Source organism: Pseudorasbora parva, chromosome 18 (assembly GCF_024679245.1).
Source record: "Pseudorasbora parva isolate DD20220531a chromosome 18, ASM2467924v1, whole genome shotgun sequence".
Lineage (NCBI taxonomy): Eukaryota > Metazoa > Chordata > Actinopteri > Cypriniformes > Gobionidae > Pseudorasbora > Pseudorasbora parva.
In genome coordinates, this window is record NC_090189.1 from 40,947,813 (window position 1) to 41,004,834 (window position 57,022).

Below are 57,022 nucleotides of genomic sequence, written 5' to 3' on the forward strand. Positions count from 1 at the left end.
ATCACAATGTTTGAGTCCTGTATCAACAACCTGCCATTGTTAATACAGTACATGTGGCTTATGTACATTTAAGAAAACCACCTGCTCACAAATATTACATGCAAATGCCATATGCCACAGCGGCCCAGAATAAAAACCTACCCATTACTTACCTGGTATGGTTGATGTCTGTTCTAAAGAAGACAAAGTTGGCTCAGTTTTAAATTGAAGATGTTGATAATATCATCATATTCTTTTAGTTCACTTTCAAACAACAAAAGTGCTATGGTGTCCTGCCATCTTTGTCAAGATGTGTTTTAATAGCAAAAGGCGCTGCTGGTTGGAACCGAATCCGGATGTTGCTGCAAAGAAGAACATAACATTAATACTGGCTTGACGTAACTGAAGAGATTTTTATTCATACTGGAAGATTGGAGTTTCAATGCATGACAAAATAAATCACATTTAAAATAATTATTGCTGAATTGTTAAGCTTATGGAAAAAATAGTATTCTTTATGTTTTTTTTAAATATCCCTGGATCTAAAAGGATGGGCAAGATGTCAATCAAGGCCCACCGGTAGCTACGCTAGTGCTTCTAGAGTCATAGCCAGAATTATTGTCACCCCTGGTAAATATGATCAAAGATGGCTGTAAAAAGAAATCTGCATTGTTTAAAACCTAAAACACGGGTATAAGGAGGTGTCTTAACGTTCCCAACATAACAAAACGCCAGAAGGATGGAGACTAACTTGAAGGGTTAGTTCACCCAAAAATGAAAATGATTTCATGAATTACTCACCCTCATGTCGTTGGACACGCGTAACACCTTCGTTCATCTTCAGAACACAAATGAAGATATTTTTGTTGAAAGCTGATGGCCAGAGGTGGACAAAGCACACAACTTCATTACTTGAGTAAAAGTAAAAGTACTACTGGTCAAATATTACTCCGTTAGAAGTGAAAGTTATAAAAACAGATTTTTACTTGAGTAAAAGTACAGAAGTATTTGTTTTTTAAAAAGTACTTAAGTATCAAAAGTAAATTTCCTTTTTTTATGCCAACGCATTATTTTATTATTGTTGTATAAATGCACATTATGCCAGTCAGTGACGCTCTGACATACTAGCATACGACTAACTTAAACTCATTTAAATACTTGTAGAAAAGTTACAAAGCTCTTTATAAAGCTGCCGTCACTTTAAGGCAGAATGCACGGATCCAATACACTGATACACATCTGATATTCTCCCAACTTTACCATTCTCTTTCTCCCAGACGTTTATATTTTTAATATTTTATAAGACATGCATCAAGTGTATGCCAACTAAACTAAGCTTGATTTTTTTTTTACTGAAACATACTTTCAAAGTATGGCTATAGGTGCACACACGGTGCCTAAGAACCATCTTCATCCATTTTGCTATGAACTGATCAGTGCTCAAATTTTTTTTGGGAAAATGTATATGACCCTATAAGAGTGATTCCTGACAGACAGTCTGAAACAACAACAACAAAAAAACTTTTAAAGATGGAAAAAAATCATCCACTGACTTTCAAAGCTGCGACAGAAACGACTTTTGGACTTGAGGACCTTGATGGAAATGTAGTGGAGTAAAAAGTACGATATTTGTCTTTCAAATGTAGTGAAGTTAAAGTCATAAGTTTCCAGAAAAAATAATTGTAATGAAGTTCGTGGATGGAAGGAAGGAGGCGGGAACCGACGAACGTTCAACAACATTTATTAATTCAAAAGAAATAAACAAAACGAAAGTAGGCTAAAGTAAAACCGCGGGCAGCCCCTCACGGACGACTGCCCACAAACACACAAACAAAACATAACATAAAATCCAGGCCTGGTCCTCTCTCGTCTTCCGCTGTCCTTGCTCCTCCTTTTATGCTCCCGTCACATGGCCGCGAGACGAGACCGGTGTGCCACGCAGCTGGCACTTGTCAACACTAATCACCGGCCCGCTCTCGCGGTCCCTCGCCCCGCTCTCGCGGTCCCTCGCCCCGCTGCCTGTCACACCACATGTCCCCATCGCCCCTCGCAGGCCCCCCTCAGCAGCGAGGGCTCCCCGACAGCGCGTCCCTCCTTCCTCCCGGGCTTCGGCACCAATGTAATGAAGTTCGTGGATGGAAGGAAGGAGGCGGGAACCGGCGAACGTTCAACAACATTTATTAATTCAAAAGAAATAAACAAAACGAAAGTAAAACCACGGACAGCCCCTCACGGACGACTGCCCGCAAACACACACAAAATAAAACGTAGGCAGCCCCTCACGGACGACTGCCCACAAACACATAAACAAAACATAACATAAAATCCAGGCCTGGCTGGTCCTCTCTCGTCTTCCGCTGTCCTTGCTCCTCCTTTTATGCTCCCGTCACATGGCCGCGAGACGAGACCGGTGTGCCACGCAGCTGGCACTTGTCAACATTAATCACCGGCCCGCTCTCGCGGTCCCTCGCCCCGCTGCTTGTCACACCACAATAATACTCAAGTAAAGTACAGATACTCAAAAAGTCTACTTAAGTGCAGTACTCAAGTAAATGAGCTTAGTTACTGTCCACCTCTGCTGATGGCTGAGAAAGGCTTCAGAAAGGCCTCCATTGGCATTCAGTACATTCCCCCTCACAAGACCCATAAAGGCACTAAACACATCGATACAAAGTCCATCTCACTACAGGGGCTGTACAATCATTTTACAATGCGACGAGGATAGTTATTGTGTGCAAATTATTTTTCAAAATAATGACTTTATCCACCAAGTTATTGTCTTCTGTGTAGGTCTCTGACGAGAGCTCAGGTGATAGCGGCTCCTCCTCTTCTGGGTCCTGAATGGCGGAGCTGCGTCATATTCTCATGCATGCGTCGAGTTCACGTTAATAACTTGGTGGATAAAGTCGTTATTAAGATTTTTTTTTGCGCACAAAAACTATTTTCGTCGCATTGTGAAATGATTGTACAGCCACTGCAGTTGGACTTTTTACCGATGTCTTTTTTTATTTTTTTCAACAAAAATATCTCCATTTGTGTTCTGAAGATGAGCGAAGATCTTACGGGTGTCCAACGACATGAGGGTGAGTAATTCATGAAATCATTTTCATTTTTTCATTTCATCTTCCTCCCTGACACACACACACACACACACACACACACACACACACACACACACACACACACACACACACACACACACACACACACACACACACACACACACACACACACACACAGACAATAGAAAATAGCATGTAAATAGTTTGTAACATCTGTAAACTGTAAAACATTATCCTAATTAAAATGCCTTTCACAAACAGGATTTCCATCTGTTAACAGCCTCCAACACAAGAGATTCCATACATAAATCTAGGCTAGTGGGATATTTGCCGTACATTTCCTGTCTCCTCATATGCCATGGTGATGTCCTAGTTGGTAGCCTGCAGATGTTTGATTAGAGATTGGTTTGAGCCGTGTAGAGCACTTTTATAATGGAGTGATGCAATTTTTGGGCTTCAAACACCATTCACTGTCATTATAAAGCTTTAAAGCTCTTTTAAATATAACTTCAATTGTATTTATCTGAAAGAAGAAAATCACATAGTTTTGAATTTTAATTTTTGGGTGAACTTTCCCTTTAATGATTCTGTAAACTAAAATATTTCTCTGTCATATTCTGTCTGTGCAATGCACAAACACACGCTCATCTGTTTCTGGAAGGCCAAAGTGAGCACAGTTTTCAGATTGTCTTTCCCCTGTGAGTAATCAAGGGATGTGTGTCCTGTTTGAGGCTTAGACATTATGGGATGTCTGTAGCGTCTGTCATCCGGATGTGATGGTGTGGATGCAGTGGAATCTGCTGATGATGCTCACGATCATGGCGCAGGCGTTGCGCCGTGTGCGTACGCGCTCTTGCGTAAGTCTGTCGTGACTCGTGGCTCTCCGCACGTCTCTCATCCTCTCGGCTGAGTCCTGTCCTCCTCGCGACCTTACACAGGTATGTTCAAATCTCAGACATTTGTCCTGCGCTAGATGTTCAATCGGTTGTGAATCTGGTCGCCTGTAGTGTTTTAGTGGCTCGTGTGATTGGGACGCAGCGCATCAATGTCGCGCGCAGGGCCTGAAACGCTACAACTAATGCTTTTAATGCGCTCGCGGTGTTTGTGCATGAGCATCGAGGGCACGCCATCGCTATCAAATGTTCATGTGCTGTTTAAATGCATGCATCCTGTTGGTTTTATTGCATGTTAATGGTTTTATTTAAATGCATACGCACACGTTTGACTCATGTCATTGTCTCACTGCGTAAGCACATCGGTTTGACAAACCAAACGAAATACTGAAGTGTTGCAGTGCTGTGTGAAAGGAGGGATAATGTGTTCGTTTGTCCTTTATCTGCTCTGATAGTGGCCCTGCGCCACAGAGTCTGATGCATGGATCTGTGGAGCTCGTGTTGATTCATGCGTAGAATAGCATTTGCATGCTTTGTGTGCTCGGTGCTCTCCGGCTTTAAGAGGAACAATCGCATGGATCACGTATAGTGTGTGTGTTATGGAATAGGCCTCATTGTAAAGTGTGTGTGATGGAAGTATTCATGGGAAGTATACCATATTGGCTGGTTTTGCTGTGTAAATTATCTTACTGGGGTTGAATTGAATCTTTTGAGAGGCTGCTTACTGCAGAGCCAATGGGTGAGGCTTGACGTCCAGCCCCACCTATCTGCTCCAGCCACACCCACAACCTAATCTTAATTAGGTCAAGCTCCGCCCATTATGTCCACAGAGGTGGGGCAGGACCATCAGACCTCACCCAGAGCTGTAGGTCATTTGGCTGTGCAGTGAGCACCTCTTGCATCTGTTCATGATCCGCTCCCTGTGTGACCTTGACGTGACCTCTGACTTCTGTCCTGCTCACCTGACGCTCTCTCTGCATTGCAGACAATGGCCGCTCCTCCGACTTATGTGGACCTGGGCAAGTCCGCCAGGGACATCTTCACCAAAGGATACGGTATGAGTTCATCTGTTTTTAATATTACTGCCAAGGCCGTAACCATTTCATGAACATTAGCAGGCACCAAACATTTTTTGTTTCATTTATTGGTCTTTTAGTCATTTTATTACAAGGAATTAAGTGAAAGAAGGATTCAAATGGATTTAAGGGAATAAAGAAACATGAAATAAATTCTAGGTATAATTTAACTTCTGAAGTAATCATTAATAGCATTGTATCCTCTTGATGGAAATATATGTTGGGATTTTATTTCCATTGAGAGGTGCGTCATTTTTTTCATCGTGTTGATAATGCACGTGTCCAGCACTGTGTAAAGTCTCCTCGAGCACATCCTAAAGACTGTCAGTGAATTTAAGGTCTGGACTCTGGTCTGGATGTGAAGATGATCCTTCATGCTCTCTCACAGTCTGAGCTGATGAATCTTGACATTGTCTTCCTGGAATACGGCCATGACGTGTCTTCCTACAGGAGTGTTTAAGAGATGAGAAGCTACACACTCATCAGATAGGATCAGAAGAACTGCTGCCAAACTTATAACATGATAGAAACCATGCTCACTGCAATAATGGCCCGTGTACTTTTTGATAGTTTATTTTCTAATTTGAAGTGAAATAAGAAAATGTTTAAATTTAAAATAAGTTTTCCACATGTGGGTAGGGTTGAGTATCGTTTTTTTTTTTTTACGATACTGGTGCCAAACCGATACTTTTAAACTGGTACTGTCTGAACCGATACTTTTAATAAAAAAGAGCCACAAAACAACAATGGATGACAATAAAGAATAGCTTTTAAATTTAACAATTTATGCATGTTTCATGCATACTGAGCTTTTTACACTGTTAAAGACTTGGATTCCCATCCTAAACATAGACAAAGTTTCAAAAACTAATGTTGGACGTTTGATGGAGTATTTCTGTGTCAAAAATACTCCTTCCGGTTTCTCACAAGTTTCGGAGAGTTTTTTTCGAGTATGGGTCGGCTTGACGTTAATAGAGCGGAAGGTCCTTGTATGGGCCGTACGGGCTCTTCTCCCGGTAGCGCGCGCGTGACTAGAGCGAGAGAGGAAATGCACCTCATAAACACACATTCAGCTGCAGATCCAGTCGTCCGTGAACACTTCTGTGGCCCCGCGCTCCACTTACACTCCTATGGGTGACGTCGAGCGACTTCAACGCTTCAGCACAGCATTCTGGGAAGGCAGCGCTGCATTTGAACCGATTTGAACGCAGAAATGACGGGAAGCTTCACAACATCGCTTCAGTCGCGTCGCAAAGTGGATCTCCACGGTCACTGCTGTCACAGGACTTCACCAAATCATACCAAAGAAGTGTGTTTTTGACGGAGCAGTCCCAGCGATAAAGGTTCGGTCCTGCTTTGGAAGCAGCCGGTGAGTAAAACTGCTTCAAATGTCTCTGCTGTCGGCTATCGTCGTGTGAGTAAACATCAGTAAACGACACGATCGCGAGCTTCGTCATTCAAATGCGCTAACAGACTTCATTGTTGTTCTCTGTATAACGTTACACTATCTGACGTGCAAAACCGTTTTGCTTGCTACTGCTAAGGTTTAGTCGCATACAATAGTCCATAAACCGAATCATGTCCTCATAAACACACAAATGTTGACAGGCCACTAAATACAGTCCATACCACAGAGACGGACGTCCTGCTGTTGCCGTTTCTCCTGTTCAATTTATTTCAGCCTCCGAATGATTCTGGATCATTATCTGTATTAGCTGAGATAGATGGGCTTCTCCACGCTTGAGGACGTCACCGCTTTGTTAGCGATCATCATTCTTTAGCTCCGCCCACTCGATACGCCTCCAGCCGCTCGTTTTTTCGGAAAGACTCGGTACAGCCTATATTTCTTTTATAAATATAATAAAACTAAAGACTTTTCGGAGATATGAAGGATGCAATACTACTCTATAGGTGCTCAAGATGGACATGAGATTGACTGAAACTGAGTGTTTCACCCCCCCCCCCCCCTTTAAATCCACTGTAAAACCTAACCCAACTACAACAGGCCTAATTTAACACTAAATAACAGTTACAGCACTAATAACAGCAGTCGTCTGTATTCTTGGTCTGCTACAAACCATCTTCAAGTTTCAGAGAAATATGACCATATTCTCTGGCTAAATATTTTAGAACTCACATTTTTTTCAACTAAGTGCTGTACATGCTTATATATAATATAGAGGTGGGCATGGATTATTGTTTTTTTTTATCTAGATTTATCTTGGAATTAATTTAGATTAAAAGGGCTCATCTGAATTCTGCTGAAGGCATTCAAAATGTGTGTGCTACTAGGCTTGGGCGGTATCCAAATTTTGATACCGTCAAACCTCCTCCCTATTTTACCTCGGTATACGGTATTACCGTGAATAATTAAAACATTATGATGTAAGGCTCAGACAGCGTCAACAAACTGTTGGCTTGGCTTATATATATATATATATAGGCCTATATTTTTATTTTATTTTTTACATTTGAGCCCCTGCCCCTGAGAAACTCTCTGCACGTTTTATGCTTACTGTTATGAGACAATTGTCAGACAATTGACTTTTTTTTTTTGTGAGTCCCATGTCCACTTGATTTTTGTGGAGTTCATGCTTATTGCTTACATTGCCAGCTGTGTGACAAAAGGCTTCGGCAATATTACAGCATAGTCCGAGGGTGCGCTCGGTTTTTCATCCACGCAGCAGTTTCGGATATGCGCCCTTAGGTTCAAGGTATTTCCATCTCTCGCGGTCATCTTTTTGTTGCACAATTTGCAAATTGCCTCGTCTGTATTTACCGTCAAAACCCAAAATACTTCCAAACTGCAGAAGTTGTGTTCTTTTTCGAGACCGAATAACTCAGTGCCCGACTCGCCGTCTTTTCCCCTCTCTCTCTCTCTCTCTCTCTCTCTCTCTCTCTCTCTCTCTCTCTCTCTCTCTCTCTCTCTCTCTCTCTCTCTCTCTCTCTCTCTCTCTCTCTCTCTCTCTCTCTCTCTCTCTCTCTCTCTCTCTCTCTCTCTCTCTCTCTCTCTCTCTCTCTCTCTCTCTCTCTCTCTCTCTCTCTCTCTCTCTCTCTCATCCACGCTGTCACAACAACGCATACACATATTTAGGCATTTAATAAATAAATAGTATTTAATATGTAAATAGTTTAATTAGTTCAACTTATTAAATATTTAATAATTAATTGTTGATCAGCAATATATAAGTTGATCTGGTTTTTTTTTTTGACGGTTTGACGGTATTGAAACTGATACCGTTGCTATTTTTAGATCCCGCGGTATACCATTTTACCGTATTACCGCCCAAGCCTATGTGCTACCCAAATAATTGGTGCATTTTCATGGAGCACTGCAATCGTTTTCAATCCGAATGAAAATGCTCCTTATAAACAGCTCAATTGGATAAAAATGCCCAAACTGAATGAAATTGTAATCAGAGGGGTGGGATAAACCTTTTCAATACAAAGAGCATCTCAGTTTGTTGCGTATGGGGCGGCATAGCCGCTGACCAGTCAGGGTGCCCTCTGACCCCTGACCCCGCCGAAAGCACCAACAGTGGCACGTGAGCATCAGTACTGGACCACGGAGCAATGGAAGAAGGTGGCCTGGTCTGAGGAATCACGCGTTCTTTTACATCACGTGGATGGCCGGGTGTGTGTGTGTGGCTTACCTGGGGAACACATGGCCCCAGGATGCACTATGGGAAGAAGGCGAGCCGGCGGAGGCAGTGTGATGCTTTGGGCGATGTTCTGCTGGGAAACCTTGGGTCCTCCATCCATGTGGATGTTACTTTGACACGCTCCACCTACCTAAGCATTGCTGAGACCATGTTCAGCCTTTCATGGAAACGGTATTCTGGTGGCTGTGGCTCTTCCAGCAGGATAATGCTCCTGACACAAAGCACAAATGCTTCAGGAATGGTTTGAGGAGCACAACAACCAGTTTGAGGCGTCGACTCGGCCTCCAGATTTCCCAGATCTCAATCCAATTGAGCATCTGTGGGATGAGCTGAACAAACAAGTCTGATCCATGAAGGCCCAACCTCACAACTCACAGGACTTAAAGGATCTGCTGCTAACATCTTGGTGCCAGATACCACAGCACACCTTCAGAGGTCTAGAGGAGTCCATCAGAGACGGGTCAGCATAAAGGGGACCAACACAATATTAGGAAGGCGGTTATAATGTAATGCCTAATCGGTACACACACACACACACACACACACACACACACACACACCATACACAGTCCATTTCACACAGTTGGTGGAAACTTGACAGATAATTAAAGTGAATGTGTAATTCCCGGAGATATTGAGATGCACCAGCCGCAGAGGATGTTCAGGGATGTGTTACTCTACAACATCATAGCTGCAACGCTGTAATTTATGGCCACTGGTCATTTTCATGCAGTCAGATCACACATCGATCGCTCTTCATGTGGTTTTGTGTTAGTGATGTTCGTCTTTGTCATTCACAGGTTTTGGTCTTATCAAGTTGGACTTGAAAACGAGGTCAGAGAATGGATTGGTAAGAGGATTTCAAGTCATAGACATAAAAAACAGGGCTGTTATACCGCAGAGCCTGATGTAATATTGATGTAAATATTGACATGATTTCTGTTCAAATGTCCATTTCACTCACAGAATCATACCATTGGACATCAGTTCAAACGATGTGCAGTTTTAAAAGGCCAGAATGTTTCATGTTTTGGCCATGGGGAGTCGAGAATGTGCACTGAGGTTAATGTAAAGAGCTCTTGACTTCCTGACTGTTTACTGCTGTTAGTATGAGCTGCTAATGTCTGGTACACTCAAACCTGTGTTAAAACTGACATGGCATTTGGTGTGACAGATGATCTCTTTAGTTTAGGGCTGGATGTTGGCGCTGATTTCACGAATCAATGTCATTCCGGTTCACAAGCTCTTGATTCAGTCCAGATTTTAATTTGATTTGATACGTGTATACGTCCGTTTAAGAGAGGCAGTCTCTCAGCTGAAGCTGTAAACCCTGGCAGCACTTTACTATAAATTAACAACGGTTTATGTTTAAGTGCTTTATTTGGATATAATTATCAACACTCAAATAAAGCCGAGTTGTTTACAGACATTTGAATTGCACTTATAGCACTTTATATATTTACTGATATAGTCGTTTCTCCTTCAGTTGGTTGTTGAAGTATAAACATTAAAACACTCTGTTTTCATGACAGGTTTATAGTTAATAAAGTGCATATGGAATATCAGAGCTCCAGACTAACATTTGCCATTAGGTTCCTATGAAATTTTGAATTAAGTGCATTTACTAATAATATTAAGTGCATTTTTGTGTTTTTTTGGAAATGCACATTTGAAAGTAAAGCATTGAGCTTAAGTTAAGATGCAGATAAAAATAACTTTTATTAACAACAGTAATGTGCAAAACTTATCAAATGTGCCATTGTTCTTCTATAGCAGGAGTGTCCAAACGCAGGCGTTAAAAGGGGCCAGATTCAACACAAAACAGGTTTTGTGTTTTGGAAACATGACAAAATGATTTGACAAAACATTGAGCTGACAGTAGAGTAGTTTGAGATAGGACACAGATGTCAATTTAATACACAAACAATATCTGTAAAACTTATCTTGTTTTTTTTATAGGGTGAAATTTAAATATTTTTACTGAGTTAGAACTCAATTATTTAAATTAGCAAGCACTCTTAGATCAGCATAGGTAAAACCACACATGGCACCTCACTACATGGTGAAGAGATTGTTTCTATATTTAGAATGTCTTTATGGTGTTATTTAGTCTTTAAACTACGGTGGCCCAGTAGTGCACAACAACAAAATCAAGCCACAACACAACGGAAATGCTCCCGACCACTACTCTCAGAGTGTGGTGAAGTTAATTTTCTTTGCCTTACTTCCATAGTTTCGCCAGTCTTACAAAGATATAAACACTGCAATCAGTGTGTATTGTAACCATTGTATATCGACACATTTACTCAAAATAGCTGCATATTTATACTCGAGAACACTGACACCATGGTGCTTGATGCCCAAGGGAACGCCTGCCAATTCCACCATGTGGTTGAAACATATAATTTGTATTCATTTAAATTACTTTTAACATTTAAAAACAGACTTGTTGAAATTCCACAGCTTGGTTGTATTGGTAAAACTCACTCAGTAATGCACAACATTGGAATTTGAACATTAAAGGTATAGTTCACCCAAAAATGAATGTGAAATAAATGATGTTTATTTTCTGAAAATTGGCATTTGAGGGGTAAAATGTTTATTTTGGCAAGGTTGGCTGCTAAAATTCTTATTCCTGGGTCTATATATCACATAATAGAGATCGCTTCACTTATCGCTTCACCATGTTCTGTTGACATTTGACAACTAACGTTATGCGTCGCTCCGCTGCTCTGATTGGTTGTTCGTCTGTCCCATAATTACAGCCCAATACAGCTAGCCTGACGTGGTCATACACAATTCTGGTCAGAATATGAGTCTGATGCTCCATTGGGCTGTGATTATGGGGCGTTTCAACCAAACCTGGAAAGACCTCGATTGGATAGACCGACAACCAATCAGAGCAGCAGAGCGACACATAACTAGTTGTTGCTAGTTGTCAAATGTCAACAGAGCTCAACTGCACTGTGTTGCCAAGTCCGCGTTTTTTTTTCCGTGGGTTGTTTTCTATGTCTGCAGGTTTAAGCGACTATTATGAGATAGATAGACCCATGAGTGCGAATTTTAGCAGCAACCTTGCCGAAATAACACATTTTACCCCTAAACCCCCCCGAGAAGCTATTGTTTAGGGCTAGTAGTTGGCGGGTTTTGTTGTAAAAACTTGGCAACCCTGTCTGCACACGCGCTGGAATACACAATCTTTGCTGGTGTTGTAAAAAAATAAAATAATTTATTGATACACAGAGTACTTACCCAACATGATCATCATTTCTGAGAGAAATAGTGAAGGTGATGCAGATACAAACAAGCTCTCCGTTTAAGATTCGAACAAATTTAACCCAAGCGCCTTTGATGACGTGATGATTACGTTACTGTTGATCATCTGTCCGTCATCGTCTAAAGCCCGCCCTGATGATTTCATTGGTCCGAACAGTTTCTGTTAGGAGATAATTACTCCTCTATGGATCGAGTCCAGACCGAACCGCCCGACCTAAAAATGTTGTGTGCGGGGCTAAGTTCGGCTGGCATCCAGGCTACAATAAAGCAGTATCAGACTCATATTCTGACTAGAATTGAGGATGACCACGTCAGGCTATGATTACACACCTTTTTTCATACTTGTTCTCACTGATTGGTGTTTATCATACCTACTCTAGGAATTCAAAAGCTCGGGCTCGGCTAACACAGAGACCAGTAAGGTAGCAGGAACGCTGGAGACCAAGTACAAGTGGGCCGAACACGGCCTGACGTTCACCGAGAAGTGGAACACAGACAACACTCTGGGCACGGAGATCACTCTGGAAGACCAGGTGAGAGAGAGACTTGGAGAACGGACCCAGTGCAAGTGAAACACACTTGATGTGATGTGAGTTACAGGCTTGACCTTTAACACGAATGCTGCTTTATTTCCCTCAGTTGGCCAAAGGGCTGAAGTTGACATTTGATTCCTCCTTTTCTCCAAACACTGGGTAAGTGTATCGCTCACCACATCTGTGCTCGACATTTTTTTTTTAAGACACATTTTTCTGCACAATTTGGCCAAAATTTTGATTTATATCAATATGACTATATAATACTAGTAACGATGATGATGATTATAATAATAGTAGTAATAGTTATAATTATTATTACTAAATAAACATAAAAAATGGCTGAAAACAAATATTACTATTAGAATATAAAAAGGGCTGAAGTTGACATTTGATTCCTCCTTTTCTCCAAACACTGGGTAAGTGTCTCGTTCACCACGTCTGTGCTGGACATTGGGCACCTCCAGGATAGACGGGATAAATCATCGCTGTCGGGTGCAAAATGTGTATTGCCAAAACTGCTACGCTTTTTAGCAAAAGTGGAAAAAGCGTTGTAGTTTTCACTGTGTTGTCAACGTGTGTATATACATTACCGGTCAAAAGTTTGGAAACATTACTATTTTTAATGTTTTTGAAAGAAGTCTCTTCTGCTCTCTGCATTTATTTAATGATATAGATATTTATTTTGATAAAGATATATTGATTGATTTTTTTTTTTATTTATTTTTTTTTTTTAAGGCACGTTTTTCTGCACGTTTTTCGCCAAAGTTGTGATTTATATCAATATGACTATAATACTAGTAACAATGATGATGACGATAATAATAGTAGTAGTAATAATAATGATAGTAATAATTATTATTACTAAATAAACATATAAAAATGGTTAAAAACAAATATAACCATTAGAACATAATAATAGTAACGATGATGATAATAATAGTAATACTTAAAAAAAATATTAACGAAGATGATGATAATAATAATAATAGTAATAATTATTATTACTAAATAAATATATATATAAATGGCTAAATACAAATATTACTTCACTTTAAAATAGAAAAATAATGGGTTGGAATAATGTTTTTTCCATTACAGATGTAAAATTTCAATACATATTATTTTTTTAGCTGTCTTAATTTCTTCATTTTCAAACATTTTTCAGGACCATTTTTTTTCTCAACTGCCAAATCCTTTACCAAGTTTTGTGCAATTCTGATGAAGTAAAAAAAAAAACAAGCAATGTAAAGTTTCCCCCCAAAATTACCAAACAACACCAGAGGGTTAAGAGTCGTTGTTTTTTTTCCTCATGAGTCACACAAACACAACAGCAATACGTTTCTGAATGCATGTCCTCTAACGCTGCGCTGGCTTCCCCTAGGAAGAAGAGCGGGAAGATCAAGAGCGGCTTCCAGCACGAGCACATCAATCTGGGCTGTGACGTGGACTACGATATCAACGGCACCGCGGTGCATGGAGCCGTGGTCGTGGGCTTCGAGGGCTGGCTGGCCGGGTACCAGATGACCTTTGAGGCTGGCAGGAACCGGATCTCCCAGAGCAACTTCGCTGTCGGCTACAAGACCGACGAGTTTCAGCTCCACACTAATGTGTACGTATTAAACGCAGTCTCTGCACCAGTGAGATGCTGAGTGGTTTCTCCCAAGGTTTATTTTTCTCCATCATGCCCTGATGGAGTTTGGGTTCCTCACTGTCGTCTTTGGCTTGGCTTGCTCACTTGGAGACACTAAAACTATGATCTAAGTTATTCAACTAAATATACAAATAAAAATAATTAATTAGGTCTTATTTAATTTTATAAACTATAATACTGATCTGCCAACATTGTCACTCTATGATAAATTAAAATAAGCTGATAACATCACTGTTTTCTCCAGAGCGACTGTACAGCCGAATCTAATTTTGTTGCAATATTGTCCTGTTTAACACTGAAGCTGCTTTGAAACAATCGGCATTGTAAAAGCGAGATATAAATAAATGTGATTGATTGATACTGTAGAGCGGTGTTTTTCCAGTCTCAAGGTTAGACGGGGGGGTTATTTATATATTCGTTTAGTCCCTGGCGATTGGATTTGTCAAGGGCTTTGCAGCAGGAAGGAGCACACTCATGTCACTGCTGCTTTATATCACTGAGGCTCAAATAAGAGCTAGTTCTGTACCGCTGAGTTTAGGGCTGCATGGGATGAAGACTTGTGCACTAAAGCCCTGTTTACACCTGCCGTTAAGATGCGTTTCGGTTGATCTGGGTCTAAAGAGTTTTGAGCTTGTCCACTTTGGTCCACTTCCAGAGTGAGCTGAAACTCATTGGTCCGGATTGCTTTCGTAGTGTAAACGCTCATGTGGTCAAACGCACTGGAACAGCCTCTAAAAGACGCCCTACTCTCCTCTACTGACCTAACGCTAAACATTATGGGACGAGCGCTAGCCAGACGGGATTTAAACTCTCGGCTGGAGACCCAAGTTTGGTTTGAAGATGAGAAACGTCCCGAGCTCAATGTTCTCTCTCCATTCCTGATTTCTAACACACACTCACAGCGTTCGGCTGGTCTTGAGTCTGTCAGAGCAGAAACTAAAGCTGATGCTCTCCGTGTGTTTCTCCGTCGTCTCCGCTCGTGTTCATGGGTCAATTACATGAGCTTATTTCATCCATTAGAGCTAAAGATCTGAAAAACATAGACCCTCCCCTCGAAGAAATCAGGACAGAAGAGGCTGAAAGTGGACAAAAGAGACGGATTAAAACACCAGCTGGAAACGGGAATGTGTCTCCCTCGTCTACTCGTGATCTGATCCACCAAAACACATCTTAACACCAGCTGTGAACTAGGGTTGGGTATCATTTGGGTTTTTTACTATACTAGTGCTGAACCGATACTTAAAAAAAAAAAAAAAAGGAAGAGCCACAAAACGACAATGGATGACATTAAAGAATGGATTTTTTTTTATAGTTCTATTCTTGGTCTTCTACAAACCATCTTCAAGGTTCAGCATTATTTTGCAGAAATATGGCCATATTCTCTGGCTAAATGTTTTAGAAAGCATTGCCTTCGGTCTGATTACATACCAGATGTAAAGGTACTGGTGCCATATTGGGGGTTTCATACCCAACCCTACTGTAAACAGAGCCTAACAATGGACAACCTTCATCAGTGCAGTCACTTTACAGTAAAAATATCCCAGATAGCACACCTACGTCTCCAAGATGTCTAAAGAGCACTTCGTCAGACACCGAAAGGGGTTGTTGTTTTGTGTTGTGGTGTTTCTTTTCTAGAGCAGTCTGTTTAACACATATATTTAGTGCTGTTTTGAATGATTCAAAAGATGAGTCTTGATGTGTTTTCAAATCGCAGGAATGATGGAACAGAATTCGGCGGCTCCATTTATCAGAAAGTGAATGAAAACCTGGAGACGGCGGTTAATCTGTCCTGGACCGCCGGCAACAGCAACACCCGCTTTGGCATCGCTGCCAAGTATCAGATCGACGCCGACGCTTCCTTCTCTGTATGTGTTGAGTAAATAAGTCAAGTCAGCATTGCCACATTTCAGTTTTTATATCCCACCCAGGTTTTCTTTCAATGGTCAATGCATTCATTTGTTGGCACTATGGGCGTAATAAAGGCACTGAATGAAGCTGTTAAACGCGCTGGAGCAGCACTCCTCAAAGTGAAGCGTTTACCAACACATTTTAACTCGCTCCATATCATCAGTCAAGTGTGTGAGCTGATGTGACTTCCCATCACAGAATGAGGCAGACAATGCATTATTATTTTATAGTATTATATACAGTGATGAAGTTTATGTAGATCAGCACTGCATTATACTATACTTTAGTATTATGAAAATACCCGAGAAGGCTTGAAGAACTCAAATACGCCATATATTGTGTGTTTATTGTCTTCATGTTTAATCAAAGCGAAATCTTCTTTTTATTCAGCTACAGCGTTAGCTTCACTTTGGGGAGTTCCTGAAACGTCGTTCTATGACTTCTCTCTGAGGCGTATGTGGCGTTTCTGCTCGAGGGCGCCCTCTAGCCTCCAGTATGAATTACACATGAGTCTGTTTAGTGCTCACGCCATCTTTTTTGGGTTAAAAAAAATAGGAAAAATAATACTTCTCTAAATAAATGTATATGACAATCAAAATGTTTTACTCAAGGGTACAGGGTAATTCTTTCCTAAATTTGAACGTAAGGTCCACACTAGAGGCTTAGTAACTACTAGCTAGTTTGTAACTAACTCTAACCATTTGATCTTAAGGCAGAACGTAGCTAGTAGGTCGTAAGCTCTCCGTAAAGTAATGCGTAGTCGCATATGATGTTTACCCTCAATGATCCAATACCAGCCTTCAAATGCGAGAGCTGAAGTTGTGTTGAAATGCTCTGAATTTGTTTATCCTTCATTATTATTAACTTATTTTGCCTCAGGTAACAATACAGTAAAAATAAGTTTCCATTAAATATGATACTTAATTATCAATAACTTGTGCTTTTATATGTAAATAACATTCAGAAGCATTCAGTATTTGAAACAACATTAATAAGACATTAAGGTCAATAAATAAATACTGAAAAAACAACAGAAGTTACATTTATTGATTATGACTGATTTTATTTGACATCATGACATGCACAACACAACGTTTTGCACGAGTTCATGTCAAAGAGCCGCTAACAAAATAATCTATTCACATAATGTTTTCTCTCTTCAAATATAAGTATGTGTAAATGTCAGTTATCAAATACGTGTAAATAATTGAAGTCCGTCATGTAAAACAAGAGCTTATTATGCAGTTCAGTCTCTGCTATTATTCCGACCATTACTCCTGATCGGAGGCTTCCGTAAATATTTACTTTATACGTAGATTTACGCTTCAACTAAGTTTAATGGTGCAATGCAGAAATATTTAGTAGTGCATAAGTTGTAACTTAGTGCCCATTTACGTCAAAACTAGGCTAAGTTGTAACTTACAACCGGCTGGTGCAACCGGCCCCAGGAGTTTTCCCCCACAGTGGATGCTTAAGAGGCTCATATTTCATATTGAAGACATAGACTCGTTCTTGATTTTGCATACCTCCTGACAAAAAATTATAAAATTTTAATAATAATAATAATAATAATAATATTTTATAATAAATCCTTAGATATTTTTAATCATAGGCTGCCTGCATTTTAACAGGTAACCCTGCAATTTTTTGTAAAATAAGTCTTTAAAATATAATAATAATAATAATAATAATAATAATAATAATAATAATAATAATTTATTATTATTATTATTTTGTTATATTTATTCTTAAATACTCTTTTTTTATAATGAAAATATTATTGTTATAGTAATATTTGCTATTCTTATTTTAATATTCGTGATTACTATTATTCAATTTGAGCAGCACTAGTTGTCCTATGATAAAAAAATATATTAGATGGTTTCTTCTCCTCTTGTAAGTGCATTAATAGAATCAAAGTCTTTGTGTACAGGGCTTGTCTTTGTAAGCGATCCAACCAATTCCTGCATTGAAAGCTCAAATGCGCTGTGTGAGAATATAATGGATATACGTTTTGTTTTGCAGTTCATGTAACGCACATGTAAACGAATACGTGAATCGGTTTGCAATATTTAGGGTTCATATTTAGATCTTTCAGAATGAAAAGGATTTGATTGATTAAATGTAGTGCATGTAAACGGCTGACTGTAGCCTGTAGGCCGAGCCTGGATGAGATGTGCTGTTGAATATGTTTAGATTGGAAGAGCCTGTTCTTCCTGATGTTTGTGCAGGTCAAACCTGTGTGACCATGAAAGATGAGCCCATGGTTTCTGAAAGGGCTGAAATCTAGATTATATATTTGTCTGTGACTGTTTTTTCACTTTTTCTTACAGGCCAAAGTGAATAATTCTAGCCTTGTGGGCCTAGGATATACTCAAACCTTGAAGCCTGGTGAGTATATCTCTAGAAGTAAATGATGTGCTGTGTGAAGTTTAATAAACCTGTTTAAAACGCCTATGCAACGGTTTAAACCAGGCGTGTCCAATCCTGCAGAGTTGAGCTCCAATCCTAAACTAACCCGCTGAACCAGATCAGTCACGGTCTTGAGGAGTGAGAGAAACATCTAGGCATGTGTGTCTGGCACTGGAGGATCCAGGATTTTTTTCTCTTGGGGGAGTTTAACAGTTCAGAGGTGGTGTTAAGATTGCTATAGATGCTAAATGTAAGTTCATTGATAACTTCAGTATTCTGCATTTTATTTTCAGTTTTATCTTAAATCAAGGTCTCACTGTAAAGTGTGCAGCCATCAGACCTGCCAACCTGTACGCATTTTGACATCATAGTCCGCTAGTACGATTTGTCACTCTACACTACGCAAAAACCTGATGTGACCTCGGTGCACATGCTGTACGCCGATCAAGCAATAGTAAAAGAAAGAGTTCCACCAATCATAGCACTTGATTTGTTCCCCAAATAACAAGCAGGGATGATTGACTAATGCCTAACATTAAAAAAAAAGAGACCGCAAAAGAGAGTATTTATTTTGCATGTTAGTTACTTATGTATTAAAGTACTGTTGTCTAAGCGAGCTCTAGTAAACAGGAAAATCTGTCACTTTAAGAGCTGCACGGATCAAATACACTGTTACACGCATTGTCATCTTTTCAAATGTCTGAAGACATAACTGTCTGTTAGAGCCCGTCACGAGCCTCAAATCTAGCCCCGTGTCTGACAGGAGCCTGTGTTTTTAAAATCCTCCCTATAACACTGCAGCCATTAAAATAGTTCAGTGTAGTTTTTAATTTAAAAGTAGTTTGTTCTTTTCTTTATTAAGTTAATTTAGATAAATGTTTGGAATATATATATATATATATATATATATATATATATATATATATATATATATATATATATATATATATATATATATATATATATATATATATTAGGGATGTACGATATTGGATTTTTGCCGATATCCGATATGCCGATATTTTTCAGCTCATTTTGGCCGATGCCGATATATGTTTATTTTTTCCCTTTGTTTGGAAACAACACCTTTTTGAGCAAAAACTATTTTTTTTCATTCTGGTTTCAGATTTCTGAGGTATCCTTACTAAAAGGATTCTTGTTGAAGATAAATAAATGTTAATAAAGTTCTTTTTATGATAAGAGTACATTAAAAGCTCTGAAAATAACAATAATAAAGTCAGTAATTTTTCACCCCAGATGCAGCTGTAACCTAAATATTGTATTTTTGGATTTAACGTTTGTGCACATGAAGTGGGGGTGGCATGACATCCATTGATGCTGTCTTTTAATTCTACAATTATTGTAGAGCTCCTTGGATTATTTTTCATCATCCATTTCGTAAAATTATTACAGATTAATACACTGTATATAAAAGTATTTAATTTAAAGTGTCATGCTTGTGATTTATGACATCATTACTGATTTGTTTATTCAGAACAAGAAGTAACTTCAATTTATTTGTGTATTCTACTTTTCATTGTATTAGTGTAACAACAGCGCCCCCACTACATGTATAAATATATAGCGGTCTGGGGGGCGGGCACTAGGACCTGGAGGAGCTTCTGCTGCTGTGGAGGCTGCCGCACGCGCTAGAGAGTGGGACTGGGGAGACGCGATTGGGCTTGTTTTGGGCTAGTTTTGTTGTGAAAACGTGGCAAATCTGCTGCTGACGGTCACGTCCTTCTGTACGTGCATTCAGAAATTCAAGGCAGCATTTAAAAACAGTCAATATAAATCACTGTACATGCAATGTATTTTCTTGTTTTCACTTAAAGAATGACCGCAGTGCTGACATGGTCTTATCGCTGTAGCACTCCTTGCACACATGAGTTATTGCAGGCACATCAACACGTTATCATATCGGCAAGGCATATCGGCATAATGTTTTAATATCGGCCGATGCCGATTTTTATATTTTAAGCGTTTATCGGCCGATTCCGATGTCGTGCCGATAATATCGTGCATCCCTAATATATGTGTATATATATATACACACATACACACCTATATGATTATTAGGAACAGCCATTAAATTTCTCATTAATACAATTATCTAATCAACCAATCACATGGCAGTTCCTTCAATGCATTTAGGGGCAAAATCGGCTAAACAATCTAAACCAATAAAATAAAAAACATGCAGGTTGTCTTACCTTACACCTCTCTGTCCTAGTCAAGACAATCTCCTGAACTCCAAAATAAATGTCAGAATGGGAAAGAAAGGTGATTTAAGCAATTTTGAGTGTGGCATGGTTGTTGGTGCCGGTCTGAGTATTTCACAATCTGCTCAGTTACTGGGATTTTCACACACAACCATTTCTAGGGTTTACAAAAAATGGTGTGAAAAGGGAAAAACATCCAGTATGCAGCAGTCCTGTGGGAGAAAATGCCTTGTTGATGCTCGAGGTCAGAGGAGAATGGGCGGACTGACTCAAGCTGATAGAAGAGCAACTTTGACTGAAATAACCACTCGTTACAACCGAGGTATGCAGCAAAGCATTTGTGAAGCCACAACACGCACAACCTTGAGGCGGATGGGCTACAACAGCAGAAGACCCCACCGGGCACCACTCATCTCCACTACAAATAGGAAAAAGAGGCGACAATTTGCACAACCTCACCAAAATTGGACAGGTGAAGACAGGAAAAATGTTGCCTGGTCTGATGAGTCTTGATTTCTGTTGAGACATTCAGATGGTAGAGTCAGAATTTGGCGAAACAGAATGAGAACATGGGTCCATCATGCCCTGTTACCACTGTGCAGGCTGCTGGTGGTGGTGTAATGGTGTGGGGATGTTTTCTTGGCACACTTTAGGCCCCTTAGTGCCAATTGGGCATTGTTTAAATGCCACGGCCTACCTAAGCATTGTTTCTGACCATGTCCATCCCTTTATGACCACCATGACCCCATCCTCTGATGGCTACTTCCAGCAGGATAATGCACCATGTCACAAAGCTCAAATCATTTCAAATTGGTTTCTCGAACATGACAATGATTTCACTGTACTAAAATGGCCGCCACAGTCACCAGATCTCAACCCAATAGAGCATCTTTGGGATGTGGTGGAACGGGAGCTTCGTGCCCTGGATGTGCATCCCACAAATCTCCATCAACTGCAAGATGCTCTCCTATCAATATGGGCCAACATTTCTAAAGAAGGCTTTCAGCAGCTTGTTGAATCAATGCCACGTAGAATTAAGGCAGTTCTGAAGGCGAAAGAGGTCAAACACAGTATTAGTATGGTGTTCCTAATAGTCCTTTAGGTGAGTGTATTTATACTGTATACACTTCAAGCATATCACAATGTTAGTTTAAATGTTTACTATCACCACTACAGTAAAAAGGCATTTCTGACAAACTGAGGCAGGCTCGCAACGGCGCTCGCAAGCGAAATCGGCTTCACAATCTAAATCAACAAACCAATTCCACCAGCGCAGCACATCTCATAGCTTCTTTTATTTAATGAATGTCTAAAATATAAAAAAGGAGAAGCTTAAAACAGGCCCTAGGGGTGTAAATAAGTTGGAGCTGTCGGACTCTGTCTGAAATGGAGGGCTCTGCCGCATTTACAAGATTATTCAGACATATTTTGTGTGTATTTCTCTGTTTGTGTGCTGCACAAAAGTAAGAAGAAAAATCTGTTTATTATTGCACACTATTCATTCTTTATGAGAAGCCTACAGGGTGATGGCTGGTGGAGTAATGTGCATGTGAGCTGGAGCTGAACTCCGCAGGCATCGGACACCCCTGGTTTTTTTAAAAAGCTTAGGCTTGTTGTGTGTGTTCACCAGTGTGTATGCAGTTCCTCTACTTCAGTAAGGATGTTCCTTGTCTAACTCTTCCCATCTCTTGGCTCAGGTATTAAGCTGACCCTTTCTGCTCTTCTGGATGGGAAGAACATTAATGCCGGCGGCCACAAACTGGGCTTGGGTCTGGAGTTCGAGGCATAGGAGGATTGCAATAGTCCTGACTTAATTTTTTTTTTGAACACCTATCCTCACAAACCTTGTTTCTCTTAGATTCCCTGGCCAAGTACACCCACTCGGTGGATTTATGCATTAATGGTGGCTCACTTCTTCTTCAGCCGGTGCAACAGATGTGTATGTATGAATGACACTGCTATAGGTCACACAGAAGCATAAATGGCTTTAAAATGTATTTTCAGTACATTATTTATTTCAGTGTTGATCATGACAGAATATTTTACTAATGTTTGGGGAGAAGAGCCATTGGCTAGAAACAGAAAACACTAATACTAGCTGGCAACATTCCTGATCCACGGTTTTCTCCCAGCAAATCCTAAAAGAAGGGACCCGTATGTAAGAATACACTCCAGGGCTGCTGTAGGAGCCCGTCACATCTTTAGTTGTAGATGCCAGCCTTTTGGGAGCGTTTCGTGTTTGTCTTGTCTGTGCGAGTGAAACCACACGTGTATCTTGTTTTATTGCTGCATACTGCCTGTATCTTTCATGGCAAAACTCTTTCAGCTGTCCCTGAACCAAAGGAGATTGGAAACGGCCTTCAGATGAGCCGGGGAACAGCTGTAAAGATCTGAGTATGTGGATGTAGTCTTCCGTTTTTAAATGTAGGGTTAGAATGCTGTGAATTTGGCAGTATGGGGACTTTAAGTTGAATAAAACATTTGAACCTGGACCACACTGATGGATTGTGCAGTTTGTTTCTTACTTGACGAAATGTCTACATATATTAGTAGTTATTATTAGGGATGGGACGATACACTAAAACTCACGATACGATGCACCTCGATATGCCAGGGTTACGATACGATACGTCACGATACGATACGATATCAATTTTTATTTTTATTTTTTTCAAATCTGTGATTTTTTTACCACCTAAGTAATGTACTTAAACGAACGGTAGGATTTTTCTCTTCTTTTGCATTTTGGTTCTATGTTGTTTAAAAAAAAGAAGAATTTTTAGAAGTCTGCGACCACATCTTAAACAGGGGTGCCAATAATTGTGGAGGGCACTGTAGGGCTGTCAATCGATTAAAATATTGAATCGCGATTAACTGCATGATTGTCATGAGTTAACTCGATTTTAAATCGCACCTTTTTAGCAATTGTAAATGTATCTTAAATTAAGTTTAAATTAAGTTTTTAATACTCTAATCAACATAGGTATGGACAAATATGCATGCTTTATGCAAATGTACATTTATTATTAGTGAAACCATACTTATTCAATAATAATCAATACAGTATGAAGACTAGACATATCAAAGGTCATAGATATGTTTATCTAAGAAATTGTTCTCTTAAGCCTAAACTTAAAAATAATGAGTAAGTAACTGTTAGTGATTTCTCTCATTTTAAGAATATAAAGGGAGTTTTTACACTGGCAGTTTAATTCAGAACAGGGCAAAGTTCGTATGAAAAATTGTTAATATGTACCAGTGAGCGAATCAGAACCACACCATATCTGGAGGAGGTCCATATTACACGAGTAGGAATATAGTGCGGCCCCTTTAAGAGATCCGCATTTCCTGTTGAACTGCCGGTATTTTGCGCGTGCGCGCCGAACTGGGCCGCGATTCACGTGGACAGTGTGAAGAACACGGACTCGGGAGCGCGCTTGTTCAGGAAAGTAACCTGTGCATTCGTTTTAGCCGATTGTAATGTATTTAGTTCAATAAAACAGGTGTACTGTAAGCGTGGTGATGGTGTTAATGATTTACCTCAGACATGAGCGAGAGTGAGCTGCAGTGCATCGCGCTCAGACTGCAGAGAATGTGCTCAGTGAAAAAACGCCCTTTTCTTTCTGGAGTCTAATAAAAGTTAAACAGAAAACATGGTAGTTTATGTAGGCAATAACTGCATTTTTGGTTTAGAATATTAATGCTAATGTCAACCCTTTTCTTTCCCTATTAATGTTTGCTGCTGCACCCCAACCTCATTCTACTGTTATACTAAAAGGTATTTTATTTACCTTTTAATTACTATACATGATCAATAAGTATAATTTAACTACTTCAATTCAAATAATATACATGCCAATCTCCAATACATGCATAACCAGGTCAAATCAGATCAAGATATCTCTCATTGGTTGGAAAATAATAATTTAACACATTTCATGACTCTTATAGCTCTATATGGAGCGGATGAGCGTTTCCGCTGGGTCCTAAAGTCAGCTCTCCTTCAGAATGCGTTCAGATACAATATCATTTTTGGTTAAGTTTTAGCATGCCATTCATTCCAAAGGGGGTCAAATTGACCTATCCTTTAAACCTGGACCACACTGATGGATTGTGCAGTTTGTTTCTTTCTCAATGAAATGTCTACATACATTAGTAGTTATTAAATGCAAAAATACTTTTCATACGCCCCTCGCATCCTGTAACAAATCCTTTCCTTGCGGGTCAAAATGACCCGAAGCCCTAAAATTACAATTGTTTTTTTCTATTTTTAAATGCATTTGTTTTTATTTTATTTACCTTTTAATTGCTAGATTTGATCAATAAGTATAATTTAACTGCTTAAATTTAAATAATAACATAAATTAAACTCAAGTACATGCATAACCAGCTCAAATCAGCTCAAAATATCTTACATTGGTGGAGAAATATTATAAGATGACATTTCATGACTCTTATTGCTCTATATGAAGCGGATGTGTGACGCTGTGTCCTAAAGTCAGTTTTCCTTAAGGATGCATTCAGATACACATGTAGACATTTATAATACAATTTTTGGTAAAGTTACAGCATTTTTAGATTACATTGAGCATTTGTATGTTTTTTCTGTGTACTGAAGTGTTCCATTCATTCCCAATGGGGTCAAATTGAACTGAGGGAAATATTTGTTAAATTTTTTTTTTTTTCATTATTTTTTATTTTATTAGAACCACATAAACTCCTTGAATCCAGTCATTTTGTGTGTGTGTATTTCTGGCTCAAGTCAAACACAAGTCCTGAGGTCTTGGACTGACAAACGTTTAGACATGTTTAAAAATTAGTTTTGGGTTAAAATGACCAGAGTGAAGGATGTTAAAGTAATCTTTATTGAAAAACTCATGTCTTTTATCTCTTTATCAGCTAAAGTAGAAGTACACTTTTAAATACTACTGCCATTGTGAGGAATGTTATCAAAGTTATCGATATATTGGCCATTCTAGAACAGGTTCAAAGTCAGAATTATCTTAGAGAAATCTTTTTCCACAAATGTGTGCAAATGGTGTAATATCAAAGGTACACATTTCTTGTGCAGTTAATTCTCATATTTTAATTTGAGAATGTTTTGGAATATTTTTTCCACTCTGCAAATGTGTCACTACCAATACACAATAATATATAATTTACAAACAAGGGTTATATTAACCTATTAGGATTTTGTTTACAACCTTGTAAATATATTTTTTTGCTATTTTATTAGGTTTTCACAGGTGAAGCTATCAAATTTAACAACATTTGAAGTGTAATGTTTTAGTGATAATCTCATTTATAACAAGTCATAACTGGGTTCAGCCTATACATTAATTATAACTTATTAACAAGAATAAGCAATAATGCACTTACCCAGTGGCATAACAATTAGCATATAACCAAACTCTCAGATGTAAACATCAATAATACAACCTCCTACAACCAAAATCCTTAATTTTGTGCAAATGCTCTTTCTTTTCTGATAAAACATTTTAAATATATAAGAAACTCCTTTAATTTTGGATCCATGTCAATGAAAACGGCTAAAACCTTATATACCAGGATATTATTGTATAAATAGCTATTCTTTCTAACATGAACAATTTATACAATTATTTATAGATGTTATACACCTAATACTGTGTAATAAATATAGCCTACTTGTTGCTACATAATCAGTTTTATTTAGTTGTATTAGTCATATTCATTTCAAGTTAGACATGACAAAAAATAAATTGACATTTTACTTTATTTACAAAACCCATATTTTTCTCAAGAACAAAATTACATTTTTTAATTATCTTGGCAAAGTTTTACACACACACACACACACGCACACAAGTTCCGCGTGAAAATCACGGATCTTTCAACCCATGTCGCAACGCTGTGACTGCGCATTCGCGATAAGGATGTCAATAGTGATGGCCAAATGAGGCTTCCTGAACCACTGAGGCTTTCCAGTAGCCTGACAAGCCAGAGCCACATCAAGATGTTTGTTTTCACACTTGCGGGCAAATTAAATTTGCTGCCGCTAGGGTGCGTCTAGATTTCTAGGCTAGCTTTCCAGCCCATTGCTTCACCAAAGGGTTCATTTACCTGACGCCTCATGAAACAGTGTGCTACCTAGTGACACCTGCTGTGGAAAGCAATGCATCGCACACAAATCTATTCATCCTGAGCAACCAAATTGTCGTAGTGTGGGCACACCCTTTTTCTATTGCCTGTGTATTAATAAAGTATTTTACTCTGCCTGTATTAACCTATGCACACACAACTCACACAAACACACAACTTTGTGTTCAACTATTCAGTAGTTCTTTGGGTTAGTGATGAGTGAATGCCCAGAATGATTGTAAATAAATTATTGTGAGTGCAGTGCTTATGGGACTGGAATTGTGGAACAGCAAACTGCAACAGGGATGGGAAAAGCTTTCCCTAATACAGTCTAGTCTTATAATAATAATATTATTAATAATAATAATAGCAATACATCTACTGAACTATGTATAATTTACTCTAATAATCTACTAAAGTAAGTATAATGTAATATAATATATAATACAGCTATGATATATAATGATATCGCTACTACATACAACCAACACCTCAACACCAATGCAAATGCCTACTGCAAACCCCACGAGAGGCGCGAGGTTTCGTACCACTTTTATCCGAAAGCGACACTCAGAATGAAGCAATGACGTATTCAACAGAAAACGAGGCCTCGTTTGTCATCGTCACGTGATTTTCACGGAAACAGTACAAGCCTCGAAGCCTCGAATCGCGGCTTCCATCTATGGCGGCTTCATCTGGAACGCCCCTTTTTGCTCGACACAACAAGCTCCGGAGCCTCGCTTCAGATGTCCCATCACTAGATGTCATCACTCAAGATGGCGACGTTACGGAAGACGCAACGCAGGGACTCAGCTATGGGAATAATTGTTGTTTTAGTGTCACTGCAGATATTTTTCATCAACTGCGCTTCAATAAGTCAAACAGGTTAGTGGAAGATTTCCCTTTCAAACCTCAGCGGGTTGTTTCCTGCCGCCAGTGTCATTTATTTACGGTATAAGCTGAATATATCGAGTGAAAGTTTCGTGTGAAAGTTAACCTGTGCTCCTTAAATATCTTTCTCATCAAATGTTTGTCTATCGTTACCAATAAACGACACGTTTACATACAGTTATTATATATTAGCCATATCAGTTAATCGATATATTAAACGCTGATTCTGATACCGGAAGTCCCGTGCTTTTGTGACGTTGTCAGTTTTGCAACTGTCAAGCCTTTGTAAACATTACGCACACTTATTAGGAAAAATAATATTTTGGGCTCTCAGACGTAAATGTTTTTTTCTCTGCCATTGTTACAATATAAAATGACAATATATATTTCTTGTTTCAACATGATTTATGCTTCAGATAGAATAAAAATCCACACAGTTGACCAGTTTAGTCACGGAGCCACATTGTGATCTCCATATCTCTAGATTGAACCATCGAGGGTTTTTAAAATGAATAAACCAAAATAAAAGTTTGTTAAGAACCAGAATCTAAAACTATATAAAGAGATCTTTGATACTTATTGAGTTACAGACATGCAAACTTGGGGAAAATAACACAAGAAGTGCTTATTTCCTATTTTTAAACGGTCATCGTTGGCATTTAGTGCAGCAAAGATTAATAAAGTCAACCGATTTCTATAATAGATCACTAATCTCTGTGTGAACATAAAATAACGATGCTGCCATCTTTCTAAAGTCATTTTACCTTCTGTAATTTGGCTCCAAATCTCAGGTGAACTGATTACTCAGTCAATACACATCTGTGATATTTAATAATCTGGCTTTCATCACTATTTACGTTTGTCTTTCTTCAGAAAAAAAATATTAACAAAATATAAAATCTTGAGCTGGGGTCGTGGTTGATTTGAAATGACCCTATACTTTACGGACGTTTATTTTGTGGCTTAAAGAAATTGTATTTTACTCAGAGACTGACACGTTTGTCTCTTCATGTCAAAAGCTCATTCACCAGGAAATTAGTGATTTTGACGCAGTTGTTTTTGTGTCTTATAACAAAAATCTTTTATTTTAACTAATGAAATGCAGGTCCTTTCATAAATAATAGTAAAAAACTGTTTTAAAACTGTTCTTCCATTATTGCCCCATAGCAGATTTTGACTTTTATATTAGAATTAGTCCATAGTGAAAGATGCCCTCTTTTTACATACAAGCCCCTGCCTCTGAGAAACTCTGTGCATCCATATACATTGGATTGATTTTATGTACAAATGTTGTGCATGTTATGCACAAACCACTATACAAATAAAAGTATTGGATTGGGACTTGGCATCGGCAGATACTCAACAGGGCTCCGTACTAACGTTTGAGAGTGCCACCATTTCTACAGATGGTGGCGCCAGCACCGGATTTAGTCACTGCGGGAAAATGTGTCCTATATTTAATCATAAAATTCCTATTGTTTTGTTAGTGCAGTTACTAATAATATTACATGTTTGTTTATTGGAAATTAGTGAAGCACTGAGTTTGAACTGATGCAGATAAACTTTTTTTTAACAACATTAATGTGCAAAAAACATTATTATTGGGAAAATGTAAATATTCTGCTTATTATTAAATGTGCCATTGTTCTTCTATACTATAGTCTGAACTGACCGGCAGATTCAGTGATTATTAAAGGAGCTCTTGTTTTCTGTGTAGTCTTTCATGAGACTTTGTGACTTCCTCCTTTTTTCCACATATTAAGGAAATAATGCCCCTTTCTTATAACTGCCGACTTATCATTTTTAAATAATAAGCAATGCATGTGTTAATATACTAAAACTTACATAACCATCTAATATCGGAATGGGACATACATTAAAAGCACCGGCAGGAAAATCCCTCTCCCTCTCATCAAACCCTGCATGTGAACCAAAATAATATATTACAGATTTATTTTAATTTTTTCTGCTTTGATTTGCTAAACAATTTGTGTAAACATGGGTAAAAATAAGTGTTTATGCTGTTCACAACGGTACCTACAATAACTGTGCAGAAACTGTAAGTCATTTATAGAAATGTTATTGACATAATGGTCACTGTCTGCCATTGTCTGTGATGTTTGTATACTGTAATATTTACCAGTATATTGTAGGCTACTAGCAACTTGATTAATTGAATTCATAAAAACAACTACTTTACCATGAAAAGATTTCCCATAAATTCTGAGTTGTGTATTTTCTGGTAATCAAATGAAGACATAAAACATTGATTTTAATTAAACAACCTTTTGTTATCAAACAAAGCAGCACAATTGAGCTTTATACTGATAAAATTAAAACATGGAGGACATTTTTTGATTTATTATACTATTATATACAATATTTTTGTCCAATTAAACCAAACGTTTATTTTGATGGGTTGCTGTAAAGAGTTTCTCTGTGCTTATGACTGTAGTTTTTCTCACATGAATTGCTCATGAAGAGACTCATTGCGACTCTGGAGAGGAAGTTCATCTGTTCGTGTCCTCATATGCAAATCAATAATTGGAAAACATGCAGTAGATCTCACAGGAATATCTCATGAATCGTCAGATTGTTGTTATTTTGTCGAATAGTTTCTGGCCTAAAGTTAAAAAAAAAAAAAAAAGCCACACCTTTAGGTTACAGGTTAGGCAAAACAGCCAGAAACTGTGCCCTGTATTAATTTACAGAAAACACTGATATAAATGCTGTTAATGTATCTGGTTTTCCCTCCACAGCTGATGCGACACAGGAAACTTTTGGTAAAACTACCAAAAACATCCCAGCAGCACTTCCCAAGAACAAGAGCATCCAAAACAACAGTAATCTGAATGATACGGACCTGGTTTTGAATCTGACGACAGCTCCCCCTATTGAAACTGAAAGCACCTCCAAAGTAGCAGGCGCTCCGATCGCTCCACCTGCAGAACAGCAGAAAACCACTACGGGCGAGCTCAAACCCACCACTGAAAAGCTCAAAACAACAGCAGACAAGCTCAAAACCACCAATGACGAGCTCAAAACCACCGCAGATGAGCTCAAAACCACCACTGACAAGCTCAAAACCACAGTAGACAAACTCAAAACCACCACAGACAAAACTACTGAAGACAAGCTAAAACCCACCACAGAACAGATCAAAACCACCACAGAACAGATCAAAACCACCACAGAACAGATCAAAACCACCACAGAACAGATCAAAACCACCCCAGACCCGAAACCTGCCAATCACGTCCCTCCAGAGCCCACCACTACACCTGCAAACAAGCCTGCAGCCGTCTCCACCCCTGCAGGAGACGAAAGCGAGAGTTTCCCAGAGTACATGAATGAACTCACGTCTCCCGACTCAACCCTGGCCTTGGAAGACAACTCAAAAGGTGTTGGCGATGAAAGCGAAGAGGACTTAGAACCCACAAGTCATGTAACTCCCCCTAAGGGCTCTGAAAAAAACGATTTTCACAAGGACACAGGCTTCTATAAAACCCAGGATGAAGATTCCCACTTCTTCTTTCATCTGGTGGTCATCGCCTTTCTAGTTGCCATCGTGTACATCACCTACCACAACAAGAGAAAGGTAAATTAGGCTTCTCAGAATGATGTCAAAAGCATAGGCCTGTCACAATTATTGATTATTGATGCGTAGTGGTCGACCGATACATTGCCATGGCTGATATATTAGCAGGTACTTTGCATTTTTAGTGAATGTCTCATTAAAGGGGTACTTCAGCGCTGGGAAGATGAATCTGTATTTAAACTGGGTCATCAATGTAGTAAAAATGTAAAATTATTTTTGAATTTGGTGTCTTCTAGACTGAGAAAAGACAGAAAATGTATTTTTGTCTCATGGGGATGAAAGACTACAATTCCCAGAATGCTTCACTGCCCAGTGAGGCCATTCCCAAAGCCACCGCTACTGGATTACTGTGACTGAGTTAGAGAAGACACTACAATTAAAAACTGAACGTGTCTGTTCAATATAATGAGTGAGTCACCGCGCGAGTATCACAGCACTGAGCACTAACTGCAGGAGTCAGATAGATGAGCTGAATTAGCTCTCATAATGAGAGCTGAGGTAATCGCGACTACACTCGCCGCATACATTCGCAACGCGAGTTCAGTCTGGCGTGTTTCAGTTCATGCCTTTGCAAGCTTAACTTTCATAGTAATTAATTTGAGAAGTTAAAAGACTTACATTGCTCACCATAGCTCCGTTTAAATGAGTGCCTGTAGCGGCGAGCTAAGCTGTGAGTGTGATCTCCATCCCCCACGTGCGGGTTCAAAACATGAGGAAATGGCTCCCATTGCTGGCTGTAGTCTTTAGCCTTTGGCCAAACATTCCTCCTTTGATGCAAATATCGTCAATTTGCATCATAGGAGGAATTTTTCCAGGAATAAATCTCTTGTCTCAGGGGGATATGAAGGGGAAAAGCACAATCATTTGAATATACTCCCGGGTTTCTACTGATACAAAGCCATATGCTAATCGCTGAAGTAAACCTTTAACCAAAGAAAGTAAAAAAGTATATGAAAAAAGTATCATAGGGTTGGCTTTTGCAATGGAGTATTTTGCAGTATTTTGCAACTATACTTTCTAGGGCTGGGCGATATTTTTGAAAACTGTATCATGATATAAGTATTTCATATCAGTCGATATCAATAATTATTGAGTTTTTTTCTTTTTTTAAAATTTAAAATAAGGAGCAGGAGAAAATTGTATTGCATGTAAAATAAAAATGTTTAAACTTAACCTTCCTTTGATTATAATCCCCTCAGTTATAAAGGCAGAAATGTCAACACAACCATGGAAAACACTCAAATAATGAAACATAAGTCTAAAATCACAATGAACACTTAATTATCTCTTAACATTAAGGTGCAGCGCCTCCCTTATTTCTTTGAAACATTTTAAATTTAAATAAAAATATTAAATATTAAAGAAATCATATGGGCCTTTTTTAATTATGTTTCTAAAATTAAATTAGTGCAAGTGATTTGAACAAAACTGAAAATTAAAACGTTAATTGCAATATTTGTTTGCCAATTGATTGACAGCACAACATTCATGATCGTGACAGACCTAGAAACACACAACCAGTTGAACAAGTTGCTCTTTTGTTTTTGCTGGGATACAGGGCAAATATCAGTGATGGGAGGGTTCGCAAGAAACATTTTAAACTTCTGTTGAGCGTTTTAAAGGCAAAGTTAAATGTAGCAAAAAGTTAGAAAGGGGATTCAGTCAAGAGTAGTGAGTGACTTTGTTGTTTGATTAACATTAATGACAGACAGACACACACATACATGCATACATATTATTACATACATAAATAAATGCATACTAGGGATGTGACAGTGAGGACATTTTCCCACCGGTTAATCGACGCGTCACAAAACCAGTAATACCGGTATCACCGACTGGGCTTTTAAATCACTAATACTATCTAACCGAAAGTAACATGCACGGAGCGGAGCAAAGCGAGTGCGTTCTGTGAATTCCTATGAAAGTTAAGCTTCAATACGCGTGAACTGATAACTCGCCAGTACACACACACACACCGTGAATGACAGTTCGTCCGTAAATGCGGGCTCTGTACGGCCTTGCACATTTTAGTTTAAAATGATCGCCATTTCGGTGGCAGGTTGCTTGAATGTTGGGTTCATTAGCCTATTATTATTCTTAATAAAAAAAACACAACACCACCATAGTACAATGACAAACTCACTTAAACAGGTGCTTTTACATTTCGTTTTGAAACCAAATTTTCAACGATCATCTTGTCCGTCAGCTCTACTCTTGTGATGAATAAACTCCTGCTGCGACTCTCGTTCATCGCATGTTTTACTAAGCAGACACATTCAGTAAAAAAAAAAAAAAAAAACTCACTCATATCCTTCCGCTTGCCCATTTCTCCTGCTTCTAACACATCAACTTTGAGGACAACATGTTCACTTGCTGCCTAATATATCCCACCCACTAACAGGAGCCGTGATGAAGAAATCATCGGTGCTATTCACTTCACCTGTCATAATGTTATGCCTGATCGGTATAGATTCTACCGGTTTACAAATTTCTACCTGTTTATCATCATCTTTCCATCAGTAAATCGCCCACCCATTTGATCATGACCAAAAGTAAATTAACTTAGATGATGTTCAAATGTTAGGCTCTTATTGATATGGTGTTTTTATGGTATCTTAAATGGTGTGAAGTATTGATTTTCTTCAGATTATTGTATTTAAAGTTAGAAATTTCAGTAACACTTTAGAATAATGGTCATTAGTTAACATTAGTTAACATGAACTAATAATAAACTGCACTTATAAAGCATTTATTAATTTGTATTAATTTAATAGCTTTGTTAATGTTAAGTTCAACATTTACTAATACATTATTAAGATCTTGTTAACATTAGTTAATGCACCGTGAACTAACATGAACAGCTGGATTTCTATGAACTAATGTTAAAGCTCCACTGTGTGATATTTTCCCCCATCTAGCGGTGTAAAGGTATATGACCATCCAGTGAATATTAGTTTCTGTTCCTCTCAATTCTGATTTTGTTTGAACTCCTACGGTAGCCGTTTACCTGTCGAGGAAGAAAGCAGGCAACGCGGCGTCCTTTTTTAAAAATCATTGCTCCTCATGAGCTCTTTCCATCTTGGAAAGGCCGCTCCAATATTCACTTTTGTCTTGTTGATTTGTCTGTTGCGTTGCCGTCTTAATTCTCTTTTTCGCTTCCTTGGCGACTGTGATGCATATCCTCAAGAATAAGAGTGATTATATAAAAAAGGTTTTCATATTGCAGTCTCAAGCAATCCCCCTCTTCACATTCGACACGGTGCAATCGAGTGTTAAAACGCAAAAGGCTCGCGAGTACAGGGACTTTTATCATGACGGGACGGGACACAGTCGCCGGGCGTGCGCACTATTTCCGCGTTTCTGGTCATGATTATAAGGTAAAGCAGCTCTGTTTTTCATTTTAGATACATTTAAGTGTGTTTAAAATGACGTTATGACATTCGCTCGGCGCTGCTGTGACATGTTCACACTGCTAAGAGTAAAGCGCTTCTGCAGAATAAAACCGAGGGTAGCGCAGATATGACGCGATTGACAGGAGACTCGCTCAAACACTATGCTGAAACGTCCCGGTCCTTAGTTAAAATAGCAATTTTCTCACAATTTACAAATAGTTGGAAACATCTGGGATATTGTAAGTACTCAACTGAACAAAATATATAACACTGGCCTATTGGTTTTGGGATATTTTACTGCAAAAATACTACATAGTGCACCTTTAACTAATGACCATTATTCTTAAGTGTTTTCATTATCATGACAACGCTAGTTCACACACTCATGCCAGATCAAGCTGTATATAAAATCATGGCAATGGCATATGAATGAATATATTTTCCCCACACTGACCCGTCGTCGTCATTATTAACCTTTGCTCCGTATCTTTCCTCTCGTGTAGCTGATGCTGTTGGCTCAGAGTCGCCGCTGGCGGGACGGCTTCTGCTCTCGCGGGGTTGAGTATCACCGGCTCGACCAGAACGTCAACGAGGCCATGCCTTCTCTCAAGATGACCAGCGATTACATCTTTTGACCCACTGCAGAAGGAGAAACGCAAAGTTGATTTTGTCTACACATTGTGTCTTATTTAATCACAGGGAAGAGAGCTTGTGCTTTAATAGTTGTTGGTTTATTTTCTGTGCATTCTTCAGATGGTCTTTTCTGCTTGTTCTCCTCTGTGTTTTCCTTTGGTGTTTGTGAAAGCAGCTGACGTGTGTAAAGTTTTCAGACGGTTTTGTTATTTGGCGGAACTTTATGATCATTCTTGAAGAAAAAAATGAATGATCAAATGAAGGTATGTCCCTATAGATATTTGATTATAAGCCTGCTGTCTAAGCACAAAATACAGACAATTTATTTGCTTCCATTGCAGTGGTTTGTCGACAATGGCCTCTGTGCTGTGAAGGTGTGAATTAATCGTTAAAAGATCTCCATTTAAGCGCCCAAGTGATTTTTGGTGAATCGTTATCATTAGATCACAATGTGTCTCTTAAGACTTTGACAAGTACAATCACAGTGAACATTTTGATCTGTGTTGGCCAGAGTCATGAAGTCTTTATGAGTGAGTCACTGAATCATTCGTTCAAGAGATTTGTTTTAAAAACACTGATTCATCCAGTAATGAAAGTAAAGTCTTTATGAGTGAGTCATTGAATCATTCACCCAAGATATTCATTCAAAAACACTGATTCATCCAGTACTAAACAAGTGAAGTCTTTGAGTGAGTCGAATCATTCATTTAAGATATTCATTCAAAAACACTGATTCATCCAGTAATGAAACAAGTGAAGTCTTAATGAGTGAGTCATTGAATCATTCACCCAATATATTCATTCAAAAACACTGATTCATCCAGTACTAAACAAGTGAAGTCTTTGAGTGAGTCATTGAATCATTAATTTAAGATATTAATTCAAAAACACATTCATCCAGTACTAAACAAGTGAAGTCTTTGAGTGAGTCGAATCATTCATTTAAGATATTCATTCAAAAACACTGATTCATCCAGTAATGAAACAAGTGAAGTCTTAATGAGCGAGTTATTGAATCATTCACTCAAGATATTAATTCAAAAACACTGATTCATCCAGTAATGAAACAAGTGAAGTCTTAATGAGTGAGTCATTGAATCATTCACTCAAGATATTAATTCAAAAACACTGATTCATCCAGTACTAAACAAGTGAAGTCTTTGAGTGAGTCATTGAATCATTCACTCAAGATGTTCATTCAAAAACACTGATTCATCCAGTACTAAACAAGTGAAGTCTTTGAGTGAGTCGAATCATTCATTTACGATATTCATTCAAAAACACTGATTCATCCAGTAATGAAACAAGTGAAGTCTTAATGAGTGAGTCATTGAATCATTCACTCAAGATATTAATTCAAAAACACTGATTCATCCAGTAATGAAACAAGTGAAGTTTTGGTGATTGAATCATCCACTTGTGCTGTTTAAAAAAAAAAAAAAACATTAATTCAGCAATTAACATTTTAGTTCATTTTAACATTTTGTATTGTGATCTCTATTTTAAATTAAATAAATCGTGATTCTCAGTTGATCCAGAATTGCGTGAATTGTTCAGCACACAGATCACGTGTGTGAGAGAACCCATGCTAACTCCAGAACAGCAATATTGTCACGAAGCGTGTGTGTGCTATGCAGCCTCTCGGTCTGGCCCCTTTATTTTTGTGTTATGACTTCAGTGAAGTTATTTTATCTTGCAAATGATGTCTAGATGAGCAGGGCCCGCTATTGCCTAAATCACATTTGATTTGATTGTTTTATTGTGTCTTTCTTTGGTTGCCTAATCTTAAACAGGACTGTAGCAGTCCCTGAAGTCATCATCTCAGTGTGTGTGTGTGTGTGTGTGTGTGCGCAGACCTGCCTCACTAATAATAACACTTAATATGAGCGTCATAGAGCAGCTCTTCATCTGATGTACAGCCTGTGCATGAAGACTGGATATTGATTTTCACTTCCAATTCATCAATAAAGCATCTCTGAGTGCAGACGGTACCCGAGTGTGTCTTTCATTATGACAGTGGATTTAACGGCAGTGCTGTACAAACAGTGCAAATCTTCCTGCTGTTTTAAATCACATTCAGGAGGAATATCACTCATCAAGCTCACACATGGTTTTAGTAGATGATTACAGCATAAATTCAGATTATAAATGGTCCAAACCCTCAAGATGAAACCCCTCAGTGTGTTTTAGTGTTCATTTCATATCAGTTCAAGTTATGCGATATATTAATTACTTTTAATAAAACCACCAGATCTAAATAATTTAAGTTTAATATACAGGTCCTTCTAAAAAGATTAGCATATTGTGATAAAGTTAATTATTTTCCATAATGTAATGATAAAAAATTAAACTTTCATATATTTTAGATTCATTGCACACCAACTGAAATATTTCAGGTCTTTTATTGTTTTAATACTGATGATTCTGGCATACAGCTCATGAAAACCCCAAATTCCTGTCTTAAAAAATTAGCATATCATGAAAAGGTTCTCTAAACGAGCCTAATCATCTTGTTAGGTGTTGACAGTTTTGACCCATAGACCAGATATGCGAAATGAAGACCAGGAGTCAGGATGTTCAATCATCGGAGAGAATTTTACTGAAGAATAGTTTGCAGTTTCATCAGTAGAGTCAGCTTCAGAGTCTCTCAGGGCGGTGTCAGGCCAGACTCTACTCTACACAAAATTACCACACCAGTTATACCAATTTCAAGGGCATGATTTACATCATTACAAACACGTGGAATATTACTGATTGGCATAAAGTCTAAACAATGTGTCACACGAGAATAGATAGGAGATGTTGTTGTTAATCAGGATGAATACATCACACAATCCCAAGATTGGGGTAGTGTTGACTTCAGGGGAGTCCAAGAAAGACGCCAAGAGGTCAAGGGTGTGAGAAAAAGTGGTCCAATCCAGTCAGAAGACCTGCACAGAACATGTAACACACACACACACAAGACTCTAGGGCACATCTCTCCTCCAAGGTTAGTGCAGCAGTGAGCAGATCAACAGGACAAGATATCAACACCACATCACAAATTAATCTCCAGAAAGAAAAGTATGACTAATATCATCTACCTCATTCTATAAAGAAATATAAAGACAAAAATGTACTTCTATCAATGGGAAAAATCACAATTGGGATACTCAAGTCCTCCCACCGCTTCCTGTCCTGGGTTTACTAACAACAGGCGGGATTCACCTCTTGGAAGTTCTAACTTTCTCTCCAAGGCCCTGTTGGTCAGGACCCAGAGATAGAGGTCAGGCTATCTATGTCAGGGCACATAGATAGGGGTCGGACTGTCTTTGTCAGACAGTCTCTGGAAAGCAAATTAGACACCATACAGCAGACATAGAGTCAAAATCATATTAAATAATAGTTAAATGTATTAAAGATCAAATAAAATTGATTGTCAAAAATTCATTTTTTTGAAAGGATAATAACTGATTATTTAATTCATGAGGTTATTAAAAATCATTCAAAAGGATAAGATGCATATGATGAAGAGGCAAGGGTGTCGGCCCACTCCCCCCTTCAATCTGAATCAACTAATTAACTCTAAACACCTGCAAAAGATTCCTGAGGCTTTTAAAAACTCCCAGCCTGGTTCATCACTCAAAACCGCAATCATGGGTAAGACTGCCGACCTGACTGCTGTCCAGAAGGCCATCATTGACACCCTCAAGCGAGCGGGTAAGACACAGAAAGAAGTTTCTGAACGAATAGGCTGTTCCCAGAGTGCTGTATCAAGGCACCTCAGTGGGAAGTCTGTGGGAAGGAAAAAGTGTGGCAAAAAACGAGAAGAGGTGAGCGGACCCTGAGGAAGATTGTGGAGAAGGAGCGATTCCAGACCTTGGGGGACCTGCGGAAGCAGTGGACTGAGTCTGGAGGAGAAACATCCAGAGCCACCGTGCACAGGCGTGAGCAGGAAATGGGCTACAGGTGCCGCATTCCCCAGGTCAAGACACTTTTGGGCTACAGAGAAGCAGCACTGGACTGTTGCTCAGTGGTCCAAAGTACTTTTTTCGGATGAAAGCAAATTTTGCATGTCATTCGGAAATCAAGGTGCCAGAGTCTGGAGGAAGACTGGGGAGAAGGAAATGCCAAAATGCCTGAAGTCCAGAGTCAAGTCCCCACAGTCAGTGATGGTCTGGGGTGCCATGTCAGCTGCTGGTGTTGGTCCACTGTGTTTTATCAAAGGCAGGGTCAATGCAGCTCGCTATCAGGAGATTTTGGAGCACTTCATGCTTCCATCTGCTGAAAAGCTTTATGGAGATGAAGATTTGGTTTTTCAGCACGACCTGGCACCTGCTCACAGTGCCAAAACCACTGGAAAATGGTTTACTGACCATGGTATTACTGTGCTCAACTGGCCTGCCAACTCTCCTGACCTGAACCCCATAGAGAATCTGTGGGATATTGTGAAGAGAAAGTTGAGAGACGCAAGACCCAACACTCTGGATGAGCTTAAGGCCGCTATCGAAGCATCCTTGGCCTCCAGAACACCTCAGCAGTGCCACAGGCTGATCGCCTCCATGCCACGCCGCACTGAAGCAGTCATTTCTGCTAAAGGATTCCCCACCAAGTATTGAGTGCAGAACTGAACATAATTATATGATGGTTGACTTTTTTGTATTAAAAACACTTTTCTTTTATTGGTGTTTATTTTTATATCAGACCATTACTGTGGATCTGACCCTTTTTTCTTTTTTTTTTTTTTTTATTGTTTTAATTACTATTATTATCTTTACGACTGTTTTAACTATGCTTGTTTTTAATGTTTTATTCGTCCATATGGTATTCTTTTTTTCTCATGCATTTGTTACCACTGTTTTAATTAATTTCTATGTAAAGCACTTTGAATTGCCATTGGGTATGAAATGTGCTATACAAATATACTTGCCTTGCCTTGGTTCGGATGAAATATGCTAATTTTTTGAGATGGGTATTTGGGGTTTTCATGAGCTGTGTGCCAGAATCATCAGTATTAAAACAATAAAAGACCTGAAATATTTCAGTTGGTGTGCAATGAATCTAAAATATATGAAAGTTTAATTTTTATCATTACATCATGGAAAATAATGAACTTTATCACAATATGCAAATTCTTTTAGAAAGACCTGTATACGGTAATGTGTGTTCTGTGTGTGTCAGTGTAGGCAAAAATACATACAGAAATAAATGGGAGGTGGGGATCTATGCATGAAAAAATTAAATTGTAATTTTTTAATTTGCATTCAATTATCTGTGTGTGTTTGTAAAATAGTGTTTTTTTTCATTAATTTTCAATGTGGAGAAGACAGAGTGTGAAAGTGTTTTTTTTTTTTTTTTTTTTACATACATTTAGAGCAACCAAATCAAACCCAGTTTTAGGTGTGTAGACAGATAATTTAACAAAAGTCACAAAATTTCATGAGAGAACGATACAAGTTTTTCATGAGAAAGCAAGAGAACTATGTTTCATGTTGTTTTTAATGGGGGAAACATCAAAATACAAAAAGAGGGTTAAAAGAATTGTGTCACTACTGTTTTGGGATAATAAATACAATGGAAACCCTCTTGATTTAAAGCAGCACTGGGTAACTTTTGCTCGCGGGGTCCCCCTATAGTTGGGAAAAAATATTGTCCTCTACTACTGTCATAAACTTTGTCAGGGGATGCCATAGCGTGTGCATTTGTTGACATGACAACCCTGATAGCCCTGAAGTAGTGATGAGCGGGTCGTCTCATAACCCGCGGACCCCGTATGTCTATTTAATGGTCGCGTGTGCGGGGCGGGTTGTAAGAATATCAGAGCGGGCCAGATAATTTCATAAAAGCAGCCCCGTGGGTTGAAAAAAAGCTGCGCATCACTTACAGTTCCCCTGAACACTGCAGGAGGAGTTCACGTGCAGTTGTTCTGCTCGCGTCGCGTGTGAAATGAAATGTCTTCATCCTAGGTACAGTAGCATATGTTTCAGCATGTCATATGAATATCTTTCGTGGGTTTTATTTTTTTTCAAACGCTAAATGATCGTGATGCTCACGTTTACAAGCCAGCATCATTATAGTAGCCTAGTCTATTGGTTACCGTTTTACAGAATCTATGATACTTCAATTCAAGGTCTGAGTGGTCGGTAATAATAACCATAGCAAGCATGACGGCCGAGTCAGCATCGGTCGGGCACGCCTCCTTCAGCTCACGCCAACAAGGCAATGGCAGACGTCATTCAACCTATTGTAAGTCAATGTATCATCACAAGAGTATTGAAAATATATTATGAAAATTACCTAGTGCTGCTTTAATAATTGAGGTCAACAATTAAACAGAAATATGGATCAATTAAGTTCATAAACAGTGAATTACAGTTGTTCAGCCTATCAAGAAGAAACACTGGATGAATAGGTTACAAATAGCAATTAGTACCACAATAATTGAATCCCATACACAAGATTAGTACATCAGCTGTTTCCTTGCAAAGATACAATGAAAGTTAAATGACTATAATCAGTCACTCACAGGAACAAAATACCTCCAGAGGATAATAATGACCTTCACACTCTTCTCTAAGCACCGTCCATCGCCTGTGTGCTGCCTTATGACTTTGAGAACTTTTATTTTGAAGTTATTGTTTGAGCAACACTGCCATCTAGTGGCTGTTCAGCCATTTTGTTTAGTTGAAAGTAGGAAGCATCCAGAGCACACGGCTTGAGAGATGATGCATCTAATTTGTTTCTTTCCACTGTTCCTGAGATACTAATTGTCTGTAAGTGATCAAAAAGTATTATTATCATATTAAGAACACTTCCATGCATTAAAGCATGTAAATTCATATTCTGAAAGTGTCATTGCTGCATTCAAAAATATGTAAATAACTGGCAGCAGTTTATGTTTGTGTTTAGTCTTTTATTAGTGCGTATGTATTTTGAAATATGTATTTTGTGTGTTCTATATTTTCAGTTTTACAATATAAAGAGGAATTCCAATTAAATCAAGAAAAGTTACACCTTGAAGCATTATTGGAGTCATTCTTCATGTTAGCTGACTGTCTAGCTTTGCAGAGCCCCGCATCGTGAGGACAGTATAGTAAAAAGACAAGAACACAACAGGTTCAAGCACAAGAAAATACTGCGCATCAGCAATGAGTCTACGCTCACGGAAACAGTACCAGTTAAAAAGCAATCAAACTAATTATTCAGCACAAGAAAATGAAACTGAAGAGCAACAATCAGAAAGAGCTATGTCTGCAAGAAGTACTGATAGCAAGTCAACTCATTCAAAATCATCAAAATCGTCAAAAAGAAGCAGACAGTCTTCTATTGGTTCTGCAGCCATCAGAGCCCGAGCTAAGGCTGAAGCGGCCCGTGCCCAGCTATCCTTTGCCGAACAAGAAGCAGATGTGATAAAGAAAAAAGCTGATTTAGAAGCAAGTCTACATCTTCTCAAAAGTCAAAAGGCAGTTGCTGTTGCATTAGCAGAGGCTGCTGCTTACGAAGAAGCAATTGAAAGTGGAGAGTTAGTAGAGGAACCCCAAGTCCCTGAGCAACCCCTCAGCCCAGCTGAACGGACTAGTGATTATGTGCAGAAGCTTTCACAGGTATGTCTTGAAGACATCCCAGTCAAAGTTGAATCACCAGAGTACTTCAGGAAAGTGAGTGAGTATTCAGAAATACCAAAAGTGGATATTCGACACAGATGGCAACCTGCTGGCCAGTTCACATCAAAAATAGATCATACCTTACAAGACACACTGACGGATCAAGCATACTTCCATAAATGGTCGCAATATCCTGTAAAGACCGAAAAAGAGCTTCCACAGGACCTTTCAACTGGGTTTGACCTCACAAGGTATCTGATCCGTAAAGAAATGGTGAGTTCCAGTCTGCTAAAATTTGATGACCATCCTGAAAATTACTGGTCATGGAAAGCATCTTTTAAGACTGCTACCAAGGATCTTAGCTTGACAGCCCAAGAGGAACTTGATTTGATGACAAAATGGTTAGGACCTGAATCATCAGAGCAGGCAAAAAGAATTCGCTCTGTGCATATTCTTCATCCTAAATCAGGCCTTGACATGCTGTGGCAAAGACTTGAGGAAAGTTATGGAGCACCCGAGATGGTGGAGCATGCATTGTTGAAAAAGCTAGAGGACTTCCCAAAGCTGGGCAACAAAGATAGTCACAAACTCAGAGAGTTGGGAGATATCTTATTGGAATTGGAATGTGCTAAGATAGAGGGGTACCTCCCTGGACTTGCATATTTGGATACAGCCCATGGACTGAAACCGATAGTGGAAAAACTGCCATACAGCCTGCAGGAGAGATGGGTAACTGAAGGATTTAGGTATAAGGAAGAGTACAGGGTACTATTTCCACCATTTGCAGTTTTCTCTAGATTTGTGAGACAGCAGGCAAAAATCAGAAATGACCCTAGCTTTTTCCTTCCTACACCCACAAGTCAGTTCTTTAAGACAGAGAAAATTCTGAGGCAGAAAGACCCTGTACATGTGCACAAGACAGAAATTCCAGCGGAACTTATTCAAAAGACAAGTGGTACAGACAAAAGAGCTGAAAGCCCTGAACGACAGTGCCCAATACACAGAAAGCCCCACCCTCTGAAAAAGTGCAGAAGTTTTAGAATTAAGTCTTTAGATGAAAGAATAGTCTTTCTCAAAGAGAACAGAATCTGCTTTAGGTGTTGTGGAACAACTCAGCATGTGGCCAAAGACTGCAAAGTGAACATTAAGTGCCAGGAATGTAAAAGTGAAAAGCACATTTCAGCCATGCATCCAGGTCCTCCCCCTTCAACAGAAACAGCTGCTGCAGCAGAGGAAAGGGATGGAGAAAAAACAAATGAGGACGCATCCCTCTCTGTCACATCAAAATGTACAGAAATCTGTGGTAAGGCTGACCCACACAGTCCATGCTCATGCTCCAAAATCTGCCTGGTCAGAGTTTATCCAGCTGGTAAGAAGGAGGAAGCAGTAACAATGTATGCAGTGCTCGATGAACAAAGCAACCGCTCTCTTGCAAAGACTGAGTTTTACGACATCTTTGGCATAAAGTCTAACTCCAGCCCGTACAAATTGAAAACATGCTCAGGGTTGACAGAAACATCAGGTAGAAGGGCTACCAACTTCATAATTGAGCCTAAGAATGGGAAACTTCAACTTCAGCTCCCTACTCTAATAGAATGTGACCTGATACCCGATGATAGGTCGGAGATTCCCTCTCCTGAGGTAGCGCAGCACCATCCTCACTTGCAGCCAGTGGCAGATAAAATTCCAGCTGTGGATCCCAATGCTCCTATTCTGCTGTTGTTAGGACGGGACATGCTGAGAGTACATAAGGTACGTGAGCAAATAAATGGGCCCCACAACGCTCCCTTTGCTCAACGACTTGACTTAGGCTGGGTCATTGTGGGTGAAGTCTGTTTAGGAACAGTTCACAAATCACCAGTCTTGAGTGTCTTCAAGGCAAATGTGCTTCTGAATGGTCGTGCATCTATCTTTACTCCTTGTCCAAACAATATCCAAGTAAAGGAAAATTTCAGTTCCACACCACTGCATCAAAGTCTGCACAATTCATCCTGTATGGAGGATACAAGCCCTTCTGTGAGTACAGACAGTCTAGGTTCTTCAGTGTTTCAAGGATCCAAGGATGATGACAAACCAACATTGTCTGTGGAGGACAAACAGTTCTTAAATATCATGCACCAATCAGTATACCGAGATGAAGGGAACAGCTTTGTGGCACCTCTGCCATTTCGATCTCCGAGACGTCACCTACCAAGTAACAAAGAACAAGCAAAGAAGCGTTTCTACTCCCTCCAGAAAACATTGGAAAAGAAACCAGACATGAAACTACACTTCATAGATTTCATGCAGAAGATGCTGGACAATGATCATGCAGAAATTGCTCCACCCTTGGAGAGGGGCAAGGAACACTGGTATCTTCCAACATTTGGAGTATATCACCCTCAAAAGCCAGATCAGATAAGAGTTGTGTTTGACTCAAGAGCCGAATATGAAGGAGTGTCCCTGAATGATGTGCTGCTTCGTGGCCCAGACCTAAATAACACTCTTTTGGGGGTCCTTCTTCGCTTTAGGAGAGAGCCGATAGCTTTCTCCGCAGATGTGCAACAAATGTTCTATTGTTTTGTCGTTCAGGAGGAACACCGCGATTACCTCAGATTCCTGTGGTATGAAGACAATAACATGGAAAAGAATGTGGTAGACTACAGGATGAAAGTGCACGTCTTTGGTAACAGCCCATCACCTGCTGTAGCCATCTACTGCATGAGGAAAGCAGCTCAAGAGGGTGAGAGAGAACATGGCACTGATGCCAAAAGGTTAGTGGAGAGACAATTCTATGTAGATGGCTGTCTTGCCTCGGTAGCTACTCCTGAAGAGGCAATTGATAATCTGACGAGAACCAGAGAAATGCTCGCTGAATACAATTTGTTACTACATAAAGTCTCCTCTAACAACAAGCAAGTGATGAAAGCTTTCCCAGTGGAAGATAGAGCAAAGAGTATAAAAGATCTTGACCTTAGTGCAGATTCCCTCCCTGTCCAGCGAAGCTTGGGACTGTCATGGAATTTGGAAACCGACAGCTTCACATTTCAGATCTCTTGTGACGAAAAGCCCTACACAAGAAGGGGCATTCTCTCAACAGTGAACAGCATCTATGACCCTTTAGGATTTGTGGCACCCATAACTATGCAGGGTAAAGCTATCATCAGAGAACTCACACTTGAACAGCATGAGTGGGACACGCCACTTCCATCTGAAAAACATTCAGAATGGAACAAGTGGAAAACATCGCTGGATGCCATTGAACACATCAAGATTCAAAGGTGCTATATTCCAGTTTCACTAACCTCAACAAAGAGAAAGGAACTTTGTATCTTTTCAGATGCCTCCACAATAGCGATTGGAGCTGTCGCCTATCTAAGAGCCATTGAACCTGAAGGGCAATGTCATGTTGGCTTTATCATGGGAAAATCTAAGCTGGCACCAAGACCTGCGCATACAGTTCCACGGCTAGAACTGTGTGCAGCTGTGTTAGCTGTCGAACTGTATGATCTGCTCAGAGATGAGATGGACATTGCCTTTGATGCGGTCAAATTCTTTACAGACAGCAAGATAGTGCTGGGGTATATTCACAACACTACCAGGAGGTTCTATGTGTATGTGTCTAACCGGGTGTCTCGGATCAGGAAATCTTCACACCCTGACCAATGGTTCTACATCTCCACTGAGAAGAACCCTGCAGATCATGCCACAAGGCCTGTGCCAGCAATTCTACTGCGACACACAAACTGGCTATCAGGACCACCTTTTCTATCTCAAGTCCAAGAAGAAGAACATTCTGAGGGAAACACATTCTCCCTCGTAAATCCTGACACAGATGATGAGATCTGTCCGAATGTTGTGACCTTGCTAACCAAAGTCTCAAAGACAGAGTTGGGTTGCCATCGCTTCATGCATTTTTCTAGCTGGAAGGCTCTCATTCACACGTTGGCCAAACTTATTCATGTCACTAAATCCTTCCAAGAATCAAATAAATCAGGTCACAAAAGATGGCAACGGTACAGAGATCCATGCAGTGTCACAGATCTTGCCAAAGCTAGAAATGTAGTTATTGGTTCTGTTCAACATGAAGTATTCAAAGAGGAATACATATGTCTACAGAAGGGAAAACCAATCTCAAAACAAAGCCCACTCAAAAAGCTCAACCTGGTTGTGGATGAAAATGGGTTACTCCGAATTGGAGGACGTATAGCCTATGCAGATGTATCCAGAGAAGAAAAACACCCTCTCATTCTTCCACGAGCACATCACATTTCTACGCTTCTTGTGAGATTTTACCACGAGCAAGTAGCACACCAGGGGCGTCATATAACAGAAGGAGCCATCCGAGCTGCAGGGTTTTGGATTATTGGAGGCAAACGTGTAGTGTCCGCAGTCATTCATAAATGTGTAACGTGTCGTAAGCTCAGAGGACGCTTAGAGTGTCAAAAAATGGCAGACTTACCTGCGGACAGACTTGCTCAAGAACCGCCATTCACTAGCGTTGGACTTGACATCTTTGGTCCTTGGACGATTGTCACACGACGTACAAGAGGAGGTAGTGCTGAAAGCAAACGCTGGGCAGTAATCTTTACGTGTATGTCTACCAGAGCTGTGCACATCGAGCTTATTGAATCCATGACCACATCCAGCTTCATCAACGCATTGAGGAGATTCTTCTCTATCCGAGGCCCAGCCAAACTGCTTCGTTCCGACAGAGGAACAAATTTTGTGGGTGCATGTAAAGAACTAAAATTGGACACTGATGATCCATTCCTGCAAAATTACCTGAAAGAGAAAGGGTGTACATGGCTGTTCAACCCCCCACATTCGTCACATATGGGGGGCTCATGGGAAAGATTAATTGGGTTGAGCAGGCGTATTTTAGATGCCATGTTGTTAAAGACCAGGCCTGGTCAACTTACTCATGAAGTCTTGAGCACCTTAATGGCAGAGGTAATGGCTATCATGAATGCAAGACCATTACTACCAGTGTCTACAGACCCTGAAAATCCAACAGTTCTTACCCCAGCAATGATTCTAACTCAAAAGATGAGTGCCTTGGCAGCCCCTTGTGGAAACTTTGATACGTCACACCTGCATGAGAAACAGTGGAAGCAAGTGCAATGTTTGGCAGATACCTTTTGGAAGCGATGGCGGGGAGAGTATTTGTCTTCCTTACAAAGCCGCAGAAAGTGGACCGAGAACAGGCCTAACATTAAAGTTGGAGATGTAGTATTGCTTAAAGACAGTCAAGTACAAAGAAATGAATGGCCTGTGGGACTCGTTGTTAACACAATACCAAGTCAAGATGCAAAAATACGCAAAGTGGAAGTGAAAGTTGCGAAACAAGGAACTGTTAAAACTTTCTTAAGGCCAGTTACAGAAATCATAGTTCTTCTGTCGCAAGAAAAGACTACTGAGGACTGTTAATAATGTTAAAGTTCTATGGTTGCACTGAATTATAGTGCCAGGCGGGGAGTGTGCTGCCTTATGACTTTGAGAACTTTTATTTTGAAGTTATTGTTTGAGCAACACTGCCATCTAGTGGCTGTTCAGCCATTTTGTTTAGTTGAAAGTAGGAAGCATCCAGAGCACACGGCTTGAGAGATGATGCATCTAATTTGTTTCTTTCCACTGTTCCTGAGATACTAATTGTCTGTAAGTGATCAAAAAGTATTATTATCATATTAAGAACACTTCCATGCATTAAAGCATGTAAATTCATATTCTGAAAGTGTCATTGCTGCATTCAAAAATATGTAAATAACTGGCAGCAGTTTATGTTTGTGTTTAGTCTTTTATTAGTGCGTATGTATTTTGAAATATGTATTTTGTGTGTTCTATATTTTCAGTTTTACAATATAAAGAGGAATTCCAATTAAATCAAGAAAAGTTACACCTTGAAGCATTATTGGAGTCATTCTTCATGTTAGCTGACTGTCTAGCTTTGCAGAGCCCCGCATCGTGAGGACAGTATAGCCTGTAAGCCTGGGCTTGTCTCTGCTTGTCTTGCACAGGCATTATTTATGATGGATGGATTCACTTTTATGATGGACTGATGGATTTTATCACATATCTGTCTGTTTCTGTTGTGTTTTTGCTTTGGTCACGGCTCAGTTTCCCGCCACTTGTCTGTTCACTTGGTTACCTTCAGTAGTCTAGTTCTGTTCAGCTGTGTTTAGTTTAATCATCTGTCACCTGTGCCCCTCGTTTTGTCTGTGATCAGTGGGTGTGTTTACATGCACACCAGTAAGCCAATAACTCAAAAAAATCTGCTTATTGAAATAACCAGTTTTCCCCGTTTACATGCAAACCAGTAAACTGACACCACAAGTAAACTTACATGACTATACCCATACATGACTATTTATAAACCAGGTTATTTCCTTGGAGTGCTGTCAAAAATAATGATGTCCGTGTATCTGACTATTGAGTTTTTCAAATGTTACGTCAGTTGTGATGTTAATAAAGCGTGCACTGTGTCAGCAGGAGATTTACGGCTCATATTATCCCTCATCAGCTCCAGATGCAGCATTTAGACTGAACCTCTTCTACTTCTGCTGCATGAGAAAAGAGAACACCTCTTTACAGTTTTCCGGGTCTTAAAGGAGTCTGCGTTTGTGATATATGTCTTATTCCATGCAAAACGCTCGCTCTGTCTGGATGTGTTTAAATCTGCTGTGAGTTTGCGTTTTTTGTCACCTATCACACATGCGCACTTCAATAAGCCGACAGAGAGCAGGTTAATGTGTTTGCATGCAGCGCGAAATCAGGGTAAGAGGCAAAAAACTCCCTGAGCCTGTTTTGTTGTGATGTATAACGAAGACACGAGACCTCATGTAGGTTTTAACCATGTTTCCTTTATCTGCCTTGAGCCCCGCCCCGTGACCCCAACATTACATATATGCTTCAGGGTGACAGTATGTGACTCATTTATGATGTATCATGACATCTCCCTTTTTTTTTTTTTTTTTTTTTTTTTTTTTACATTCTGCAGGCAACAACAACAACAAAAAATCACCTTGTATATAACACACTATTACAAAACAAATGTGTATCACTGCACATCATAACTAAACAGCAACAAAATTATTATTATTTTTATCAAGGTTTTTTGTTTAACTGTCCTTGGAACTGTGATCAAATAAACTTAAGGAAAAAATCATTGAACTACTCCTCAATAAGCCTTCTTGGTTTTGAGACAACTCGTCCACTCGCCGTTTTCACAGGTAGGCTCAGGCTTAAGCGTTTGGTGGGGCTGTCATCTATATTCCTTGATTGAGTGTCCATTTCATGTTTTTCCTCTTTGTCACACTCATTTTCTTGAATCACATTTTGTTTGTCCACGTCCTTCCTTGGTGTGTCTCTTTGTTCTTTTGATTTCATCAAAAACTTTCTGTTCCTTCTGTACACCTGTCCCTCTGGTGTCTGAACGACATAAGATCTTGGCTGCTCAGAAAGTCCAGTAACTTCAGCTGGATTCCATGTGCCATCTTGCCATATTCTTACATTGTCACCAACCTGAAGTTTCTGAAGAGGTTTAGCACTTTGGTCGAAATATTCCTTCTGCTTCTTTTGCCTGTTTTCTAACACCTGCTGGACTGGGTTAGTTACCATGCTAGGCTTCAGCAACTCTGATTTCATCGGAAGTCTTGTTTTTAGCCTTCGACCCATCAACAGTTGGGCTGGAGATGCTCCTATATATTGACGTTATAAAAAAACTTCCGGTTGCGGTTGAAAGGGCACGCTGGCGCGTTTGGTTGCCGCTCCTCTCTCTCGTTTTTAGTAGTTTATTTTTATGAGCCAATGTCATTTAATTCGTTCGTGATGTGGAATTATGCATCGCATGCTGGATTACTGCTTTTATCTCTGAGTGCGGTATATTGGAATATACTCTACTGTTGCCTGGCCCAGGACGTACACTGTTTACACCGCTGTGAGGCTGCTGTTGGTGTGGATCCTCCCCGAATGGCTCTCAGGTACACTGCTCGCCAGTTGTTGAACCTGAACGGACATTTAGATGTTGCGAGTGACATTCGTGCTCTCTGCAGTAATGTTGGAATACTGCGACGTAAGCGTTACATACATCGCTCGTCAAGGCGTAGTTTTTTATGCTCAATATCGAAAGCTGTCGCCTACCCGCGATTTCTGCGCAAACCCCATAGACTGCAGTTAAGACCTACAGGGGTTAATTTTCATAACTTATTGGCACTTAAGCGTGCCGAGGTTGCTCCGGATTCATCTGCTCACCCATGTATGCTGAAATCAGCACTGTTTAACGCGCGCTCTGTCAACAACAAAGCCGTTATTTTATCTGACATTATTTTAGAACAAAAGCTCGACCTTGTCTGTTTAACTGAAACATGGCACAAAGAATCTGATGGTCTTCTTTTTAACGAACTGACTCCGGCTGGCTATGGATTATTTGATCTCCCGCGTACCTCTGGTAGAGGTGGGGGTATCATTGTGTTGCACAGTCAACAGTTCAACATGTGTCCCGTGTCTGTCCCCAAAACAGACTCATTTGAATGCCTTGCTTTGAGTGTTTCTGCGTCCCTCTCTACTGCAGTGGCTACAGTCTACAGGCCTCCTAGGGCAAATAAAGACTTCTTATCTGAATTATCAGATATATTGTCATTTCTTTGCCTCAGGTTTGAAAGAGTTCTTCTCCTGGGAGATTTCAACATCCATATGGATATAAAAGACTCCACAATAACGAAAGACTTTTTGTCCATTTTGGAGTGCTTTGAACTTAACCAGCTTGTGGACTGTCCCACACATGACAAAGGCCACATTTTAGACCTTGTGATTAGCAATGGTGCCTTTGTGTCTCAGTTGTCAACCTCGGACTTGGGTCTGTCTGATCACCGGGCTATCTTCTTTAACATGGAATTACCTGTCACAAACACCAAGGCTTCTCGTATCATTAACTATCGCAAGTGGAGATCTATTGAGCCCACTGATTTTTCAGACTTTATTGACTCTTCTTTAAGTTGTGTTTCTTTTTCTGATGATCAGGATGATAACGTTTCTGTGCTGAATTCTGTTCTTTTGTCTGGCCTTGACACGCTGGCTCCATTGAAATCACGATCCATCTCTTTTGCACGCTGTGCTCCTTGGTACAATGATGATCTGCGTGCTATGAAGGCTTTGTGTCGCAAAATGGAGCGTAGGTGGCGCATATCAGGTTTAACTGTTCATCACCAGGCCTGGAAATACAGCTTACTTGAATATAAGGCTGAAATTGAGTCAGCTAGATCTGTTCATTTTTCTCAATTAATTGTCAGCACCCAGAGAAATCCTAAACAACTGTTTCACTCAATCAACAAGCTGCTCAAAAATCACACTGTCTCTAATTTTCCTGCTTCAACTCACCGTTGTAATATGTTTTTGGAGTTTTTTAGCACTAAAATTGATAATATACGTAACCACATTGTTTCCACTAATACTTCTGCTGCCTCCTCCTTAAAAATGTCTACATTTTCTGGTATTTCTCTCTCTAACTTTGTTATTCACGACTCTCAGTCTCTTTCTACTTTGGTCTCAAAACTGAAAGCCTCAACTTCCAGAGTTGATCCTATACCATCTTGTCTTTTTAAATCATGTTTTGATTCCCTCTCTCCTGTTGTTTTGAGAATCATTAATAACTCTCTGTGTACTGGTGTCGTGCCAACAGCACTTAAAACTGCTGCTGTCACCCCTATACCAAAAACAAACAACATGGATTCTGATAATCTGAATAATTTTCGTCCCATCTCAAATCTTCCATTCCTCGCCAAAATTTTAGAACAAACTGTGGCTTCTCAAATGCTTTCTCATCTTTCCTCCAATGACCTTTTTGAGCCACTACAGTCTGGATTCCGCAAACTCCACAGTACTGAAACAGCGTTAGTTAAGGTCACTAATGACTTGTTAATGGCTTCTGATTCTGGTCGTCTGTCTTTACTGATTCTTCTTGATCTTAGTGCCGCTTTTGACACTATAGATCATTCCATTTTAATCACCCGTTTACAGACTGTCTTTGGAGTTTCTGAAACTGCATTACAGTGGTTTAGGTCCTATCTTTGTGATCGCAGGCAGTTTGTTGTGATGGGTGATTGCAGGTCTGAGGTCGGTGTAGTGCACTCTGGTGTTCCCCAGGGATCAGTTTTGGGCCCTTTACTTTTTAATATTTACATCTTTCCACTTGGCCAACTTTTACGAACTCTTGGTCTTAACTTTCACTTTTATGCCGATGACACTCAGATTTATATACATTCAAAACCTGATGTCAATATGCCTGTGTCTTTTCTTTCTCAATGTTTTACTGAGATTAGACAATGGATGTCTGAAAATTTTCTCTGTCTAAACAGTGACAAAACTGAAGTAATGTTAATTGGTTCACCTCATCAGTTGCGTAAAGCAGAGTCCATAAGCTTAAGTGTGGATGGCTCTGCTTTACAATTTCAAACTAAACTGAAAAATCTGGGGGTGATATTTGATGCCAACTTAACATTTGACCATCAGGTTCGTAACACAGTCAAAACATCATTTTTTCATCTAAAAAACATTGCAAAATTACGTCCCATGTTGACCTTCTCTGTGGCAGAAAAGTTAATCAACACTTTTGTTTTTTCACGCATTGATTATTGTAACGCATTGCTGGCTGGAGTTTCTAAAGCTACACTGAATAAATTACAGTTGGTACAAAATTCAGCTGCTAGAATTCTAACTAGGACCAGTGCAAGGGAGCACATTACTCCAATCCTGCAAAAATTGCACTGGCTTCCTGTTAGTTTTCGTATTGATTTTAAAATTTTAATGCTCACGTATAAGGCCTTGAATAATTTGGCCCCTAATTATTTGTGTGAGCTTTTAACTCTCTATACACCAACACGTGCTTTACGGTCCTCTGAAGCTGGTCTTTTAACTGTCCAAACAGCACGGTTGAAAACTATGGGTGATCGGGCTTTTTCTACTTTGGCTCCTAAGTTGTGGAATTCCCTGCCCTCTGAGATTAGGAATGCAGAATCCCTTAGTGTTTTTAAAACATCACTCAAAACATATTATTTTAGGATAGCTTTTATGTGATTCATTTGTCTACTTTGTTGCTGTCTTTTTATTATTTTTTTTTTATTATTTTTTTTTTTTATTTTTTTTTTTTTTAATGCCTGTAATGTTATGTGTATTTCTATGTAAAGTGCTTTGAGATGTAACATTTAAAGGCGCTATATAAAATAAAGTTTATTATTATTATTACTATATCCTCCAGAGGTGTGCTTCTCAGGTTTAACAGACAAAGGTAAGGATCTTTTCCATCAGCTTTTGCCTTTTTTAGCATATGTTTAACAGTCTGAACTCCTCTCTCTGCCATTCCATTCGACTGTGCGTGATGGGGGCTTGAGGTTTTGTGCATGAATTCCCATTCTTTCGCAAAAGCTTGAAATTCACGGGAGCTAAACTGTGGCCCATTGTCTGAAATGATTGTTTCAGGAATACCATGTCTGGCGAATTGTGACTTCAGATGGGTAATGACTGTTGTACTTCTTGTATCTGACCTCAGCCACTCTACTTCGATGAATTTGGAGTGATAATCCACTAAGAGTAGATACCCCTGCTGGTCAAAAGTAAACAAATCAACTCCTATTTTCTGCCAGGGTCTTTCAGGAACGCTGTGTGGATGTAATGGCTCTTTGGTTTGCCGTTTCTGGTATGTGCTGCATACATCACAGTTGTTTACCATCTCTGTTATGCTTTGTGACATTCCAGGCCAAAAAAGCACATCTCTCGCTCTCCGTCTGCAGCTTTCTATGCCTAGATGACTTTCATGAACTCTCTTTAGCATTTCTGCTCTCATTGATGCTGGAACTATGAGCCGTTCTCCTTTGAACAAAACTCCGTCCATCACTGATATTTCCTCTCTGAAGTTCCAATATCCTTGTATTTCTTTTGCTGCTTGACTCTTTCTTTCAGGCCATCCATTTAGCACTGTCTCTATGAGTTTTTTTAGAATCACATCATTTTTTGTTTCCTTTATGAATTCACCTAGTTTCTCATTTGACACAGGTAAGTTGGACATTACCATATGCACTTGAGCATCTATTTCTTGATCAGGAGAGCCGGTCTCAGGTAATGACGCTCTGGATAATGCATCAGCTATATACATCTCTTTACCTGGCTTGTACTGCACATTCACTTGATATTTTTGTAGTCTCATCAGCAGTCTCTGTATTCTAGCTGGAGCGCTGCTCAGTGGCTTTTTCATTATTGCTTCAAGCGGTTTGTGGTCAGATTGTACATCTACCTCTCTTCCATAAACATATTGATGAAAACGTTCTACTCCAAACACAATTGCCAACATCTCCTTCTCTATTTGCGCGTAGCGCTGTTCTGTTTCGGTCAATGCACGCGATGCGTAAGCCACTGGCTTGTCTTCTTGAAGTAAAACAGCACCCAGTCCGCTTTTAGATGCATCGACAGAAAGTGTTACTGGTAGACTGACATCATAGTATCTGAGCAAGGGGGCCTCAGTGAGCATTATCTTCAGTTTGTGAAATGCGCGCTGATGTTCCTCCTCCCACTGCCAGGCAACGTCATCTCTGGTCAGTATACGCAATGGCTCAGTGTGTTGTGACATGTTTGGAATGAACTTTGCGAGGTAAGTGACCATACCTAAGAATCTCTCCACATCCTTTTTGCATTCAGGAGTAGGCATTTTTCTGACTGCCTCTATTTTAGTCTCATCAGGTTTCAAACCATCCCGTGCGAAGATGTGTCCGAGATATTTGATTTCCTCTAGGCCTATCTTGCATTTCTCCTTATTCAGCTTGAAGTTCTTGACCCTCGCCCTCTCCAGCACTTGCTTCAGTCTGTTATCATGCTGTGCTTTTGTTTCTCCCCAGATCAGCAGATCATCAATGTACGTCTCAACGCCTTCAATTCCTTCAAAAAGTTGTTTCACCGTCCTGTGGAAAACTTCTGGAGCTGAGTTAACGCCAAATGGGAGACGGAGGAATCTGAAGCGGCCAAAAGGAGTGTTGAATGTACAAAGGCGAGAGCTGGCTTCATCTAATTTAAGTTGCCAAAAACCTGAACTTGCATCCAGCACTGTAAAGTATTTGGCCTTTGAGAGTCTACTGGTTATTTCTTCTACTGTTGGCAGCTGATAGTGTTCTCTCATCACTGCTGTGTTGAGGTCTCTGGGGTCTAAACATATCCTTAATTTCCCATTGGACTTTTCTACAATCACTATGGGGTTGACCCACTGAGTGGGCTCTTCAATTCTTTCTATTACTTTCAGTTTTTCCATTCTGTTCAATTCTGTTTTCAGGTTTTCTCTCAGGGTCACTGGAATTTTCCTAGGCGGATGAACTTTGGGAACCACATTTTCATCTATTTGGATCGTGTGCTCGCCCTCCAGGCAACCTATGCCCTCAAACACATCAGCATACTCTGTGAAGATATCCATTTTCTCGCTTTTGCTCAATTCCATGACTCTCCGAATGAGCCCCATTTGTTCGCATGCATTAATTCCTAATATTGGTTTAGCAACTGTTTTCACCACAATAAATTCCAGTACATGAGTTTTCTTTTTGTATTTCACTGTCCAGTTACACTTTCCTTTCACAGGTATCTTGTCTCCGGTGTAAGTTGACAGTTTCACATTTGTGGGTCTAAGTATGTTCTTTTTTCCAATTCTTCGCAGCAGGCTGTACGGGATTACATTGGCTTGCGCACCAGTATCAAGTTTAAATTTTACATGTTTGTGCTCCAGTTTCAAGTCAACTGTCCATTCATCTGTCCCTGTCTGCGTTTGCACTGCACCGATGAAGAGACTAGGTCTCTGTTCTGTGACATCATCATCCACCGCATGCACTTTTTTTGATTTACACATCTTAGCAAAGTGATTCATTTTATCACAGTTCTTGCATTGTTTGCCATATGCAGGGCAATTGCGTGATGCATGCTCTGTTCCACATCTTTTGCAAGTAAAAATGCCTGTTTTGTCTTTTTCGTTCGGTTTGTGTTTATTTCGTTGCTCGTTTTTGCGTGTCTGCTTATGTTTCACTGCATCAACGTGCTTGCTTTCACGTGCAGAGGCACATGCTATGCGATCTTCGTCATGCATTTGCTTCATCTGAGCTTTTGTCATTTCTGACGCGATACA

General features: G+C 39.5%; 3 protein-coding genes across 3 annotated transcripts; all 3 read left to right on the forward strand.

Moving 5' to 3' along the window:
• Positions 1 to 3,827: 3,827 nt before the first annotated feature.
• vdac1 (voltage-dependent anion channel 1) lies at positions 3,828 to 23,174 on the forward strand. The gene is made up of 9 exons (XM_067423200.1): positions 3,828 to 3,979; positions 4,920 to 4,989; positions 9,473 to 9,522; positions 12,329 to 12,481; positions 12,588 to 12,640; positions 13,866 to 14,093; positions 15,850 to 16,000; positions 18,377 to 18,434; positions 22,375 to 23,174. Exons 2-9 carry the CDS (start codon positions 4,923 to 4,925, stop codon positions 22,464 to 22,466), a joined length of 852 nt encoding a protein of 283 aa, XP_067279301.1. The 5' UTR covers positions 3,828 to 3,979; positions 4,920 to 4,922; the 3' UTR covers positions 22,467 to 23,174.
• A 4,351-nt stretch (positions 23,175 to 27,525) lies between these two features.
• c18h5orf15 (chromosome 18 C5orf15 homolog) lies at positions 27,526 to 37,298 on the forward strand. Its single transcript, XM_067423454.1, has 3 exons — positions 27,526 to 27,682; positions 30,448 to 31,286; positions 35,185 to 37,298. The coding sequence occupies exons 1-3, from the start codon at positions 27,559 to 27,561 to the stop codon at positions 35,314 to 35,316; spliced, it is 1,095 nt and encodes a 364-aa protein (XP_067279555.1). The 5' UTR covers positions 27,526 to 27,558; the 3' UTR covers positions 35,317 to 37,298.
• Positions 37,299 to 43,416: 6,118 nt separating this feature from the next.
• LOC137046052 (uncharacterized) lies at positions 43,417 to 48,834 on the forward strand. The gene is made up of 2 exons (XM_067423105.1): positions 43,417 to 48,534; positions 48,729 to 48,834. The coding sequence occupies exon 1, from the start codon at positions 43,417 to 43,419 to the stop codon at positions 48,304 to 48,306; it is 4,890 nt and encodes a 1,629-aa protein (XP_067279206.1). The 3' UTR covers positions 48,307 to 48,534; positions 48,729 to 48,834.
• The last annotated feature ends 8,188 nt before the right edge of the window (positions 48,835 to 57,022 follow it).

Coding starts and splice junctions, on each gene's coding strand:
- vdac1 (XM_067423200.1), top strand. CDS start 4,923: ATGGCCGCTCCTCCGACTTATGTGGACCTGGGCAAGTCCGCCAGGGAC. Junction 4,990..9,472: donor CATCTTCACCAAAGGATACG/GTATGAGTTCAT, acceptor TGTCATTCACAG/GTTTTGGTCTTATCAAGTTG. Junction 12,641..13,865: donor TCCTTTTCTCCAAACACTGG/GTAAGTGTATCG, acceptor GGCTTCCCCTAG/GAAGAAGAGCGGGAAGATCA.
- c18h5orf15 (XM_067423454.1), top strand. CDS start 27,559: ATGTCATCACTCAAGATGGCGACGTTACGGAAGACGCAACGCAGGGAC. Junction 27,683..30,447: donor CGCTTCAATAAGTCAAACAG/GTTAGTGGAAGA, acceptor TTCCCTCCACAG/CTGATGCGACACAGGAAACT. Junction 31,287..35,184: donor CCTACCACAACAAGAGAAAG/GTAAATTAGGCT, acceptor CCTCTCGTGTAG/CTGATGCTGTTGGCTCAGAG.
- LOC137046052 (XM_067423105.1), top strand. CDS start 43,417: ATGGTGGAGCATGCATTGTTGAAAAAGCTAGAGGACTTCCCAAAGCTG.